The following is a 62,766-nucleotide window of genomic DNA, read 5'->3' on the forward strand; positions in this document are numbered from 1 at the left end:
GATTTAACCTTCAGTCTTAAATGTTTTTGGCTGACAAGAGAATTCTGATTTTGATACTTTCCCCCTCCTGTGAGCAATTTAGTGTTGTTCCTTTATTGTACTGGAACAAGATACTGTTGCACTGTCTTCTGGCCTTCATAGTTTCCGCTTGTAAGTCAGCTAGTCTCAATTGTTGGTCTTGTTTCGTTTTTCTCTGGATGCTTTCGAGATTTCCTCTTTATCTTTGGTTTTCAGAAGGCCCACTCTGGTGTGCCTGTGTGTAGTTTTCTTTGTAATTTATCCAGCTTGGGGTTCACTCAGATGATTGACTCTGACAATTTATGTCTCTCACCAAACTGGAAATATTTTTAGCCATTAATTTTTTAGTTTTTTTGTGCCCCACTCTCTCTTCTCCAGAACTCCAATTACACGTATGTAAAATATTCTGATATTGTCCCACAGGTCCCTGAGGCTCTGTTCATATTGTTTTTCAATCCTTTTACTGTTTATTTTTTAATTTAAGTAATCTCTACACCCAACGTGGGCCTCAAACCCACAACCCCGAGATCAAGAGTCACGTGTTCTATGTATTGAGCCAGCCAGGTGCTCCCATTTTACTCTTTATTTTATAGATAGGGTAATTTCTATTAGGCTACATTCAAAGTCACCGACTCTCTTCTGTTATCTCCATTCTCCTATTAAACACAACCAGTGTTTTTATTTTGCTTTTGGGAGTTTCCTCCCCCCCTCCCCCGTAATTTCAGGTATTGTATTTGGTTTTCTAGAATTCCCCCTTTATCCTATGATTTCTATGTTTATTTTTTACTGAGATTTCCTATCTTTGCATTTATCATAAGCCTGTTTTCCTTTATATACTTGAGGATGTGTATAATAGCTATTGTAACATCCTTGACAGTTATTTCTAACACCTGCATCATTCTAAGGTTGGTGTCTGTTGATTGTTTTAGAGTAGGCTGCATGTTCTTGGTTCTTCATATAATCATTTTTCATTGCATGCTGAACATTGTTAATGTTACGTTGTAGAGGCTTTTTGTACCTTTTGCACCCTTTTGTAGAGGGTTCTGCTGGAGTCAAGCCACAGACCCTGTCTATTGGTAGCTCAAACCTCAGGTTGGGTGTTTTATCCATAGCTGGTGTCTGTCCTACAGAGGTGTGGCTCAGGGATCAGGCAGAACTTGGAGCAGAGTTTATGCACAGAATTTAGGCTCTCCTGAGCAGGCTTTCTTCTGTATGAAATTCCCTGCCCACTGTTTGGTGACTGTTGTTGTCCCAAACTCTGTCCTCTGTTCTTCAAACCAAAAAGACTGTGAATTTCTCCTGGAGATAAAGCCATTCTCACACAAGTGTGAACTTCAGTCTGGCTCGGCTTAAAAGCTACATAATGGAAGCTCATCCTGTGCTATTCACTTTTTCTAAGTGTGGACATCCCTCCAGAATCTGTCCTTGTTCATTCTCCAGTGCCTTCAAGTCATTGCTCACTTTTTTGTTTATTTTTGTTCTTTTGTATTTTGTCCAGAGCTCATAATGTTGTCTGTGGAAAGGTCAAATCCTGTAGGTGTTATTCAGCCATACTGGAAACAGAACACTTACATATACAAAACATGACAGAAATAGTTAAGGACCCTTTTGTTCTTCTGTCTGAGGAATCTGGTATGCCTCCTACCTATTCACTTTTTATGTGGAGACGTCTTCTATGTATATTGTTCAAAAAGTAATACTGGGGCACCTGGCTGGTTTAGTGGGTGGAGCACACGACTCTTGATCTTGGGGTTGTGAGTTCGAGCCCCACGATAGGTGTAGAGATTACTTAAAAAATAAAATCTTTTTTAAAAAGTGTAACACCGTACAATTCATGAGGTAGATATAGGATGAGGGACTTTTAGAACTTTACACAAGTGAAAACACACAGTATTTATCATCCTCTGATTTTTCTTTTCCTTCTCAATGTACTATTTGGAGATCTGCCATTGTTGAGGCATACAGATCCGCTTCGTTCATTTTTACTGTTCAGTCACATGGATGTAACTCCTTTATCTGCCATTTCTTCTAGTGATGGACACTCAGGCTGCACCTAATTATTTGCTCTGACAAGAACACCGCAGTGATGCTCTCGTACCTACCTCTTCGGTTCCTTGCCTAGACACACAAGTGCTGGATCAGCTTTACCTTCACCAGCTTGCTAAACTGCTCTCCAAAGTGACTGGACCAATCTATCTCTCTACTGGCAGTATATAAAAGTGCCCGTTCCTCAAAATATGAACAGTGGTTATCTACGGGCAGTAAAATTTCAAGTGATTTTCACCTTCTCTTTCTACACTTTGTCACTGAATTTTTTTTCCCTTCTGAGCAGTGGTTGTTCTTACAACACAACAGCAGACTTTTTGCGATCAAACCAACAGCAGAACTTGCCCTTCCTTTCCCACCCTCTCCACGTCAGGGAAGACCACCACCCTGAGCTGCCCGCGTATCTCAAGATGAGAAAGCTGGGAGGTGCCCATGACTCTCTCCTCTGTCCCCTCCCCGCACTTGCCTGTGTCCTGTGAGCACTGCTTTAGCTCCAAATACGCTTCTTTGTGCATTTCTTTGCTTATTCACTCCCCAACTATTCTGCAAGCCTCTGAGAGCAGGAAGTGCATCCTCCTCATTTCTGTATCTGTGGGACAGGCACTGCCTGGCCCAAAGCAGGTGCTCGAAAGCACATAGGGGATTGCAGAGTGGATACCGCCTTCCGCACTGTACCAGCAAGAAAAGGCCCGAGGAATGCACCCTGCTCACGCACCCACCGTGGGGGGAAAGAACCCCAAGCTGAGCCTTCTGACCTAGAACTCCCTGCGCTGGGCAAAATGACTGGCCCAGGACCCCAGGGCTGTGAATCGCAGCTGGTGGCAGAAGTGAGGTGCCCGGTCCTGGCTCCCCCCAGTGATGGCAGCCTGGCTCTCTCCGGGGCAGACCAGCCGCTTGCTTTGCCACTGACTTTCACGTTCTGGACGGGATTCAATAAATTCATTGTGGATATCAGCTACAAGTTCTGGGCAGCCTGCCTAATCTCTGGAGTCACTTAAATAAATCTCTGTCGTTTCTGCAAAAGTGAATGTTTGAACAATTTATTCCACACATCCTGTCAACAGAGACACCCTGGAGTCCTCATTTCCACATCACATTTCATTGTTTGACGCTGAAATGCACCACGCGTGCTTGCCACACATTAGCACCGTAATCGCTCTCCTTTGCTGTGGAAATGATAGGGAAATGGCGCTTTGATACAAGGAAGGGTGACAAGGCCACGCTGTGCTGAAGCTGGGATTCCACAATTATCGTTCGTGAAAGGGAGACGGTTATCAAAGCAGCCACAGGAAAACGTCTTAGGGCCACCTCTCGGAGTCAGGAAATTTGAGACAGACATTTCACAGCCGTGCGTCACACCGTAAACCCTTCTGCATAATGCACGAGATTTGATTTAATGTCGTTGTTAATTCTGCTGCTCACAGCGGTGTGCTCTTAAGGGACCCATCGTTTTTATTTCAGGTTGTTTTTTTTTTTTTTTTCCTGGCAACACAACTCTGAGGCTTTTCTGGGCTTGTGCTGAACTGTGGGAGCACAGACCCCCTCCCGGGGGCAGGGGTGCAGACGGCAGGCAGCTTGTCCAGAGGCTGTGGCCGGGTCTCAGCTCTCCGTGCCGGGCTGTGGCGGGGTCAGAGCTGGAGGGCTGGGTTTGAAAAAAAGAAAAAGGAAGAAAAGAACAAGGCTATGTGGCAGGACAGGAAATAAATGAAACCATGGTCACTTTCCAAGCTGCACAAGAGGACCGTTCTGGCCTGGGTTAGCTGAGGGCACGAGAAGGAGCAGGATGATAAAGCAGAGTGAGGGGTGGGGAGCAAACGAGAACCACCCCCCACACAGCAGGGACCCAGCTGCGTCCCCCCAGCTGAGCCCCAGCCAGCCCGACACCCACCGAGCCCCGGCCAGAGCAGAAGAGACGCCCAGCCCGCTGCTCGCCCGCGGACAGTAATGTACAGCCATGCTCTAAGTGGCATGCCACAGCAGTGGACCTGGATCCCAGCCGGACGAGGGCTGCTCACCGACAGACTCCCAGCGTGGCCCCAGTTCAGCCACACTGGGTTAGGATTCTGAGGGATCCGTCATCTTATCTCAGCCCACAGCCCAAGAACGAGGCAGAAGGGCCAAGAGTCAGAACTCTGGCTGTTCACCAGAAGTTGAGCGGCAAGTTTACAAAGCACAGGACAGCACCGACTTCAGTGTGGCGTTTCCCACCCTAGCGGAGCGTCCCAGCCGCCGGCAGGGGCCGCGGAGGCGCGGGGGGCGAGGCGGGGCCCATGGAGGGTCTGTCTCCTGTGCAGCCTTCAGGGAAGGGGCCGCCCCGCTCACCTGCCTCAGGGACGCCAGTGCTGAGCTCCCCGCGGGCCTCCGGGGTGCTGAAGACCTTCTCGTAGTACTCGATCAGCAGTTCGGTGAACAAGTTCAGAGGCACGAGGGCGCTCAGGGAGGACGCCCCCTGGGATGGCCAGATTAAATTCAGCCCAAAGACGCACGCCAGGTTGGAGCTGTTCATTTTGTTAAAAATGCTCTCCCGGGACACCTGGAGGACACACATGAGACCGCGAGTGACTGTGGGTTCTGTGCTACGGCCTTGTACGGCCAGCTCCCTCCTCTGGGCCTCAGTTTCCCCATCTGTAGAAGGAAGGACTCAGTCTTGATGCTCCAAGGGACCCTCTGGCACTGACCGTCTGTAAGCTCCTTCTGGGATCTCCTCAGGGCCCCAGTCTTCTCTTCCATTCCAGAGGACTGGGGAGGTCCCCTTGGGGGGGAGCCTCCAGCACTGTGGGTGCAAGCAGGGTGTTTGGTGTCACCCAGCCAGACCACGTCTCTGATATCCACACTGGCCAGTGAATAGGGCATAGTCAAGACTGACTAGCACACGGGGGTCATTGGAGGACTGGGGACGGTGGGGAAGGGAAGAGCTTGCCTTACAGCACTTACAACCCCAAAAAGCAGGATACATCACCCATCTTACAGGTGAAGAAACTAAGGCCCAGAAGATGCAGGGGACTTGCCCGAAGTCATGTGGCCAGTAGGTGGCAGGGGGGCCATAAGAGGGCATGGCCTGACCTCTTCCTTGCCTCCAGGGTCTTGGGGACCTCTATGAATCAGAAGTAGGCAATGCAGAGCCTCGGGGGTCATGGGAGAGCACAGAACTACTGGGGGGGTTGCACTGCCTGGTGACCCCCTATGGATCTGGTGAGGAAGCCCTGCGTCTATGAGACAGGCAACCCCCACGCCCCTGCAGGTGTGCACCAGGGGCCAATGCCACCCAGCGCCCAGCCCCATGGGATGATTAATGTCAGTGTCATGGTGGAGGACAGAGAAATAAATCCATCTCTAGCTAATGAAAAAGAAGTAGGAAAAAAAAAGATTAGGATAACTTAGTTTCTGGCTTCTGAGAAATAAGATCAAGTGACAGAGAGGGAGACGAAATAGTTCATTTTTTTAAAGCAATCTCTACGCCCAACATGGGGCTCGAACTCATGACCCCAAGATCGAGTCGCCTGCTCTACTGACTGCACCAGCCAGGCGCCCCCGAAATAGTTTATTTTTAAAACCAAGAGGTGGTGTTTGACAGACTCCAACATGTAACATTAGCTCTGCCCGGAGGTCCCCTCCCCTCCATTGGTGATCACATCCCCAGGCCACCTGCCATGGAGCAGGGTTCCTGCATAAGCCCCGAAGACCCTGGGCAGGACCCTGCCGTGGTGTTGTCACGCTGTGGGTGGAAATGCGCCCCACGGCTGGGAGCCCCATGGCCAAGTCCTGCCTCGTCCATGCCTGCACCCCACACTGCCTACAAAGGGCCTGGACGGATGAGTGTTCCAGGAAGGGTCAGACGGCAGAGGGTCGTGCGTCTGGAAGCAAAGGGAGGGGCCCGTTTGGACCTGTTGAGGTTTTCCCTGTTGACCTCGAAGACCACTGCTCCCTGCCCCAGGAGTGGGGAGCTCAGCCCGGACCCAGAGCCGGGACAGGTGCTTCTCGCACCGTTCATTTTCTCACTCTGTGTAGGGGGTGGAATGGCAGCCCCACAACACAGATATCCACCAGGAACCTGTGGATGTGACTGATTTGGACAAAGGGTCCTTGCAGATGTAATCAAGGATCTCAAAGTGAGATCATTCTGGATTATCCAGGTGGGCCCTAAATGCAACGACAAGCATTCTTGTAAGAGGAAGCGGAAGGAGGTTTGTACAGAGAGGGCACAAGGCCGTGTGGAGACAGGCAGGAGTGAGGTGGCCACAAGCCAAGGGACGCGTGAGCCACCAGGAGCTGGGAGGGGCAGGAAGGACCCTCCCCTAGAGCCCCTGTGGGAGCACGGCCCTGCCCACACCCGGATTCTGGCCTTCTGGCCTCCAGGACCGTGACCACACGTGTCTATGTCTGTAGCTGCCCAGGCAGTGGTACCGTGTTACGGCAGCCCCAGGTCACGCACCCGGTGACACGTTCCTCTCTCAGGAACGGCCTGCTCAGTCTGCTCACACTGCGCGTCAGCCTCGGTGCCCTGGCTTGGGGACCCAGCCCCTTCCTCCACAGACAGCCCCTGCAGGAGATGACGCGGGAGCAGAGGACCTCAACCAAGAAGGTCCCATCAGTGACTGAGGGGGCTGCCAGGTATGGGGTCAGCAGGGGCAGGCACAGAAGTGGAGTCCTTGGGCGAGGGAGACCCCAGACCCTGGTCTGTGTGGGCACCATGTGCAGGAGGGGGCCCCCTGGGCCAGGCACAGAGTTTGGGCCTCCCCACCGGGGCCCTGCTTTGCCCACTCACCTCATGAAGGAAGCCCATGAGGTAGCTAAGGACAGCGTAGTTGTGTTCTGGAAGGCTCTGCAGGATCTGGCGGCAGCGGGTCACCCGCAGGCTGCTCTCCACACCTACAACGGCACAGGGTTCTTCCTCGGTCTTCCCCGAGGGGACGGCATGGGCGCAGGGGGGACAGCTCTGAGGCCAGACTGTCCCGACGTCAGGCCTGGGGGCCTCACTCCCTTCCAGGCCATGTGGCCGTTCCCCGCAAAGCCCTCCCTTCCGAGGGCTCCAGTCCCTTCTTTACACTGGTACCGCAACTACGCCCTCCCAGAGAGCGCATGAAGCCCACTCACTCACTTCATACGTGGGAATGGTCTACACCAGCGGTCAGCAAACTGCAGCCTGTGGGCCACACGGCCCACTTCTGTCAATAAAGCTTGACTGGCACGGAGCCACACCCCTTCATTTATACGTCATCTCTGGCTACTTGTGCAGAACCGCAGAGCTGAGGATGGCCACACGGACTGGCCCACAAAGCCTGAAAGACGACCTGGCCCTTCACAGAAAGTTTGCCCAGCCTGCTCCAGACTGACTTAACCGGTCTGTGATTCCCTGCAGCTCAGGGCCCCCCATGCACCAAGAACCTGGGTGAGGCTGCCCCAGACTCAGACCCCCCACTTTCCTCGTAACTAAGCCCTCCACTGAGCTCCATAAGCTGCAAGTCAAAGCGCACCCACGATTCCCCGGGTGCTCAGCACGCTCCTGCTGCAGACACACGTGTGCACGCTCACTCCCCCCGCCTCCAACGCGCTCACCTCCTCCAGCTAAGCCTCGGGCAGGGTTACCATGAACACCGTGTGCATTCCAAACACAGCCACTGCTAAAAGGCACGGATTTCCCTACCATGAATGTTCTTGTTGGCCTTTTAATAAAAGCTCTTTCACGAACTCGAGCTGTCGTGGGTAATGTCAATGGACAGAGAGTTCCCGTGAAATTAATATTCCCAAGAAACCAATGAGCTTGGAGGCCGCCATCTTGGTGCCTGGACCTCAGCTTCCTGGCCTCAATGTCATCTTTCTACGAATTATGGTCCCAGAGCGGGTCCTCATACAAGATCTACCTCCAGCTCTCACCGCGGTCCCTTCGAGAAAGAGCACTAAGCGGTGAGCAGGCAGGCGGGAGGCGCCTGCAGACCGTCAGAAAGCACTTAGCAGGTGCCATGAGCGATGCCATGTGTTTTATGCACATTTAATCCTCAAAGCAGCCCCCATTCTATACAGATGAGGAAAGTGAGCTCAGAGAGGTTAAGTGACGTGCCCAAAGTCACATAGCTAATGCGTGGTGACGCCCAGACTTGGATCCAGATCTGTGCGGCTCTGAGCCAGTCCTCCTAACCTCCTTGCTGCAGATCAGACAGATGTCCCCCCTATGATATCCTTGTGCCCTGGACACTGCAGGCCACCCAGAAAACCCATTCCTCCCGAGCGTACCCCAGAAAGCCTTGCTTTTGTATCACTTCCAGGAGAAACCCATCCCACCCGAGTAGGATTACCAGATGAAATAGAGGACACCCAGGGAACTTTGAATTTCAGATAAACAGCAACTATTACTTATACTAAAAAAGTATTCATTGTTTACTGGAAATTCAAATTGAGGTGAGCACCCTGTATTTTTTTATTGCTAAATCTGGTGACCCTATATGCCCATCAGCATGCAGCCGGGCCGAGTGAGGCCACAGCCCAGAGAGCGGGATCTTTATTAAAGCCTCTGGCAGCATCTCGGTTCTCGACAACTGGAACTCCGGAACTATCTGATCTTAACATTTGCAGGGCTCAAAACAAAACTGGAAACAGCCCCAAACGTTTACCCAGAGAGTAATAAAGTGGACGGAAGGCTGCATGACCATGAAAAGAACGAGTAGATATGCACACAGGGAGGGAGGGATGAGAAGATGGGTAACGGTAGAAAACATTTAGGAAGCCAGCTCGAAGCCAGCGTGCGTAAGCAGCGTTCCTGGCCAAGCGGGGAGCGCGCACGGAGCTTCTGCCGGGTCCGCGCCGGCGTGGGACCCCAAGGGTCGGCCGGGACTCCCGTTTCATGACAGAGCCTCTGCTCCGTTGATTTCAGGGTGTTTTTTTTTTTTTACACTCTGTGCTTATGTTATTTCCATCATAATTCTTAAAAATTCTCAGCATCTGCCCCAGCCCAGCCCCACCCCCTGGTGCAAAAAGGCCACAGGTCAAGCTCTGCTCCTAAGACTTGTTCCTTTGGGGCCAGATCTCTACCCATAGGCTGTGCTTCAGTCCTCTCAGCTCGGGGTTCCATGGCACAAAACCCTGGCTGGTAGCATCACCTGGGAACTGGCTAGAAATGCAGATTCTCAGCCCACTCCGGGGTGGGGCCCAGTGACCCTGTTTTAACTTCCCTCTCCTAGGGAAGTCTGAGGACGTCAGTCACACCGCCAAGCCTTCCCCTCTGCTCATCCTCCTGGCCGGCTCGCCTTCTCCTGCTCTCCTTCCGGTAATCGCCGACGCCCACCGCAAGACACGCCGCCACCGCAGGGATTCTGCCACCCTTGGGTCAATGACGCGCCTGTCCCTGCAGCTAGCCCGGCCGTGGTGGCCGGGCCTGGCCATGGACACCGTGGCCCACCGTGCCAGACGGCAACAGGAGGATGCGGGCCAGCCCCTGCCCCCGGACTGGTCCTCGGCTGGCACCCCCAGGGCAGGCACCTACTGGTGATCCCGAGAATCTGCTCGTAGGCCCTGAAGGTCAGCAGTGGTTGGGGCAGCTCTCGCAGGAAGGTCTTCAGGATCACAGCAGGGATGTGGAAGTCGCCATAGTCATCAAAGTTCACGGGCCTCCCTGGATACAGAACATCGTATGTGAGTTCTGATGGGGCTGGGGAGTCCGCTTCACAACGGGCTCTGATGCAGATGGCTTAAAACTCCCGAGGGGAAGAGCTTTCCCGGAGCCACATGTCCAGGGCGTGCCCCTGTCACCTGTGGGACCCGGGGACGCTGCCACTGCACCCTCCTCTGCTCTCCAGAGCCCTGGGCCATTCCGGGGTGGGGTGGGGTGGGGCAGGGGAGCTACGCTACCCCGGCATTTGGGACTCTGCGGCCCTGGGGGGCGGTGCAGGCCGGCCAGGTGGGAGGCTCAGCATGAGGGGTCTCTGGGGTACAGACTCACCTTGATTGTACAGCCGCTGAATCTCGCGGATGGTGTGGACACTGGCCGATCTCCGGAACAGGCCCTCAGTGCGGAGTCCTACGGAGAGAGGACCTCAGGCATCTCACAGGTCCCAGCACATCAGGTTTCTGGAACATTCCATGACTCCTTCTGCCCACACATCACCCTCCTGTGGCTGGCAGGGAATGCTCTCCAGCCTGGTTCATTCCCAGCCACCCCCACTGTCCAACATCCCCACCTTTACTCCTCAAACTTCTATACTCCCCAGCCCCACCTGACTCTCTACTTCTGCGGCCCCCAGGAAGGGACCTGGAGTCCAGCCCAACTCTGCTCATCCAGCTGTGTGACCTCAGTGAAAGCACACAGCCTCTCTGAGCTCGGCTGCCCTGTCCACAGAGTAAGGCCACGAGCCCGTGCCTCTGAGGGCTGCAGAAAGGGTCCACGGGACGAGGCACAGCGTCCAGAAGGCTCCATGGGTGCTGACTCATCCAGTATGGCAGCCACTGGCTGCACAGGGTGATTTAAATTTCCATTTAAGTAGTAAAAATGAAATAAAGTTAAAAATCCAGTTGCCCAATATAGGAGACACCTAGGAAGTACTTGCCAAGTGTTATGGGATAGCACTGGGCCCCCCTCCCAGTCTCTTCTCCATTCTGAAACCGAGTGAGCTGATCAACGTTATACGTCCGATTCTGATCAGTCTGTAAACGGAGCCATTCCCCGTCTTCATAGGTTAGCTTCCCGTGGGGCCTTACCACGGACCTGCACAGTCCGGCCTCTCCAGCCCCACTGCCCCCTCCTCCAGCCTCCAGTCTGCCCCACGCTCCTTACTAGTCCCGGCCTTTGCATGCACTGTTCCCTCTGTGTGAGTGGCTGGTCCCTCTCTTTTTATTCTGAGAGACTGCAGTAGGAAAAGTTCTGAGGTGGCTCCCAAATGCCTGGACCCTGTTACAGACACTTTCTCCCAGGTATTCATTCAAACACTAGTCCACATGCTGCAGGGAAGGAACTCCGCAGACAGAAGTCAGGTCCAAAGCAGCAGACCTTAAGATGGAGATTATCTTGGGTGGGCCTGACCTAATCAGGCAAGCGTTTTGAAAAGGCACCAGGTTCTTCCTGGCAACAGAGATCTGGAGCATGGAGGCTGGGATTCGACATGTGGGAGGCTGTCTGTTGGTGGAGGGGGGGCCACATGGGAAGGGGAAAGTGAGCCGCCTCTAGGAAGAGAAAGAGGCTGACAGCCGCCAAGGAAATGGGCATCTCTGCATGAACGGAGTGTGGCCAACAACCTCCCTAATGAGTGTGGAAATCCAGAAAGAAATGCAGCCTGGCTAACACCTGGAGTTTCGCTCTGTGAGACCCTGAGCAGACCGGCCCCAGAGCACCCAGACTTCTGACCTACGGAAACTGAAAGAATAAATTCATGCCATTTGAAGTCATTAAGTGGTCATTTGTTATGCAGCCGAAGAAAGTGATCCAGTGACCCTCGGCCCACGTGTCAGAGCTCAGGTCCCCTGATCTCCAGGACAGCTCACCCCCGTGTAAGTCTGTGGTTGTCACAGCGTTAACGGAGGAAAACATCACGGAGTCTCTCAGTTCCGACCGTGAGCCCCCAGAACAGGGGCTGGGTGCTGCGGTCACCATGGCAACCCCAGCAAGTCCATCCGGGCTGGATGCGGGGAGGCGCCCGATGAGTACATGCTTAATCATGTACTCATCCAACAAATATGTACAGAGTTCCTACTCAGGCCTGGGTTTTTGGTTTGATTTTGTAATAAAGGAATTGATACGTTAAACCCAGGGAGACTCCCTTTCACGGTTTCTGACTCACGGTCGTTAAGCACTATCTTCTGTTGGTTCCTGAAACACGGAGCAGAATGGGAAGTGCTGCGAACGACTTCTCGCCAAAGTAGAGACCATTCCAAACGACAGTCGGATCCCCCAGCTAGAGGGGCGCTGCCTCATAGAGCTTTCTATGATTAGAGCATGCAGTTCCAGGGGCACGCCAAGTAACAGAGCACCAGGGACCCCAGCTGTGGTGGCTCCCACATCTCGTCTGATGCACCCCCACTCCCACTCTGCAGCATCTGCACCTGCAGGTGGCTCCCCCCATCCCCCGACGGCCTGTCCCACCCAGAGAACCATCCTCCTGTCAGGGTGAAAGCAGCCTCCATACCTCCGCACTCTCCCTGTGGATCTGAGCTCTGGCCTCAGGAGTCTTGGAGGACCCACAAGACTCACCCCCTCTGATCGCTGAATGCATCCACCCCACTGGGGAAGGCACCTGCAAACCAAGCTATCTATCATGTCAAAGGGGTCCCTTTATGGGGGGCTTTACGTGTATCATGTCATTTAGGCCCAGGTACCGTTACTAACCCCACTGGGCAGATGAGGAATCAGAGGCCCAGAGAAGGTAAGTAACTGCCCAAGGTCACACAACCAGTACACAGTGGGGCCAGGATTCAAACCCAGACAATCCATGTGCTTGAGCCCAGTCCATCCTGGTCAGCCTCCCTGCACAGGTTCCAGCCCCTCCAATTCCCTGGTCTGCAGGGTGCTCAGGCCGTGAGTCAGGCCCCCCCCAGGGAGGTGCACCCAGAGGCCCTCGCACCCCTGGCTGAAGTCAGCTCTCACTTACCTTTCTCTCTCAGGTAGGTCACTGTGAACTTCAGCACAGGTGGGATGAGCTCACCTTGATTTTTGTCCTTGAGGCTGAGGGGAAAGAAAAGGAAGTAACAGTGTTTACCTGGGCATGACAGGAGACTCTGGTCCCCTCCACGCCGCCATGAAAGCAGAGATGGAGAAGTAGTAAAAAGGACAGTGCAGAGGCTGAGGGCTCCACCAAGAGGATGCACGTGATACAGGGCAGACCTGGGGGCTGGGGGTGGCTTCCCATGGGGCAACTTCTGAGCTAGGTTGTGAGGGATGAGGAGGAGCCTGTGGAGGACAAAAGAGGGAGGGCCCAGGCAGCAGGGAGTCAGGGGAGGCCCAGAGGCATGAGCAGAGCTGGTCGTGAGGGCAGACCCAGCAGAGCCACACTGGATGCTGACCCATCAAACAACACGCCTGGTAACACCCAGCCTCTTACTGCGCTCACCGGATGGGGATTCAATACACAAGGCAACTTCAAAACGTAAGTACAAATATAAAAGAATGGCTCTCCCAGACACACACACACACACACACACACTCCACCCCAGGTGGTAGAGTTCGCATCTGAAGCCAGAGCCACCTACAGTGAGCTGGCCCCACTGGGCTCCTGCGTAAAATGTTTGTTTTTCTCTTTCCTCCTCTGCTGAACGTTCTTGTCCTGACAGGCAGCATACTTGGGATGGAGGGAAAAGGGCTCTGAAGTCAGACGTACCTGGCTGGAGCCCTGCTCTGCTACATTTTAGCTGAGAAGAGTAGGTGTGTTCCTGTTCTTAGGCAGCATGTTCTCTAAATGTCAATTAGGTTAATTTGGCTGATGGTGTTGCTCAAGTTTTCTAGACTGTTGGTTTTCTACTTGTCCTATCAATCATTTAGAAAAGGGTACTGGAGTCTCCTCATGGAACTGTGTGTTTATTTCTTTCTTGGTTCTACTAGCTTCTCCTTCATGTATTTTAAAGCTCAGTTACTAGCCCATAAATTTTTAAAATTATGTCTTCTTTATTATTATGAAATGTCCGTCTTTGTTCCTGGGCTTATTTCTTGTTCTGAAGCCTACTCTGCCTGATATTAATACAGCCACTCCAGCCTTCTTTTGGTTGGTGGCTGTATGGCATATATTTTTCCATCCTTTTACCTTTGTTTTTAAAAGGTTTATTTATTTTTTTCAGTGAGAGAGAGAGAGCATGCATGAAGTGGGGAGGGACAGAGGAAGAGGGAGAGAGAAGCCCAAGCAGACTCCACAGTGAGTGGGAAGTCCGACATGGGGCTCAATCTCACAACCCTGAGATCAGATCTGAGCCGAAACCAGGAGTCAGATGCCCAACCAACTGCGCCATCCAGGCGCCCCTCCATCCTTTTACTTGTAACTTGTAGTCTTCTAATCTTTTATAATTTTATTTTATTTTATTTTAAAGATTTTATTTATTTATTTGACAGAGACAGACACAGCGAGAGAGGAACACAAGCAGGGGGAGTGGGAGAGGGAGAGTCCTGGGATCATGACCTGAGCCGAAGGCAGATGCTTAACAACTGAGACACCCAGGAGCCCCTATATTTCATTTTTTTAAAAGATTTTACTTATTTGAGGGAGAAAGAGAGAGAACACGAGTGGGGGGAGGGACAGAGGGACAAGCAGACTCCCTGCTGAACAAGGAGCCTGATGGGGAGGCTCAATCCCAGGACCCTGATTTCATGACCTGAGCCAAAGTCAGATGCTTAACTGACTGAACCACCCACGCAACCCTCATTTTATATTTTAAACATCAGTAAGATCTTCCTTTTTAAAAAAATCCAGGGGCGCTTGGGTGGCTCAGTCATTAAGCGTCTGCCTTTGGCTCAGGTCATGATCCCAGGGTCCTGGTATAGAGCTCTACATCAGGCTCCCTGCTCAGCGGGAAGCCTGCTTCTCCCTCTCCCACTCCCCCTGCTTGTGTTCCCTCTCACGCTGTAACTCTCTCTGTCAAATAAATAAAATCTTTTTAAAAAAATAAAAATATGAAAAATAAAAAATCCAAACTGAGAATCTCTGCCACTTACATTTAATGTAATTATCAATTTGGCTAGGTTTAAATCTACCATCTTGCTATTTGTTCTTTATTCATTTCCCCTCTTTCCTTGACTTTGTTTTGCTGATTATTTTTTAGGATTCCATTTATCTCCTTATTAATAGATTAGTTGTATGTCTTTATTTGTAGTGGGCCTAGTTTTCCAATATACATATTTAATATAGTACAGTCTATCTTCAAGTAATATTAACACTACTTTACTTACAGTGTAGAAACCTCACCACTGTATACTTCCACTTCTCAACCACATCTTTTGTGTTAATGTCATACATTATACAGTATTCCAACATGGTATTTATTTTCTATTTACTCACATATTTACCATTTCCAAAACTCTTCATTCCTCTGTGAGGATCTTAATTTCCATTTGACATTATTTTTCTTTTGTCTGACACACGTCCCTTAACATTTCTATCATGTAGGTGTGCTGGAGATAAATCCTCTCAACTTTAGTTTACCTGAGAAAGCTTTTACTTTGCATTCATTTTTGAAAGGTTTTTGCTGAGTATGTAATTTTAGTTCAGAAAAAAAATTTTTTTAAAGATGAGAACTTTTAATATTTGAAAAAGATATTGCTCCACTGCCATCTGACTTGCATCTTTCCAAGAGAAATCTGCTGTCACTCTTCTGTGGGTACAGTCTTTTTTTTCCTCTACTTTTAAGATTTGCTCTGTCACTGGTTTTAAGCAATTTGATTATGATGTGCCTTGGTGTCATTTTCTTCATGTTCCTTATGCTTGTGGTTCATTGAGCTCTTAGGACCTGTGGGTTTATAGTTTTCATCAAATTTAGAAAAATGTCCTTCAAATATTTGTCATCTTCTTTCTTATACATATCCTACACTATAATATTATTTTTTAAAAGACTTTTGGAATATTTTAATTCACACATTTTAATTCATTATGTAATAATAATATCACAATCTATTTTACAAATTAAATGTATGACTATATATGAAATATTTAATGGGAGGACAAAACTAAACACAGGTCAGGAAAATGAATTTTTCCAACACCAGTTGCCAAAGGAAGACATGTTGCCTGCAGAGCCCAAGGAGGAGTCAGGGGAGGCTACAGGAACAGCATCGGCTTGTGCCCCTTGTGTTCGTTCCCTGTGTTTGCCACAGGTTGGTCTTTTCTTTTTCTTTGTGTTTCATTTTGGATCATTTGTATGGCTGTGTCTTCAAGTTCACTAATCTTTTTCTACTCTGATGCCTAATCTTCTATTAATCCCATCCAGTGTGTTTTTCATATTAAAAATTGTGTTTTTCATCTCTAGAAGTTTCACTTGGATTCTTTTTAAGATATCTCAGCATGTTCATGTTTTCCTCTACCTTCTTGAACATACAGACCATATCTGTAATAGCAGTTTTAATGCTCTTATCTCCTAATCCCTTCAGCTCTGTCACTTCTGTATGTGATGGTTAATTTTGCATATCAACCTGACTGGGCCAAGGGGTGCCCAGCTATTTGGTTAAACATTATTCTGGAAATGTCTATGAGGGTACTTTTGGATGGGATTAACATTTGTACTGGTGGGCTGAGTAAAGCAGATTGCCCTCCCTAAGCAGGTGGCCCTCATCCAATCAGTTGAAGGTCTGGAGAGAACAAAAGGCCAAGTAAGGGAGAATTCAGTCTCTCTGCCTATCTCTGAACTGGGACATCAATTTTCTCCTGCTTTGGGAGTCTCAGACTGGCATTACCCCCATTGGCTGTCCTGGGTCTCGATTACCAAGTGCAGATATTGGGACTTCTCAGCCTCCGTAACCACACGACCCAATCCCTTATAATAAATATCTTATTGGTTCTATTTCTCTAGAGAACCTATACTAATATTCTGGGTCTGTTTCTACTGATCAGTTTTTCTCCTAGTTTACAAAACATGCTTCCCTGTTCCCACATTGTACTTTTTCTTTGGGAATTTTATGTTGTTGGTTGCTGGATTTTTTTTGTATTCCTCTGAATGGAGATGAACTTTGTGTGTCTTGCTTTAAGTTATCTGGGAACAGGTAGATCCTTTCAAGGATTGCTTTTAAGTTTGCAAGGGAGGCTCCAGAGCAGGGGTCAGCCTAAGGCTACTGTAACTCCACTACTAAGATGGAAACTTCACCCAGTACTTTGGGTACTGAAGTCTTTAGCTGGGAGAACACTTGCCATTCTCAGCCCTGTGTGAGCTCTGATAGTTTGGGGGCCTAGTACTTTCCAGGTGCTTTTAATTTCCTTTCATATATAAACAGTTTAAACACTCAGCCAAAGACTAGAGGGTACCTTCTGTAGATGTCCAGAGTTCTCTTTGCAGCTCCCTCCTCCCTGGAACTGTTCCCCAATGTCACCCACCTAAAGCCCCCCCAACTCTGAACTCTGTGACCTCACTTCTGCAAGAACACTGACTCTGTCTGGCCTCTCCCTGCTCTGCAGCCTGGAAATGCTCTCCAGGCAGTAGGCTGGGGCAATCCCGGGGCCTGTGGCTCTTCTCTCAGGGATCACAGTCCTGTGCTGCATGTTGCCCAATGTCTGAAAATGCCTGTCTTCATCGTGTGCTTCTCTAGTTTCAGGGAGGACAGTAAATTTGTTCTGTGACTCAATCATGGCAAGAAGCAGACATCACCCATTTATTGTTGAAGGGTTTCTGGAGGCGGAGAGGTGGCCTCATGCCTGGCTACAGTCCGTGGTACCCTCCAACCTTCCCTGGCTCTCATTCTGCTCCATCAACAAGTAAGACCCTTGGGGAAATGGGGACAGGAATGGGGCAAGTATATCTACCCCTCCAATTCTAACACACAAATATGCCTCTTCCCCTGGCTCCCCAAGAACAGCCCAAAGTTCAGCAATCGCCAGCTCTTTTGGAAAAGTCAGTCACCTCACAATTACATTACTCTTTGCTATTTGCTTGCATATACACTGTTTCATTTGATTCCAACAGGGTGGAATGAGACAGCCTAGGCTGTTATTACCCCTGCTGCACAGATAACAAATGAGGTGCCCAGTAAGAGGAGTTTCTGTCCATACCCCACAGCTGGCCACAGAAGGGGCCGGATGCACAGTCAGCTTTCTCTGATTCCTGTTACCAAAATGCAGGTTAAAATGTAGCCACTGGCATATGGTTTCATTATAACGGAACCCAAGGCTGGAGGGAAGCAAATAACCAAATAACCAAAACCTGTGTCAAGGATTGAAGGTATACTAGTTGATCTTCCTGGCCTCACCACAGCTAAACTCCACGTGAAAATTTGGACTGAAGCAACCTTAAGATGTTTCCTTCCTCTTTTGCCACAAGAGTTCTCCCAGGTGCCACTGACTTCCCTGAAGCTTAGCGAGCCCTGAGGTTCCCTGTCCCCGGCCCCCCCCCCCCCAACCCAGTGGCCCTGAGGATGCCAGTCCAGGCCCCTCCTGCCAACACCAGCTCTCCTTCCTCCAGCTAAAGACACATCTGTGCTTACACATCACACACTGACTCAACCCTGGTCCCAGAGCTGCAGTGGGTGCTCGGGTTGGGGACTCTTTCTTCACCACCGGCCACCCCCACCTGGTGGGTGGGCCTGGGGATCCCCTCAGGGAAGGCAGTGAGCACAGGGGAGGGTGTCCTCCAGGAGACGAGGGAGGGTCTGACAGGGAGGTGTCCACTCCCCTCGGAGCCCCTATGTTCCAGGGCAAGAGGGGCCAGCTCTGGCACGTGGTGGTGACCCACAGCATCAGACTCTAAGGATGCACATGACCTTTCTGGAAGGGGGAACCAACAGTATGTGCCCCAAACCTTAAAAACGGCCACATTCTCTGATGCTGGAAATACACCCCCTCCTAGGAATTCATCCCAAGGAAATGATTCCAGATGCGTGTGCAAGGCCTGAGTCAGCCTCAGTCTCTTCACACGCAGTGTCCACAACAGGACGTGTGACGTGGTAACAGTAGATACTCAGGGGGATAATGGGAAGAGCAGATTTCCAGGGTATTCTCGACAGAGAACGCTGGCTGGGCACCACGGTGGGGCAAGCGAGTGTTTGCAGCTAAGTCTTCCCCCGTCCCACCGCCTTGCCAGGCCTTCCTGCAGGATGGCCACCACCCTGCCTCACTGACAGTGGCTTGGCCACCTGACCTGCTCCGGGCTGGCAGCAGGCGTGATGTTTACCACCTCCAAGGAGAAGCTCTGAACGGGACTGTTGTAGCTTGGCTTGGGCATGCTCGCTCCCCTCCTCCAGCAGGACAGCAGCCTGTCCCTGAGAGCCCGCCCTCTCAGCCTGGCGTCAGGAACAGAAGATACACGGAGCTGAGCCAAGCCGCCACCTACATGCACGCCTACACAACCCGAGCAAGAATAAACACTTGTCATCAGAACCCGCCTGAGGCTGGGACTGTTACGCGGCACAACCTAGCGAGAGCTGACGAATACACAAGGGAAGAAAGACCGCACACTCCCAGGGAGCTCAGAGTGCAGTACTGTAGAGGAAGTATTTCAGGGACACCTTGAGGAAGACGATGGATTTGGACACATGGAGAAGGGACACATGGGGAACACAGGGAACATGCACGAAGGTGAGAAAGCAGAGGCTGTTTTGAGAAACGGCTGGAACTCAGGTGAGGAAACTGAGGCCCTGAGCGTTTAAGCTGTTGGACCAAATGAGTGCAGGGCCAGGATTTGAACCCAGACCGGCAGGCTCCAGAATCCAGCCTCTCAGCACAACACCAGAACTGTAACATAAACAAAAGTCACAGATGAACGGGAAGGAAGAGTGTGGTTGGTGATCATCCGCTAACGGCGCGCGTGCTTTGCTCCGAGGAGGAGGGTCACCACCGAGATGCACAGGCAGCCGAACAGAAGCCGAAGGCGTGGGCTCCGGCGTCCGACCTCCTGAGACCGAATCCTGGCTCTCCTGCCACAACCAGGAGACCCAGACACACCACTCAACCTGCCTGTGTCCTGAGCCTCTATTTCCTCTTCTGTTAAATGGGGTGACCGTCGTGGCCGCCTGCCAGGGTGGCTGAGTTAGCACCGGCAAAGCCCTTAGGACAGGCCCTGGTACCCCAAAACCATTCAGGAGATGTGACTTACAGAACAAATGATGTCACATGATCCAAAGACTCAACAACCGTAAAAGGAAGAATTAAACTAAAACTCACCTCACACCCTTGGCCATGGATGCTTAGCGGGATGCTGCAGTAAATGCACATAAATTCTTGTCCCCTTCAGACTCCTTTCCTGCTAAGACCCTGGCACACTCACCCACGAGCAGGCAGGCTTCCTCTTGTCCTCTCTCGGGGCCAGAAACCGCAGCTGGGACCCCCCGAGAGGCAGTCCCCCACTGATCAGGCCCGCACAGCCTTGTGGCCTGGCACGCACTCACGCGGGGCACGTGGCATTGCTGTGCATCTCACCTTGGATGCTGCAGGCACACGGAGACTCACCACAGATGCTCATCTCTCCCACATCTCAGGCCTCCTGCTGGCCCACAGCCTGCCCTCCGCCCAGCACACCCTCCTTCCCCACTCCAGGCTCAGGCCAAAGTCCTCCTCCTCTGAGGCCTCCTCTCGGCAGGGCGCGGCTCCCCATCCATCATTCCCTCAGTGCTGTGTGTGGACCCCACGACGCCTACAGCCTTCTACTCTGAGTCACCGTTGTTGACAATCCTTGTCAGAGCACCTCGCCCACGGTACCAAGAATGCTGACAATGGCTGACCGCCAAAGGTCCTGTACTGTGCAGACATGGCCCAAGTGCCCAAAATGTATTAACTCACTGAATCTTCGGGACAGTTCTGTAAGTTTCCATAATAAACCCCATTTACAGACAAGGAAACTGAGGCTCAGAGGGTTCATGGAACCTGCCCGTGGCCACATGTGTGGAGAATCATCAGTGGCCACTGTGGACGTCTGTGTCCTAACACCTGGGAGCTGTGAATGTGCTCCCTTCCACGGCACAAGGGACTCTGCAGGTGACAAGTGGGGAGATCATCCCAGACTGTCCAGCAGGCTCGAAAGAAGCTCACAGGAGGCAAGAGGGCCAGACTCAGAGAGGAGACAGACGACAGAAGCAAAGGTCAGAGCAAAGCACTCTGAGGTGGGGGACAGAGCCATGAGCCAAGAAACCAGGAAAGGAAGCTCTTTTGACCAAGAGAATATGGCAGAAGCAACTGTCTCGTTTCTAGGCCCCGGCCTGAAGACTCTGGCAGTTTCCACTTGTCTCAGGAATCCCCTGCCAGAAGCCGTGAGCTGCCCCATAAAAAGGGCAGCCACCTCGAGGATGTCCTGAGGGGCGGCCGTGTCCCAGCTGAGCCCAGCCTTCCGGCCATCCCTGCCAAGTGCCAGGACATGAGGCAGCACCTCGGACCCCGGACCCCCTGGAGCCGCCGGGCCACGCTGGACACCACCGAGTGGGCTCTGCCAGCCCCGCACGGAGCAGACCTGCCCGGCTGAGCCCCACCTGAACGCCGGCCCGCAGAAATCACGCCACAGAACAAAACGGTTGCTGTCTGAAGCTGCTAAGTGCTGGGGGGCCTGGGATGCACAACGGGGAACCGTCGTCAGGAGTGTGCAGCCGGAACTCAGAGCCCCGAGTCTGAGCCCACAGCCCCTGCTCCTGTATCTTACCCAATTAGTTTCCATCGTGATTTCACGAGCCCAAGTTAGAGACCGGACGTGGATGCTGGCAGAGGCCCCTTGCGCGGCTCGAGGTCCTGCAGCCCCGCGGTGGCAGAGCCGGCGGTGAGGTCCGGCCCAGCTCAAACCGGCCACCAGCGTTCTGCAGCGACTCATCAGATGGATGCACCACCTATGCTGCTCTTCCTTGTACTCCAAGATTTGCAGAGGAGGCCTAAACACGTGGCCCCGTGAACAATGGTAAAAACTGCACCAACAGTGCCAACGGCCCCTGACGGAGGTCACTGCCTTTGTGAGTCCTGTCGCCATAGGAACGTGGGCGGACCCTCCTCACCCATCCCCAACTTGGCTCCCTGTGTCCCTCTGGGGTAGAGTCCAGGCGGTCCCCTCTGCACCCCCGGGGCAGGAGGAACGTGGTGGACGGGACGGGTGGCTCTTTTCCTCCTCCTGCTTCCTTTGGGAGCCAGACAGAGTGGTATAAGCTTTGGCCCTGCCCTGAAGAGGTAGGTGGCCCTAGGCCAATCTCTTAGCCTCCCCAACCTCTGTTTCCCCAAATGGAAAGCAGAGATGCTGGCACCATCCCTCCAGGGAGCTGCAAACAGTCAATGCCAAGGGACGTGGAAGGCTTTGTTGAGCTCTGAGTCAAATGTACTAACAATTAAAATCACTGGACCGCCAGGGGCCGGGTGACTTCCCAGGCCAGATACGGGTGGCCCATTTCAGGTGAAGAAGTGGGCTCAGGACGCTGCAGTGACTGGCCCAAGGTCTCCCAGCTCGAAAGCCTGGGTCTGTTCATTCCAAAGCCCGCACTAGTTAACATTTTGGGGAGGGGGTCCCCCTGAGACCTGCAAAATAGGCCAGACAGTGATGAGCTACCCAAAGACCCCCTTGCCTATAGCTTAGCCCATGTTTCCTTTTTCAAAAGCAGGCTGCCAGGGCAGGAAGGGGCCTGTGACATCATGAGAAACTAGGTCCCAGAAGTGGAGGGGTTTGCTCAAAGTTGCGTCCCCAGCCAAGCATGCCTCCTCAGCCGTGCATGCAAGGCTCACTGCCTCCTGCTGGCCCTCTCGTGGTGAGCAGCAGAACCGGCTCCTGGCATTCCACCATTACTCTCGACGGTGCAGAAACCCACGCTGTGGATATCTCCTCCCTCCCCGTCCCCACTCGCTGGCTTGGAGAGAGGCTTGCTCAGCCCACTGAGTCAGGGCAGAGAATGATCTCTGCCCTAGGAGCTCTGGATAAAAGGTGCTTCCTGGCTGGGTGGGGGTGCCCAGGGAAGCAGCAAATCCTGTCCTACCACGGCCCCCCCCATGCATCCGCATGTGTGTGGGCCTGGGCCAGTCTCCAGAAGGAGGCAGACTATTAAACTCACACCGTGAACTAAAGTTCCGAGGCGCACACCGGTCGCAGGGGGTTCTCAGAGGCAGAGCGCTATTCCCGGGTCAGCAGCCTGCGCTCCCGGCCTGCCGGCCGCCCCAGAGAGCACTGGGAATTCTCGCACATAATTCTTGCGTGTAGCCCCTCCCCTTGGGAGACATGCCTAGAGTAATTCAGAGCAGGTTTCTTTCCTGGTTTTGTATGCAAGGAATGCACAAATGAGGAGACAGTGTAGCTTTTTAGAAACAGTAGGGACAGGGAGGGGAAGGTCCCGGGTGCCGGGAGAACTGGGGAGCGCATGCGGACACCCCAGGAACCACAGTGTGCGGAGGACCGACGTGCACCAGCGTGCCCGCACGCTGCCAGGCCTGCTGGCCTCATCACTGTGCCCCCATTGGGACAGAAGACAAAGCAGACTCAGAGAGACAAATTATTTTATCTGAAGTCAGACGGCCTAGGGTTCAAATCAAAATTTGACTCCCGAGCTCTTGTACCTGCAGCAGACCACAGCCTTGCACTCTGGGTGGGGGGTTTGGTGGGGTTAACTCACCTCTGCAGCACTGGCCTCTTAGGGAGGCGAATGAAGAACTGGAAAGTGTTGTACCATGAGCGAGACCAGTCCCCCAGACTCTAACGGGGTGGGGGTTTCTAGCAAGTCAGGCTGACCCACGTGACTGAGAACCAAAGCCCAAGGACGCCCGTTCCCCACCCCACAGGCCATTCCCAAAGAGCAGCATCTTCTGCTGCTCTCCAGACAGCCCCACAGTGCAGGAGACCAAAGACGAGTGTACCTGGGCATGCAGGGAAAGAGAAGGGGAAGCCCAACACCCCTTTCCTTGTCAAAGCAAGTCCTGGCTCAGCTGAAACCTTCTTTTTTTTTTTTTTAAAGATTTTATTTATTTATTTGACAGAGAGATACAGTGAGAGAGGGAACACAAGCAGGGGGAGTGGGGGAGGGAGAAGCAGGCTTCCTGCCGAGCAGGGAGCCCGATGTGGGGCTCGATCCCAGGACCCCGGGATCATGACCTGAGCCGAAGGCAGATGCTTAACGACTGAGCCACCCAGGCACCCCTCAGCTGAAACCTTCTGCTCTGGGAGACACACAGCTGGAAAAGCCACGCAATCCTCTCACTAACGAAGAGCCCGAGGGGACCTCTGAATCTGTCACCCCCATATCCCACTTCCTGCAGATATGAGAGGAGGAGGAGAGGTGGGGGCAGGGGGACACCCCCACGTCTCCCACGAGTCTGAAACTCCCACAACCCCTGTGCAGGAAAGATTTGCTCTGATCACGCACAAACTCTTGCAAAAAACAGAAGGGCCATGAAGCTAAGTCAAAGACATCACAATATAAAGTGACTACAGACCAGTTTTTCTTCGGAACATAGACACCAAATCATCCAAAAAATACTAGCAAAGCAAATTGAGCTTTGTGTTAAAAGATGATCTACCACGAACACGTGTGATTTATCCCAGAATACAAGGCTGGTTTAACATAAAAATCAAGCAGTGTCATCACCATATTAATAAAGGACAAAACCTATGTGATCATCTCAATAAAGGCAAAAAAAGCATAGGACACAAGCTCACATCCCTTCACAGAAAAAAGAAAAACAAGACCCAACCATTCGACAAACTAGGAATGTTAGGGCTTTTCCTCCACTGGATAAAGGGCAACTCTGAAAAACCCACAGCTAATATCACATTTAATGGTGAAAAACTCAGCCACTTCCCAATAAGAACAGGAAAAGACAAGGATGTGCACTCTCCCCACTACCCCCCAACACTGGAGGGTCTGATCAGGTGTGATCAGGCAAGAAAAGGAAATAAAAGGCATCCGGGACAGACAGGAAGAAGTAAAACTATATTTACAAATGATACGATCTTGGATATAGAAAATACCCAAAAAATTCATAAAACATCTATTGGAACTAATAACTGATGTTAGGCGGCAGGATACATGGTCAGCATACAAAAATCAACTATTTCTATACACTAGCAGTGAACAATCCCAAAAATGAAAACACGAAGTAATTTCATTTACAATAGCATCGCAAAGAACAAAATACTTAATTAAATTTAACAAAAAAGTGCAAAACACGGAGACTGAAAACTATAAAACCTCACTGAAAGAAACAAAAAAGATCTACCTGCGTGGAAAGACATCCTGGGTTCATCAACTGGATATTGTGGTATTGGGAAGACGGCCGTGCTCCCCAAACGGATCTGCAGAGACAGCACGATCCCTGTTGAGATCCCAGCTGCCTTTTTACAGAAATCGACAAGCTGATTCTAAAATTAATATGGAAATGCAAGAGACCCCAAAGAGCCAAAACCATCCTGAAAAAGAAGAACAAAGTCGGAAGACTCACATTTCCCGATTTCAGAACTTAATACCAAGCCACAGTAATAAAGATAGTGTGGCGGGCGCCTGGGTGGCTCAGTCGGTTAAGCGTCTGCCTTCGGCTCAGGTCATGATCCCAGGGTCCTGGGATCGAGCCCCGCCTCGGGCTCCCTGCTCAGCGGAGAGCCTGCTTCTCCCTCTGACCCTCTCCCCTCTCATGCTGTTTCTCACTCACTCGCTCTCTAAAAAATAAATAAAATCTTTAAAAAATAATAATAATAAAAAAATAAAGAAATTGTGGCATTGACATAGGCCGATGGAAGAGAATCAAGAGTCCAGAGATAAACCCTCACGTTTATGTGCAATCGTTTTTTGACAAGGGAGCCAAGGCAATTCGGTAGCGGAGAGAATGGTCAACAGATGGTCCTAAGTCTGTGTGGAGTCATCAGGGAAGGCTTCCTGGAGGAGGGGACAATGAAGGAGAAATGAGAGCAGGCAAGCTGGGCAGCGGGGACTCGTTTACGTGGTCTCCACACCTTCTTGTGAAGCTCCCCTGGGCCTGGAGGTGAGGAGGGCATGGTTTTTTGTTTTGTTTTAAAGATTTTATTTATTTGACAGAGACACAGCGAGAGAAGGAACACAAGCAGGGGGAGTGGGAGAGGGAGAAGAAGGCCTCCCGCGGAGCAGGGAGCCCGATGCGGGGCTCGATCCCAGGACCCCGGGATCATGACCTGAGCCGAAGGCAGACGCCCAACAACTGAGCCACCCAGGTGCCCCAGGAGGGCATGGTTTTAAGTCCACTTACAGGGAAAGAAACTGGGGTGAGTTACATCATTGGCTTGACTTCCCAAAGCTGGGACCTGCATCCCCTCCCTTACCCCTCCCGAAGGAGGCCCTTATTTACCTGCCCTCTTTCCACTACCCTACAGCTGCCCAGATGGAGCTGTATGAAATGCACAGGGGCATTTCTCCCTCTTCAGGGATGGCAAAGAGCAAAGATATCTTGACTCTCTGACTCCCCCTTAATATATTAACTTAATTAGTTTGTTCTAAGGTGATAGCTTTCTGTTGTGTACTTCTGAACTTAACTCACCAAATTAACATCTGTGAATAGGATTTGGTTATGAATTTTAATGACTTCCATTCATTCACAGTCCAAACAAATTACATATTTGGTGCTCTATTTAATATGTTTATTGCCATTTTATTGTAGTCATTTGCAATAAAACAGCATAAAATATTAATTTAAAGAGGCAATCCCATGGATTATCTCTCAAAGTGGCACACACAGAATGTTCTTCAAAGGCTGTACAATGATACTCATCATTCCCTAAAGATATAATGAACTGGGGGCGCCTGGCCGGCTTGGTCAGTAGAGCAGATGACTCTTGATCTTGGGGTCGTGAGTTCAAGCCCCGCACTGGGCATAAAAAAAGAAAAAAAAAAAATACAATGAACTGATTTTTACAGTTACAAATGGCCCCAGAACAGAAATGAACCAAGGCCTTTTATAAAGGACATTTTTATGGGCGCCTGGGTGGCTCAGTGGGTTGAAGTGTCTGCCTTCGGCTTAGGTCATGATCCCAGGGTCCTGGGATCGATCCCCACGTCGGGCTCCCTGCTCAGTGGGGAACCTGCTTCTCCCTCTCCTTCTCCCCCTGCTTGTATGCTCTTTCTCTCTCTCTGTCAAATAAATAAATAAAATCCTTTAAAAAAAAAAAAGGACATTTCTAATATCCTTCTTCGATCTGCTAACGGAGAGCTCTGGGGGCCAAATGCTCTGTGAACACAATCTGGAAGGCATCTGTTCAAGACAGAAGGCCAAGGGTGTTTCCCCCACTCTGTACTCGGGTAGTTGGCTCTAGAAATCCATGAGCTAGGTGTGTTCTGTTTTTTCATTTTTAAAGTATTATTGGACAGTACGGAGGCAGAAGTGGTTCTGAACACAAGACAGGCAAGCTGAAAGGCACTGCTGGGGTCGTCCGGCTAAGGGATTGATAACAGAAGCACACGGGGCCTCAGGCACGGCCACCGAGGACCTGTCATCAGCCAGCACACCCCAAGGGCAGCACCAGCGCTGACCCGCAGGCCAGGCCGAAAGCGCAGAGCAGACAACAGAAGACTCAGAAACCCACCTGGGCCCCTCGTCTGAGAGCTGAGGTTCTCACCAGCACCCCCAAGACCCCCTCACCCCCGTAGTCACTGCAGGTGCATCTCCAGCTGCCTTCCCCAGCAGGCCTCAAGGCTGCTGGAGTCACACCCACGGGCAGGAGTGGGTCACACCAGCCCATTTTCACAGTGTGTAAAGAAGGGAAATTTGGTACATTTTTGTTCCAGATCTCTTCGGGAACACTGTATTTGAACAGACGCTGCGTTCACGAAGTGCTTCCAAAGTGGCTCTTCAAGGGGACACCACTTGTGTATGTGTCCGGGTGGGGAGGCAGGGGTCTACAGCCGCACTGTCCTGCAGGCTGGCCGGGGCCATTTAAATTCACATCCGTTAAAATGAAATAAAGTTAGAAATTCGTGCCTGCGCTGCACCAGCCACATTTCGAGAGCTCGAGAGCACAATGGGCAGTGCAGACCAGCAGACCACGTTTATCATCGCAGAACGTTCTGGAAAACAGGGCCCACCTTTAGCTGCTGGGACACACCCAAGGTACGGACTCCCACCTCCTTAACCACCTCCTGACCATGTGCCAGCTCGCCCTCAGCTCCACCCCCAGCCCCCCAGCCCCTCCCAGCCAGCCCCCATCAGGTGCTCTGGGAACCAGGTTTCGGCACACCTCCCTCCCCCACATACTTCTCCCTGCCGGTCTCAGCTTCCTATGCCCGCTGTAACTAATTACTACAGACTCCATAGTTCAAAACAGCAGGAGCTTACGATCCTATACTTCTGGAGGTGTCAGAGGCTAAAAAGGGTCAATGGGGCTGTGTTTTTTACAGAGGCTCTAGGGGAGAATCCATTCCTTACCTTTTCCAGCTCCTCGGGGCCACGGGCATTCCCTGACGTCACTCCAACCTCTGCGTCCTGCTTCTGTCCTCAAGCCTCCTCTCTGACTTTGACCCTTGTGATGACACTAGGCCCACCCGGATAATCCACGCTCTTTCCTCCCCATCCCAAGATCCCTCACTGAATCACATCTGCCAAGTCTCCTTCACTATGTAAGGTGACATGATCACAGGGACACTGACATCCCTGGGGGCCATTATTCTTCCTGTCACACACTGCCCTCCTTCACTCTAGGCCAGGAAGAAAGAGGGGGTCCCCAGCATGTCTCCCCTGTAGCCCCACAGCCCCTACAAGAGGACAATGAAGAGTCCCCATACCCAGATGGCTCAGGAGAGGCAAGTGACAAGTCCGAGGTGGCAGGTGGGCATCCCCCAATGCCCTCACCAGGACACCATCCAGAGTCTCAATGCTCAAGCTTTCAAATTGTATCAAGTCCCACCAAGGGTCTTAAAGGTCATCAGATCTGGGTGTAGGAAAACAAACTGCATGCAAGCTTCCAACAAGAAATGAGTCTCTTACGTGGGACTGAGCAAACCGCTATCTGGGACCCACCACCACCCTCCAGACCCTGGTTTTCCGCACATTGTGTGGACCAGACCCAGCTGCCCCACGTGGCTGTCAGATAAAACATCTCCTTTGTCTGGCCTACAGCCAGCAGCAGAGAACACCAGGATGGACAAGGTGCTCACGGCCAAGCAGTAGAAACACCTGGGGAGGCTCCCCACGGCAGCCTGCTTGGATGGGCTGGTGAGGCAGGAGGGCCCTGTATTCAGCCTAGAGCATCAGGGAAGCCTTCCTGGAGGAGGTACCACTGGATGAGTCTCAAAAGAAATGAAATTGGCCCAGAATCCTTTACAAGGAAATGTTAAAGTTCACACCATCCAACTCATTCACTCTAGAAATAAGTTAACAAGCTGAGATGTGGAGTGAGTTCAAAGTCACGTGGCTAATAAGGGGTGAGATCAGTCAGGAAGGATAGGACATGCTGTGATATGAACAGTCCCCGATCCAACAGCTGGACCTGACGGAAGTTCATTTCTCAGTCCTGCTCCGCGTCCGGTGTGGGCGTCCACGGGAGGCACACTGTGGTCAGCTGGTGAGGCAGGCGGGCATCTCCACCCAGCCGCTGTCACCACAAGGCAGACGGTGAGCTGGCTCCCAAAACCCCCTCCCGATGGGACCTGCCTCTTGGCCGCCCCTGCCTCACTGGCCAAAGCAAAGCACATGGCCGTGCTTTGCTTCGAGGCTGGTGGCACCCATTCTGCCGTGGCTTGAGTCCTGCCTGCCGCTGGGTCCCCTGCACACGGATGAGAACCCCAGGGACCCGGTCCCCTGCCCGCGGCTGGGTCCCCTGCACACAGGTGAGAACCCCAGGGACCCGGTCCCCTGCCCGCCGCTGGGTCCCCTGCACACGGGTGAGAACCCCAGGGACCCGGTCCCCTGCCTGCCGCTGGGTCCCCTGCACATGGGCACGTAGACACATACGGAATCAGTGCTCCCGCCTCCAGGAAAAGCACCTGTTTCAGGTTCTCCGCAGGGGTAAGGGGGACTGCTGGAGACAAAGGTCTGGGCACAGCCTCCCTGGGACATGAGCGTCCCACGGTCCCCCAGAGGAAACCAGCAGTCCACATCCCGGCTCACTTACTATTGCAGACTGACGCCAAACTGCTGGGTAGGCAGAGGGGGCCGTGGTGGCGGTGTCTTGGCGGGAGGGGGCGACCTGCCCTTGTGCAGCTTCTGGAGCTTCTCATCATACCTGCAGACACAGCAGAAGCACGGCTCTCACCTTGCAGGGGAGGAGCCTCGGGCCGCGGGGACCAGACGCCCCACGAACATCTATAGGACACCCTCGTCTCGTCCTTCTGGGCCACATGCCACACCGTCATCCCACACACATGCACACACACACACTCTCCCCCACTACCATGGTGTTCACATAAAAGGCAGAGAGGAAAATCCAACCTCAGCAAATGTCCAATCTCTCCTGCCAACGCTTGGCCAACATTTCACCCACATGTCTGCACAAAGGCTTCCCTCTGCTGAGCCCCACCTCTTGACCCAGCCACCTGTCCCCTGGAAACTCACTTCTTCCTGATATTCCCTTGCCACCAGTCCCCTCCCCAGCTATTGTCACCGACTTGAGGCCCCCCCACCACCTGGAAGCACCCCGGGGGCAGGGTCACTCCCCACATGGTTCTGTGTGCCCAGCTTCTGGCATGCGACTCGGCGCCCAGGAGAGCTCAACATCTCCCCTGCCCCTGCAAGCCTGCCCACCTCCCTGCAGCACGGGAAGGGCCCTGCTCCCTCCAAGGAGCCCCTGGAGAGGGAGATGCAAAGGGCCGGGGGTCCAAGACCTGCCCTTGCGTGGCTGTGGGGCCAGCCGGCCGCACGCCTTCCTCTGCACCCCACGGGAGAGACTGTGGAGCGCGGATCCCCGCTGCCATATAAACTCAAGTAGCGAATAGGCTTTCGAATAGGCTTTCAGCAAAAGCCACCAGGTGGGCTGGCTTCCAGAGCACCTGCGACGCGCCTGAGAACATCGCATTCCGTATACGGCGTTATCCACACGCCCGAGAAACTCCCCTGACCCTCTGCTCCCAAACACGGTAAACTCCAAGGCGGCGAACAGCAGTTACTGCGATGGCTTAATATTTTTAAATCAGTTTGCCACGGGGGGAGGGAAGGGCCCCGCGTCTGCATGCACAGCCTGCGGCAGGCTCAGCAATCTGAGTCAGCACTTAGCATCCCTGCTGACGCCGCACGTCTTGGGGCCAGATCTGCGGGGCGCATGTTTGGAGGCGCAGCTTCCACGCTAATAACGGGATGGGCCGAGGCCCATGGCATCCCCTGCGGTGTTTCCACCCCTCTCGGGACGGGGTCCGACTCACCGCAGAACCTCCGGGGGGACGATCAGCTGGTCGTACTTGAGGTGTTCGTGGAGCTCACTCAAGTAGTTGAAATAGATGACTTTTTTCCCAAACTTATGACTGAAAAAGCAGAAGCAGGAGAATAAAAATGATGAGACGGAGAGGCCGTGCCGGGGGCGGGGCGGGGGCCGGGGCTGCGGGGAAGGCGACACAGGCGCTTCTCATGTAAGAAACCATTAAGTGCTGACACCAGTCGAAACCCGAACATAATAGAAGCAGCGCACGTCTGCAGATCTTGTGCTTTCATGAGAACTCGGATGCACCAAACACTCGGGAGAGTCTCATCTGCATAAAAATAAAGATCTGCCTCCAGTCTGAATCTGCCACGAATCTGCACGTACGGGAGACAGTGGGGAGGGGCCCGGAGGGCTTGCGGTTTCTGGCACCGGGGTGCCTTCCCGCTGGGGCACCCCCTCTCTGCGAGGGTCACACAAGGCGCTGCCTGCTTTCTCTCCAGGACGGTGTCACTCAGGAGGCCAGCCTGGAGCGAGCACCGTGGACACCAGCGCTGGCCCAATCCGCGCCCCCCACCTCTCAGGGCCTCAGTCTCCCCCTCGGAAACGGGTTCTCCCTCTGAGCGAGACTGTCTGGGAAAACGTCCGCTGTCCCACACCCGGTACCCACCACCTGGGACTGCTGCCACCAACGAGCCCGCTCCCTGAGCTGCAGAGCGGGGACAAGAACAGGATCCAGAGGGTGAGGAGTCACACGCCCGGCCCCGCACCTGCTCCTGGTAAGCGATCACCGCCTGCCTAGCTCCTCGTCGTGGCTACTGGAGGGTCGCTGGCACCCACAGAGCGGGACGGATTTCACGGGCACGATGTGGGGAGTTGGGACACATGCATACGCCGTGATGCCATCACCACCGTCATGGGAACAAGCCGATCCATCGTCTCAAAAGTGTCCCTCGCATCCCCTTGCTTTGTGTGTGTGGTTAGAACACTCAACACGAGATGTACCCTCTGAACACATTTTCAAGGGCACGACACTGTGTCGTCAACCGCAGGCTCCAGGCTGGCTGTCGGGCAGACCTCCCGAACCTCTTCCCTGGTGTCTCACGGAAGCCGAGCTGTTTTATCACGAGCCCGCCTGGAGCTGAAGCCCGCGGGAGGCCCAGCCGCGTGCACTGGCTCCCCCTAGTGGGTGAGCGGGAATCAGGCCAGGTGCCCGGACCCCTAGCCACCTGCCCTCAGGGGCAGAGGGGGCCTGGCCATTCCGCATGCATGGCCGGCCTGCGGGGGGACACAGGTGTCAGCTTCTGAGCTGCAGGGAGGCCTCTGGTGCCAGCCCCCTGCCCATGTAGGAGCACCCTCCAATGTTTGCTGTGTTTCTTCTGCCTGACCCCCTCTGGCTGACCAGACACTTGCTGGTCACCGGGCTCTGGAGGGCCGATGCAAGCCGGGCCCTGCTTCCTGCCCCTCATGCCCCGGAAAGGCCTCAGGGCAGTGCATCCCGGGGCCGGCAATGCAGGTGTGTGAGCAATCCCCAGGCCCCACCCCCAGAGGGTCAGAGTCAGAGGTAAGAGGCCAGGCCCGCGGACATTCCTGTTCATTCTCGGGCATTGGGGAGCCTCTGCACTTGTTCTCTTCACTTCCAAATGAGGACTCTGGGGCTCAGAGAGGTCACACAGCTGCCTGAGGCCACACAGCCAACAGGCAGCAGAGCCCAGTCCAGACTCCAGGGTCTCCAACCCTGATTCCCGAGGTCCTCTCCTGGCACCTGTTTATGGCCATGCCTGAGGCAGGATAAGTGGCAGAACCACACGGGCTTGAGCTAGAATCCCAGCTGAGCCGTGACTTAACCTCTCCGAGCACCAACCTCCTCCTTTGGAAGAGGGAGAATACAGCTGACCTCACGGGATCGTTTTGGGGTGCTGTGCACCTAAGGTGTATAAGAAATTGTGATAAATTAATCACAAAAGGGTAGTAAACAATTTTTTAAAACGATGTTAGCAGCAAACACTGAGTATCTGCTAGGGCCAGGCAGGGCTTGTTAGAACACTCTGGGTGTACAAGGCAACGAACTGTGGCAACGACAAAATGAGTGCGGCGACACTGGGGAAACCAAGGCAGAGGGAGGCTGTATCTCCTGCCGGGAGGACTGGGTGATCAGAGGCGGGGCAAAGACAAGCCCGAGCTCCCGAACCACCACAGCATCTGGGCTGCCACACGACGGGGGGGATGATTATTTCCCCGAGGACTCAGAGAGGTTTCTAGAACTCTGAGAGCTTTGCTAAGGTGAACGACAACGCCAATGAGCAGAAGAACATCCAAACTATCTTCTCGGGCAGTTGCGTCACCGGCACTGGCTTCCGCACAATGTCAAGTACAGCACCAGCAGGCTGGTCCTGGCTAAGCAACAGAACAGACGGACAAAATCCCAGCTTCCTAACAGGAATGGGTCTGCGGCGGAAGGACGGGCAAGCCGTGGGAAAACTGGCGGGCAATTCTCCTACGACGAAAGGAACTCTAGCCACGGAAGTCTCTCCCTGCGTTAAACGGGAGCAGACTCAGGTCTGCTATTCCAGAAATTCTCCAAGCAGAGCCTGCAGATCTGGGAGCCGCAGCTGACCACCCTGGCAGGGCCACGTGGGCCACACTCTCTAGAATGAGTGCTGGTCTGAGTTTTGTGAGTCCTTGCACTGAACCACCAAACCTGAGGTGGTCTTTGAGACCCCTGACACAAGTGCATAAAGTGGCCAGGGTGGGATTTAAAAATACCAGGTGCAAAGCTCACCAGTATCGTGAGCTGGTGTTCCCATTCAGGACTTTCAGGACCGTCAGCCCCATGCCCGCCATAGCCACAGGGTGGGCGGCGTACCCCAGACACATGGGTGCCCCAGAGATGAGACCTCCACAAAGCCACGTAGGGAGAGCCATCCCCCGGCCCTAAGCCCGCGGGATGGAGCCTCCCGCCCCAGTGAGGTTCTTGCTGAGAATGCCACATACCTGATGAGGGGTTTGAAGATGGTCCACAGGACCTTGATGAAGTTGGTGGGGTGCACAATGTACAGGGCCTTCAAATTCTTTTTGTACCTAAGGAGGGAAGCGTGAGATGACTTCAGAGCAACAAGCCCTACACCCTAAGGTGAGTAACCACGAAGCCTTAACCGTGAGCTTAAGACAACAGGGCCAATTTAAGAACACTGAACCAAAAGCTGAGGGGGGAAATCAGGACCTCTTGTCTGCCACCGCCGACTTCACGGTTTGCACCCACACCACGGGGTATGGGGCGCCCACTTAAAAAATGGGGTGCCACTTGGCTTGCTTGCTCCCCTCGTTCCAGAATAATTCAGTCCAAGGCCATGAGGCTGAGCCAAGGAGGTTGGCACCACCCCCGGGGTGGAGACAGCGAGGGCGGGCAGGGTGGCCGTGGCCCGGCCGGGCGTCGTCTGAGGGGAGGAGGGGCGTCCGCACAAGCCGCATGTGGTCAGCCAGGAGGACGCCGGCCAGCTCTTACCCACTCACAAGAGCCGACTGACTGTCAGAATTCCAGGCATTTGGGGAACCAGTGGTGAAAAACATATTAAATAATATGAACACATAATTAAGTAAATCGTATTAAGCACCAAGGTGATAAATATTCAAAACTCATCACCTGCTCATTATTTTACTCCTTCCTATGCCCTTGACATTACTTGTCTGCTGCATCTGAATAAGGGAAGTCCACACCGAGTGTCCCCCCAATCTGCGTCCAGTGGCGTCATGCTGGTAGCTTAAAGCTGGCCACAGGGGCAGGAGACCCACCCATGTCACAAGCCAGCCTCCCCAATCCCGAGAGCTGGGCATCACACGTGGACCAGGGTGCCTCCTGGCCAGACCTGGGAGTAGGGGGGGCGGGCAGGGGAGGGGCAGAGCCAGGGGAGGTGAGCTGGAGCCGCTGGGTGTGTGAGCAGGGCTTCCTCACGGGGATGCACCGGGACGGGAAGGGGGTGCGCAGTGGCGGGGTGGTCCGAGAGGGTAACACGACCAGTGAGATCAGTCAGATGCTGGGCGACGGAGAGGTAAGCACATCAGCAGGGTTCTCGCTGCCAGAGGGGAGGGGGACAGATGCAGAGGGAGAGAACACCAGAGCGAGCCCTGAGCTGCAGGGAACAGCTGTAGGCATCGGGGGTGAGATTTCCCGGCAGAAACGGACAAGTGTGGAAACACCCCAACTGTCCATGCATAGGGCCTGGGAGCCAGTCACCCCAAAAGCAACAAGCACACTACTTCCAGACCCTGGCCCCTGGACAGCACCCGCACTGAAAGGAACCAGGGCTCCTAGACAAACAGCAGACCCCAGGGCGGGCGGAGAACAATGTAAGGTGTGCCTGAAGCCCCTGCTTGTGAGAGATTCTGCAGGGGCAGTGCTCAGCGTGACGGGACACATCTGAGGGTCACAGGAGCCAGGCTGGAAGGGCACCCACCTGGCCGCATTTGAATCTGAACATTAAACACAGTCGTGGATTAGAACCCATTGAATGAAACAGGAAATCGCAAGTCCACATTGATATAAATAAGCCGGAACTGTAAGCTCTTCCTTACGGTAAATTGCCAATAGTTCCAAGCACCATTTGGCCCCCATCAGAGTTCTCACTGGGCCGAGAACGAGCAATGGAGGCAAAGGCTAGGACATGACACTCTGATGAGGAGCAAGTATCTACAAAGTATCTCCCAAGGAAATACTAACTAATTACAAAAAGAAAGGCTCTCAATGCAGAGAGGGGGAGCTGCAGTGACTTGTGGGTGGTCCAGGGTCCCAGAGCACTGTTGCCACCGAGTCCATCCTGATGTGGAGGTGGCTTCCCGGAAGGGGGTAACAACACTCGTGTGTAGACTGGTTCTCCCTTAAAAGGAGCGACCTGGCAGAACAGTCTGGAGAACCAGGAGTCAACAGCCAAGAGGAAAAGAATGCAGGAAACCCACCAGGGTACAGCGAGAGCAGGCAGAAACTCTTGTGGTACAAATCTCACCAAACTGGATCTGGAGCTCCGCTTGCATACCCCTGGTGATGGGGAACTCACTACCCCCAGGAGACACTCCACTGCTGGTTTTGATGCCTAGAATGTCTGTCCTTTATGATTCAATCGAGCCAAGGTCTATAATCCTACCCCCACCTCCTGGTCCACCTTTGTGGGAAGTAGGAGACAAGTTTGCCTCCTTCCTTTTGATAATTTATCTGTATCGGCTCAACACAGGGGACATATGCATCTCCTCCTGTTAGCCTGAGCTTCTGGAAAAGGCCACTTTGAACATGTCATTCATATTGCCTCCTTAAACCAGGGCTGGCGTCCTTAGCACACCCCCAGCCCTTTGCCACCTCCCTCCACGATTCCCCAGGCGAATCCCCCAGTCCAGCCCTCCCCCAGCAGAACCTCAGGCCACCTTACTCTTTCTCGGGTCAGCCACCTAGCAACACCCTGCCCATCCCTTCCAGGGGCTGCTCAGAGGCCGCCTCCTCCATCTGGCCTCTCTGACCGCCCCAGCTGGAACGCTGGCACCCACCCCTGGCCCCACCTGGCTGCTCCACCTTCCCTCACGCAGGGGATACAGAGGTGGGTCAGGGGGTTGCAACAGAGCACGGGGGGACAAACACGCTGCTCTGCAGACACACTATGTGCTCAGGGACAGTGACGCCGCGGGGGAGGGGCTGTTGATTCTCCAGGGACAACCCAGGAAAGCTTCACGGAAGAGGGGTCGGAGCTGGGGCCTGGCTGCCTCCATCTCGCCTGGTACTTACGGTGTCAGGTAAATGACCGCAAAGTGCGGCAACAATCCTTTCCCTATAGGACACAGGACAGAAAGCCAAGAAACTCCTCCGAAGAGTCTATGGACCCAAAAGACAGGAGGGCAGGCTCTGAGAAATCAGGCACTCCTGGCCACCATCCCACCTACTCAAAGGTCTGATAGGAAGATTTCCACCAGAGGTATGAAGGGCCTTTGAGAAGGGACACCCAGAGGATTCCAGGATATCCACACAAGGCCAGATAGGGCAGCCTATTAGCCAAATACACTACAAAGTCGATGGTTATGCATGACGTCACTCAAGAAAACATCTACCAGCTCCACGCTGTGTGCAAGAGGTGCGGTGCGTCAGGTGGGACAGGGAGACAGGGTCTCAGGTGGGGCCCCAGCCCCGCCACAGAGCAGGTGAGGGACACAGGGAGAGACACCTGCCCTCTGGGGCCTGTGTGTCCTCACCTGTCCAGCACGCTGCCCACCTCTCCGACAGAGACACCAGAAAGCCCCTTGTACACTGTAAAGTGTGGAGACAGCATGAGGGGCATCTGGAAGACAGCTGCATGGTCGTACTCCTTTGCCACATTTCTAGACCAGGGTCAGTGACCTAGGGTACACGGGCCACATCTGGCCGGCCACCAACTTTTGCACAGCCCAAAAGCCGGGAAGGGCTCTCCGTTGTTAAGGGTTGGAGAAAAAAATTAAGAGAGTAACAGTTCAGGATATGTGAAAATGACATGAAATTCACATCCCGGCGTCCATAAATCAAGTTTGACCAGAGCCCGGTCCCACCCGTGTGTTTATTATCTGCAGCTGCTCTTGGGCTACGCGGCAGAACGAGAGTTTCAACAGAAATCCGAGGGCCCGCGAAGCCCAAGTACGGACTGTCTGGTCGCCCCTGCCCTGGATGATGAGGCTGGACAGAGCCCCTGCCCGGAGGCAGGTGACCCCACCCACCCCAAGCTCCTTCAGCCTAGCTCCCCGCCTCCCGCAGCGCAGTCGCGACCCCTCCTCTCACCCGGGCTCCCCACCACTCAGTGCGATCCTGGGCCCCCCTCCACCCCCCCAGGGCTCGAGCGCACACACCTCCTGTCAAACTCCTTGTAGGTGCTCTGCAGCCAGCCCAGGGACGGCTTGTTCCGGCTGTTCAGCCCGTGGTGGAAGTAGACAACGGTGTAATCACTCTCCACGTACTGGTCCAGCATGTGCTTCAGGTACCTGGGCACAAAGCACAGACTCGGCTTCGAAAATCACCCTGTCACTGTCACCGAAACCAAGGATGCTTTCCCCAGAACAGAAGCCGTGGTGGTCCAGTGGGTGCCAGCCCCACCAGGTCACAGGGGGACCCATCCAGGGCCCGTGGGGGCCCACCTGCAAGGGGGCCCCGTCCTCGTTTGTTAGAGGAGGCTCAGAGAGGTTGAGCCCTGAAGGTCACGGTCACCCAGCTAGCAAGCGGATGTGACAGGCCAAAAAGTGGTCCAGAAGAGACATCCACATCAAATCTCAGGAGCCCGTGAATGTGACCTTATTCGGAAAAGGGTCTTTGCAGGTGTGACTAAGGCAAGGCTGTCGCAAGTGGGTGTTTCTCCTAGATGATCCAGGCGGGCGCTAAACATACCACCTGTGTCACAACAGGACAGAAAAAAAGGGAAATCACAGGGCGCCTGGGTGGCTCAGTTGGTTAAGCGACTGCCTTCGGCTCAGGTCATGATCCTGGAGTCCCGGGATCGAGTCTCGCATTGGGCTCCCTGCTCAGCAGGGGGTCTGCTTCTCCCTCTGCCCTCTTCCCTCTCGTGCTCTCTCTCATTCTCTCTCTCTCAAATAAATAAATAAAATCTTTAAAAAAAAAAAAAAGGGAAATCACAGAAGGGGGCTGTGTCTGAGAAGAGAGAGGCAGAGCGGAGAGTGACGGGGCGCCCGGCTCCTGCCAACACCTTGGGTTCAGCCTTCTGGCTGTGAGAATAAATGCACTGCTTCACACCACCCAACTGCAGTGATGAGTTAGTAGCAGCCGGCGGGAAGTAAGAGAGGCCACGCTGGGATGCGAACCCAGGACAGACCCCGAGCCATTCTGCTGCGTCTCTAGGAGCATGCAATTCCTTCCTTCCTGATTTAGCTCTGAGCGTTTTTTCTCGTGAACATAAAGCAGGGTCCTGACTCTGCCCTGCTTCTGTCACATGACCACACGCCGCAGTATGAGTCCCGCAAAGCTCCACGATCCCCTCCAGCCCTAGGCCTCGTCCAGCCACCCGCAGGAGGACAGCTCCAACGTCCCTCGTCATTTTGGCAGGGGCCACCAACATCGAGCAGGTCAGACCGGGCTGCCCGAGGCATCACCTAAAGCACATCTCGTCCTTAATTCAGCCCGGCTCCCATGACCCCGTGGCAGGGAGTAGGCCTGCTTTCGCTGTGTGCCCTGCCAAGGCAGCCTGCCGGGAGCTCTGGGTCCAATGGGTGTGGGCCGGGTGCTCCTGGGGACAAGCGTCCGCAGCACAGCTCCAGGAGAAACACCCAGCAGCCCCTGCCTGTCTGCAAGTGCTCAGCGGCTCAGGACACCGAGGGGGGATCTTTATCTTGCACAAAAGGATGTCAGCTTCTCCTCTGCTCGTCTGACTATAAGCATCATCAGAGCGCCCTCGGCCCAAAGCACTGACTCTCTGAACAGCAGGCTTTGCACGAATTTTCTCACTTAATCCCCACCACAGCCCTGGAGGCAGGCACTATAGGCCCATTTTACAGAGCAGTCAACTGAGGCCGGCCGAGGAGAACCAGGAAGGGGTAGAGCCGGGATGTGAATGGAGCAGTCCACTCTCTTGCCCACGCTGTCCTGCCCCCAGAGAGCCACGCACTCTCACCTGTCGTCTCTGATGTATAAACCCAAGGCAAAGCTGACCTGATGTGTCCAAGGTTTGGGCTTATCTGTTGGGGAAGCAGGCCCAGCGCCCAGACACTCTCCAGCGCACTTGCTCAAACACCCTTTGGACTAATCCACCGGGGAACTCTTCACTAAGGCCATCCTTCTGTCCCCCTCGAAGACAGAAGCCAGGCTCAGATCTGTAAGTCCACAGAGCACCCGCACTGCCAGGAACGCCTCAATCCTGCATGGATGGTCTCCTTTGCATTTCCCAACTCTTGGGAGGGGAGACCAGGGGAACGTCTCCGGTCAGCTCACTTATCCACACTGGACACCTGGACACTTCCGGTCCAAGCAGGCACCCTTCCCCTGGCCCAGCGCGCTCCCTGGTTCTTCCCGCGAGCAAGCCGAGCTCTCTCCCTGTCCGGGTACATCTGGCACTCGGCGTGCTCAGCGCAGGAAGTCATTAACTAAATTACTGGTTGAGCTTCAAAGACACGGACTTATTTCTTCACCCACTGCAAAAATAGGAGTGCACATCTGGCCACAAGAAAGCTACTGCTTGGACAGGGAGAGGGAGGATGGTGTGTGCGGTGGCAATGTTTTCCATGGAAACATGGAAAAGACTCCATCTTGGCGCTCTTCCTAGCAAGGCCAAGAAGCCCACAGGGCACCTTTGAGGAAATTAGAAAAAGGTGCTCCTTTCTCTAGATAGACACCCTCCAGCATTGGGTGAGAGCAGCGGCAGCTGGATGGCAGCCCATCACTGTGTTGCCCTTGTGCAGTCAACAACCTACACAACTGTTCACAGAGGCTGTGCTGACCACTTCCTTCTGGTAGTGAAGGTTTCTGAGGCAGGCACATGAAAAAACACAATGTACCCGTTACTGTCAGAGGTAGTTTTGTTTTTGTTTTTTTTGGATTGAGATGAAATTTGTAACATAACATTAATCATTTTAACATGAACAATTCAGTGGCATTGAGCATATCCACCATGTTGTGCAACCACCACCTCCATCCAGCTCCCAAGCATTCTCATGGCCCAAAAGAAAGCCCATAGCCATGAACGATTACCCTGCCTCCTGCAACCTCCTGCTTTCTGTCGGGGATCCTTCTGTCTTTACAAGGAAACAAATCCTGAACACCTCCTGGCCCAGCAGTGTACCTTCAGGGACATTTGACCCGCAGGTCATGGGTTTGTGATGCCGCAGAAGGAATAATCTGGCAAGGGACCCATGTTAACCTTGCAGGACCCCAGACAGGAGCTCTCCCTTACCCGGCACCCCTCTCTCTGTGTGCCCCGCATGTGCGAGCATGCTGGAGGGAGGCCAGCACCACCCAGGAGCGCCAGCTCGCTGCCCGGGGTGACCTCATGGACTCCATGGCAGATCTTGCCACCCAGCAGCAGTGTGGGCTAAAGACTCCTGAGCCCCTGTGGCCAGCAGGGTTCCTGCTGCCACCCTGTATTTCCCACTGCTGTCAGAAGATCCTTTAACGGACCAGACTGGAGGCTTGGGTCAAGGGGATTCTCACAAACCACCCCCAAAGGCTCTCACGTGCTTCTGGGACCCGCTCATGCTTTCATTAGAGCTGGGGGCTCCGGGCACGGCCACTGCGCACTATGCCGTGGGTGGAGAAGTGGGTCGGCCGGAACGGTCAGAACCGGGCATGGGAGCAGTGCTGGGACTGCGGTCAGGACGCACCGACCCGCCCAGCACCTCTCACGAGGCGCAGGCTCCCACCAGGAAGGAGGCACCGGAAGCAGCATACCAACACCCAGAGCGTCCAGACACCAGCAGCAAGGGACAAGACGGAGGCGGGCACCAACGAGACTTACTCCAGCAGACGCCTGTGGTTGAGCTCGTGGGAGGGGGGCATCCGGCAGCAGCTGAAGGTGATGACTCGTCTTCCAAAGCGGTCCTCTCCTGCAGGAGCAGACACGGGCGTGAGCCCCAGCAGCACCCAGGGCCACCTTCTCGTGGAACAGCCCCAGGCGTTCACGGAAAACGGGAGCCTCCCGAGCAGCCCCACCTGACCTAAGAGGCACAGGCGGCTGGCAGGTAGCAAAGACGGCACCTGCCGAGTGAGCATCTATTATACGACGCTGTGTACAGGAGCGAAGCTCACATTCAGCACCAGCCCGCACGGAGAAGCTGGGGCCTGGCGGGATTAAGTCCCCAGTGCAGAGCCGCACGGCTGGCCAAGGGCACCCGGGCTGGAACCCAGATGCATCTGGCTTCACAGCTAGTGTTTGGCCACCCTGCCCACTGCCTCCTCCCCACAGAATCAGAGTGTCGCCCTGAGCACCCCCAGGACTCTGGGCCTTGCAGAAGGCTGGGGTGGTCTGGGGGACAGTCACCCCTGGACATGACCTCACAGGATACAGGAGTCCTGATGCTCAGTGCTGGCCCTCAGCGTGGCCCCAGGGACCCTGCAACTCTCCTGACACAGTGGTGCTCACCACATGTGGGACAGCGCGGCGGGGAGGGAGGTGCTCCCCAAGGGCCGGTTCCTGTCTGATCATCTGTGTCCCCAGTACCCAGGCTCGTTGCCCATGCCTGTCCTCAAATTATGTCCAATAATCTGTCACTGATTGACTGAAAGACGGATTCTAGAGCCTGAAGAAAGCAAATACCTTTCTAGAAATTACATCACTTTAAACTCACTTTCATTGTGAAGAAAGGATTTACAGCTGTTTCCAGGGGTTTACTTAAAACGAGAGGATGAGAGCAGGGCTTTCCCACCCCCTCCAGCTCTGAACTGAACTAGTCGGGACAGCATACACGCTCGCTCGCACGCACACACGCGCGCCCACAGGCACACCCACGTGCATGCTCGTGCCCTGCCCTGACTGCACACCCAGGACGGCTGCTTGTTACTGAGGACACGTCTGGATCTTCCCAGGAGCCCGGAAGCTACTCTGATACTCAGAATTCTTGAGCTGTTCCGGTTTCCAGACACAGCACCTTCTCATTTCCGAGGCTCCTTAGGGATTCTGCTCATGCCCCCCATGTGTCTAGAAAGCCCCTGTTTGGAAGGACTGCACCGGAAGCCTCACCAAATGGGGGCTTTGGGCACAAATCCTTCAATGGCTGTGCCCAGGAGGGGAGCGTCTCCCACACAGTTTCTAGCGTCTGAGGCCAGGGTCCCGTGGCCAAGCTGTGTCTGTGCTCACGTGTGGGGCACGAGGGAAAAGGACAGTGTTGCTTCTCAAGCTGGGATCTTCTGTGTGGCTACTGAAGCAACGGGAATTAATGTCCCCTAGAGCTGGGAGAGAAAGTTAGCGTCCGTGATGAAAGGTCAAGAACCCCGAGTGGCGTTATCATCGTCAATCAGGCCAAGTGGAAAGTCTCGGGATGTACTAAATAATTTGGCAAATGGAAGACTAGGTCAACAAGCGTTCACTGGAGGCCCACTGTGCACTCAGCTGTGGGAAGAAGGACCAGACATGGCCCTCGCCTGGCCCCACCGTCACGGGCAAAGGACAGTGATGTGGGGACGGGGTCTTCGCCCAGCTCCACAAGCCCCTGAGAAACTGGGGGGCTCCAGCAGCCAGAGGCTACGTCTCCAGTGCCTTCCACCTAGCTGGGCTTAGGCCACACCTCACAGGCGAAGGGCTCCATCCTCCACAGAGCGGTCCTCACTTCAGACAGCAGCTGCTGGTCGGGGGTCCCCAGGCCACCCCAATTCTGACCAGCTGGCTACAAATCCAGAGGTTCCCACGACCCCCTCACGAACGGTAATTCACTAGCTCACTTGCATTTTATCATAAAGGACACCAAGCAAGACCAGCAAAAAAGGGGAGACGCAGGGGGCAGGGTGGGAGGATCCTGGACATGGAGCCCCCCTGCCCTCTCCCCCTGCAGTCAAGCAGATCGACACGTCACCAACCACCCAGGGCACATGGCTCCAGAGCCCTTTACTGGTTTCATCACAAGGGTGTGGCTGACGGAGTCATGATTCAATCAATACGCAGCTCGGTCAATCGATCAATCCAGATCGATTCCCTGGCAATGGACTGAACGCAGTCTCTAGCCCCTGGAGGTCACAAAGCACTGACCCTCTGATCCTGGTTGGTCCTTCTGGCTCAGCAGCCCCGTCCTGAGCTGTCTTGGCAGCATACACGACCCGGGGTCCCCTGGGGGCCTCCTCTCTGGCATAAACCAGCAGGAATCACAAAGCTGCTATCACTTGGGAAATTTCAAGGATTTAGAGGTTACTTCCCAAGAATCAGGGACAAAGGCCAGACACGTCATTTACCTCCCCGTGTCGCACGACCCTGCACCCCCACCATGACCTACTGTGCCAGAGGGTGCGCTGCAGGGCTGTGGAGGGGCTGCCACCCAGCAGGCCAGAGACGCAGAGGCCAAGCTCCAGAAAGGGAAGATGAAGCAGGAACTGGGGCTACAGGCAAGGCCTTGCTGAGGGCAGAGCGGACGTCTGCTCACAGGACTCCCCGGTCGGCTGAGGAACAGCACGGGGTCTGACACAGACGTGCCCCCGCGGGCTGCAGGTTGTCATGGGAAATGATGGTGGAAGGAGAGGTCAAGGCCACAGGGATGAGGACACTCAGGGTTTGACTTTACCCAGCTGACACCGGGGAGCCAGTGAGGAGGGGAAGTAAGGGACACCATCTGATGGGTCATTCCAAAGGCCCTTCGGCCACTGGTGGAGGGAGGCCCGGAGCAGGGCGTCCCAAGCAGAGACTGTATGGTGGAAGGGAATGAGGAGGTGGGGGACAGAGACCTCCAGGACTGGGGAGGGGCTTGGTGTCCAAGAATGCCAACCCTCCAGGCAAGGCCAGGATGTGGCACGTCTCCATCAGACACCAGCACCCTGCCCTGCTCAGACCACAGGCCCCGCTTCCCTCCTGACCCTGGTTTGCCGGTCTGCCGAGAGCGAGTGGGAGGGGTTCCCGGCCTGTCCGAGGCCCCCAGACCCGTGGCTGCTGAGAGGCGCTGTGCTGGCCAGGCGAGGGGACGTAACACTGCGGCTCAGGTCAGCGGGCCCAGAGGGTGGAGGGCATGCAGAGACAAGGCAGGTCCGGGGCAGAGTCTGGACTCCGTTCAGCCAGCGATAGGGCGTGAGGGGCACTGAGCAGGCCATGAGCCCTGTCTATCCACCATCCGCAAACAAGGGTGAGAAGCATCCCTGGCCAGAGCACAGTTCGGGCAAGCCAGAGGCAAACACACAGAAGGGGGCTGGGAGCCCAGTGCCCACATCTGGCCCAGTCCCTTCTCATGCTGCTTGTATAAAGCACTGACTTGTTCACTCCTTCACTGCACGAACACTTAACTATGCACCTACTGGTTGCACAGTTCATCAACTTGCAGGATGCTGAGCTACCAGTGAAGGCTTTATACTTCCCTCAAAATCAAAAGGGCAACTAACTTAGCATTTTCTTTTCACGTCAACAGATTTCTAAATGTCCCCGAAGCTAACATCCCAGCATTACTCAGACTGGACAGACTCACGAAGCTTACAGCGAGTGTGGCGGTGGGCACACTGGGTTTGTGAAAAAGGAGAGAAGAAGGACAGGCTAGGCCCTGGCTGTGGGGACAGAATCCCTGCCCCCTCACAGCCAGGCAGCCCCAAGCCAGCCTCTCTGCCGCTCTGCAGATACAGGCTCAAAAATAAAAGTGGCTGGGAAGGGGCACCTGGGTGGCTCAGTCGGTTGAGCACCCAGCTCTTGGCATTGGCTCAGGTCATGATCTCGGGGTCGTGGGATTGAGTCCCGCATCAAGTTCCACGCTCAGCAGGGAGTCTGCTTGAGATTCTCTCTCCCTCTGGCCCTCCCCACACTTTCTCTCTCTCAAATAAATAAATCTAAAAAAAAAAAAAAAAAACACTGGCTGGGAAGGACTGAGTCAGTAACTTCAATCAAGTCTTGGCATAGCCCTGGCATATAGTAAGTGCTCAATAAATGTGACCGTTTCCACAGGCCAGAGCTGGGTGTCTCCAGGCATGCTGTTTCATTTACACAAGAGGGAGCTGAGGCCCACTGGAGCGGGGTTCACGCTCACAGCTGGCCGGCTCCAAGGGCGGCACCCCCAGCCTGGCGGGCACAGCGCCCTCCGCCCCTGAGCACCCCGCGACGCCCGTGGGCAGGCCTCCCAGGCGGCCCAGAGGAACCCCCGGGACAGCCAGGCCTCCCACTTACTAAGCAGTCAACGCAGCACCCGCATTAATGGTATCAGTCAATATGAGTAAATACCCCTCCGTCATTCTCCGCTAACACAGGCCAGCGTATCGAAAACAGGCTTCAACATGATATAATGTGGAAGGAAATGAAAACTATCAATAAAATGCAAATTCTGTGAGGCATCAGTTTAATTCATGACCCCTATTCCTCCCCTCACTGTGCACCACTCAACATCGCTCACTGTCTCCGAGACAGGGGAAGCCCAGTTTATGAATAAAGGAACGGCTCCCGGAGCCATCTCCGGGAACGCACTCCAGACGATCCGTCATCTGCTCTGAGTGAAGGACGATTAAAATGCATAATAAAGGCAGTCGCAATCTAACCAGGAGTGATTTGGGAGTTTGTCTCTTTGGGTTTTTGTTTTAAGGCTGCTCATCTTTTTTTGCAGAAATAAAAGGAGACATGAAGGCCCATTTTGTCTGCATCCTGCAGGGAAGGAATCTAAACTGAGGGGAAAGATCCAGGTCTGGGGCGGCAACCTGTCATCCAGGAGGACCAGATCCGCCTGTCCCCCCCTTCTCTTCTCTCTCACCACCTCTGCGTCTCTGGATTACACCTCCGGCCTCTCTGCTCCTCGGGCCCAAACCCACCCCCCGCCTACCCCGCTCTCCACCCTTGTCATGTCCTTCTGGGCTCACAGCCCTGGCCCCAGACTGAGCTCCAGACGGTGACCACTTCTTAAAATGCTGAAATCAACTTTATTTACAAAACACTATCTTAAAGAATTACAATTCTACAAAGCTTCTATTTGGCCACGTGCACACCCCTTAAATATAGACAGATCATTCAATATTACTTTGTACAACACTCCAATTTCTAGCTGCAGTTCTGCATGTCCAGCTCTGGGGGAAGTGACACCCAGAGAGGAAACTAGGGGGGTCCCCCTGGTGGGGAGTGAGGTCTGCTCACGCCCAAAGTAGACCCCTTGGCAGGAGTCAGAGGGTGGCCCACGTGGCTTCCCGGTGGAGCAGAGGGAAGGGTTCTAGGTGGTGAACTGTCCCCCGGGCGAGCCAGCCCCACAGGAGCCTGAACCAGAGTTAGGGACGAGGGGACAGAGCCGGATGCCCGGGTGAGGCTGGGAGGAGGGGGCAGGGGACTGACCCTCAGCGAGGGAATGCCAGGGGCTCTCGCCAGGTGCTCTGATAGAAAAGCCAGTGGTGGTTTCGGGGATGCTGATTTCTCTCTCCTTAACCGGTGGTTCCTCCGGGTCGGAGTGTCTCGATCTCCGTTGCTCTAGTTCTTTGACAGTGAGGTCTATCTCAGCCACGTGTAGAGCTGTCTCTGTCTGGCTCTGCTTCAGCAGCCTCTGCCTGACTCCTGAGGACCTCTGGCTGGGCTGGCATCTTTTAAGGGGGGGTCTGAGGGCCTCAGGTGTTCTCTAAAGATAGTTAAATGTCTCAAGAAGCTGGCGTTTAAGTGAGAACTCTGATCTAAAACGGGAGAACTCTCCAGAATCTGAGGACTGCCACCCAAGCTGTCATCACTCATAGCACAGAAACCCGTAGCTTGAGGACAGGCTCAAGCGTTCCACCATGATAACCTCAGAGCATCTCTGGAAGAATCTGCCCACAGCTCAAGGCGCCCACAGACCCTTAACGTTAGGTCCTGAAGGACCCACCACAAACCGCGGGGCCACCACAGCCTCGTTCCAGGAAGGAACCCTGTCCCGGCCCCAGGCCCCCAGCCCAGCAGGTGGAGATGAGGCAGGGCCCCCATCTCTTGACTGAACTCTCATCCCACTCTGCTAGGGCCCCTTCCCAGTCAGGTTTCAGCTGGTCCTCCAGCCTGACGTTGAAAATCTCTCTCCACAGCATGAACTCAGACCACTGTTCTTGCTCCTATTGGGGCCCCACGCAGCCACCATCGGCACCCCCCACACGGCGGCAAGAAGGGTCACTCTAAACCACAAGCCCCACAGTGCTGGCCCTCTGCCTCACGTTCCCCAGAGCCCCGTGACCAAGTGTAGACTCCTGAGCACACCCTCGAGGTGCTGAGGACGTGGTCCCGCTAAGAGGCACCTCAACGGAAGTACAAAAAGATCTCATGGGAAGCTGTCTATACGCGATGCGCTTCATCCGTAAAGGGATGAAGGGAAAGGCATGGAGAAGGCCTACCTACCAACGCCAGTAAGAACAGAGCTGGCCCAGCTGGCCCGACTACATGAACGTCAGACGTGGCTGTCATCACGGGCGCATGGCCGGACGTAAAGGAAGGCACTTCGAAACGATGCAGAGGTCAACACATCAAGAAGACACAACAACCCTAAGTGTATGTGCCCCCAAAAACAAAGTGTCCAGACACATGGAACAAAAGCGGACAGAATCAGAGGCAGAAACTGACAAATTCCAACCATGGGCGCTCTGAGCAGCCCTCAGTCAACAACTGATAGACGTAGACACAGAAGCAGAAGGAGGCAAATCTAGACAATACCACTCATCAACTGAACCTGACAGAAATACGCAGAACATTCTGCCCAGCGCTGCGGGATACATATGCCTCTCGAGCGTGCAAGGGACATCCGCCTAGACAGCTCATGTGCAAGGCCACCGCTTCTCAGACTTTTAGGTCTTGGAACCCATCGATACTCTAAAAAATTACTGACGGCCTCAAGGACTTGTTTGTTTGTTTTTAAAGATTTCATATGTTTATTTACATATATATAAATAAATAAATTTATTTTAGAGAAAGACAGAGCATGTGTGAGCTGGGGGAGGGGCAGAGAAGGAGAGAGAATCCCAAGCAGGCTCCGAGCTCAGTGCGGAGCCTGACACGGGGTTTGATCTCATGACCCTGAGATCATGACCTGAGCGAAACCAAGAGTCAGTCGGAGGCTCAACCAACTGAGCCACCCAGGTGCCCCGGTCCTCAAAGAGTCTTAAAATTTTTTAAAAGGTGGGTTATTTCTATAGAAACTGACCATACTAGTAACCTAAAAGAGAAAATTTTAAAATATTTATTCATTCATTTAAAAATAACCCATTGCAGGGGCGCCTGGGTGGCTCAGTTGGTTGAGCATTTAACTCCTGACTTTGGCTCAGGTCATGATCTTGGGGTCGTGGGATCGGGCCCCACATCAGGCTCCACGCTGAGCACAGAGTCTACTTGTCCCTCTCCCTCTGCTCCTCCCCTGCTCATGCACGTGCTCTCTCTCTCCCTCTCTTAAATCAAATTTAAAAATCTTTAAAAATAATCCATTGCATATTAACATAAATAATGTATTTTTTATTCTTATGAAAAATAACTATTTCCTGCCTTCCTTTTGTGGGCACCTGATCTGTGCTCCCACACAGGGTCCAGCAACCATCCCTGCTCCCTAAACCTTAAAGGTTCTCCAAAATGAATATCTGGGGCTCGAAATGGCTGGCCAGCTGTCCAATCCCCAACCTCTCCTTGGTCCTCTGCATGGAGCATGCACCAAAATACTTGCCATTTGTGTCTTGGGGGCCTCCCACTACTGAGAACCATTCCTCTGTTTCATCATCACCTTGACAAGATTCCAGCTCCTTGGGGCTAGGGACTAATGTTTATGGAGCTCAGCGCAGGGGACAAAGAGGTGAGATGTTAGGGTCACTGCCTATGACAGCTAATGCCATGTGTCACCTCGACTGGGCTCAGGGAGTCCCAGATGGCTGTAAAACATTATTTCTTCGTGTGTCTGTGAGGGGTGTTTCCAGAGGAGAGTAGCATTTGAACCAAGTAAAGAACGCCCTCCCCAAGGCAGGAGGGCGAATCCAATCTGTTAAGGGCCTGGATAGAACAGAAGGGCAAAGGGGTGAATTTGCCGTCTGCTTGAGCTGGGCTATCCACTTTCTCTAGCCCTCAGATACTGGGGGACACCAGCGCTCCTGGTTCTCCAGAGCTTGGGCTAGGTTAGACTAGAGGCCCTTCCTGGGTCCCCAGCTTGCAGATGGCAGATCCTGGCACTTCTCAGCCTCCACTGTCAAGCGAGAGCCAATCCCGACTATAAACCTCCTCTCGCGTGGACCTCTCTACATCCTCCTGGTCCCGTCCCTCTGGAGGACCCCGATGTCGTCAGCTGTTTCCAAACACAGGCAGGAGCTTTGGTTCCTACTGTGGCTTTCATTGTGGGGCCACAGCCAGCTGGAGGGAAGTGGCCCGGATGAACCCACCCTGTGCCACGGGGCCCACATGGCACGGTCAGTGTTCCTGGGACCACCCAGCTGTGACCCACCTGCCACCTGCAGGATGCCGTGCCTGGCCACGTCGTAGAAGGGGTGATTCATGCTCAGCACGGGGTCCTGGCCAGCCGAGGGCACCACCAACGGCCTTCTCACTATGCTCAGGGCAGCTGCCTGCTCCTCATCTTTCCGCAGCTCTATGGCAGACAACGAGGATTAGAGGAAGTCAGCTGTCTTCTCGAGGAAGAAGGGCAATGAGGGGGCCTCCTGGGTCTTTTTATAGGATAGTCACCATGCCTTAGCTGTGCACCCACTATGTGCCCATCTCTGCTGTGCTCCCACTATGTGCCCACCTTTCCTGTGCACCCACTATGCGTTTGCTCAGTGTGACCCCACTATGCATCTGCTTGGTAGTGTGCCCACCCCTCCTGTGCACCCACTATGCGCCCACCTCTGTATGCACTGAGCCTCCTCAGTGTGCAGAACCATGGAGGGATAAAATGAGACCTCGGGGCTGAATATTGCCCTCCACACCGACAGGAGTGGAAACGGAGGCTCAGACACGGGGAATGAGTGCCCAAGGTCACACTGCTCATGGACAGTGGAGTGTGGACTTGAACTTGATTCCCAGCTCCAAATTCCAACCAACCCAAGCCCTCCTGGACGATGTAGACACTGGTAGCCAGCAGGAAACCACAGCTGGGCTGAGGGCAGAAATGGGTTACTGTGCTATGAAGGAGGACAAAGGACGGTCTTCCAGTTTAATTTCAGTAGAGGGGGTTCCTTTGTGCAAAACAAATCAACGCTGAAATGTTTTCAGCTGGAAAAAGAATGAGACCTTCAAATTTCAGGCTAGACTTTGGTCCCCAGATGCACTGGGTGGAGTGTTCCTCCAAGATTCATGTCCGCCTGGAACCTCATGATGGGACCTTATTTGGAAATAATGTCTTTAGAGATGAAATGAGTTCAGACACGGTCATACTGGATTAGGGTGGACCCTAAATCAGATGACTGGGGCTCTGGTGCGAAGAGAAGAGACACAGACACAGGGAAGAAGGCCACATGAAGCATCCTGACAGATAAGCAGTGGACAGTCCCTTAAGCAGCAAGGGGAGCAAACTGGAAGGCACAATGACGGGTCCTCAGGAGCAAATCAGCAGCAGGTGTAAAACTAGCCGAGGCTTCCCGCATCTGGGTGGGACACACTGATGCCGGATGCAGAACAGAAAACTGTTTATTTCAGGGCTACAGGCCTTCAGCGGGTTCTTAGGATCTACTCCGTTTACTGTAAACCTGAGGGAGGAAAATGAATCCCCAGTGCACATAATAGGAATAGCCTCGCAGGTAAACTCGTACATGTAGGATCTTAACCAAAACGCCAGGGGGCGATCCCAGGGAGAGGCTCTCCTCCCAGCTTGGCCCCCACAACCGGGTGCCCTCGGGCATGTTTTCAAGTTACCCTGAGCCTCAGTTTGCTTGTCTTTAAGATGGGGATACAGAATCTGGCAGCTTATTGGGTAGCCTTAAGTAGCGAATGAGGATATTATTCCACTTAAGCCTCCCATGTACATATATTATCTATTAAAAGCAAACATACGCCAATGATCTCCTCACAGGACGAGGCTGGAAGGAGAACATACATTTACCTATTTCGGCCAGCATCTCCAAGTCCAGCCGGGACATGCTCTGCTGCTGGGCAGGGCGGCCCAGGCACACCTTTCCGATGCCACCTCTCGGGGACCCCGGCATGGGGTGTTTCCAATACCCTGTGGGAAAAGCAAAGAGAACCGGGGGACATTTAACACACAGGTACCCGCGAGGGCTCAAAGAATGAAGGAAATGCCCTTCGAGCGCCTGGCTTGCTTTTCTCTCTTTAACATGAAAAAAGCACCCGCTTCTGAACCCCAAGACCCCAAGTCAAGACGACGTTTCCACCTCTGTTCACCTGCCCAGCCCACCACCCTCCACGTGGGGGAGGTCCAGGGAGCTGGAGCCCCAAAGGTGTGGGGCCGTGTATGTGACTGCCTCTTGTTCAGGACCTGGCGCCCCTGGCTGGAGCTCCCTCTCACCAAGCAGCCCCATGTCCCAGGAGAGCAGGGCAGGGGGCCGCAGGGGAGGCGCATACCTTGAGCATGAACAGCACTATCAGGGCCGAATCCCTCAAGGCTACCATCATGCCTGCTCAGAGCAACGCACACTCACTCCTGCACCCATTTTATGGAGGGGGAAACCGAGGCCAGCAAAGATCAATTAGAACTGCTCGTGGCTGCACAGCTAGGAGTTACCAAACGTGGTTATTCTGGGCCCAGGATAATGCTTCAGTACCTGTGCAAATCTTTACAGAAATCCCTGGTAGTCCCCAAATTATGGAATATTTGCCCACGCAAAGGAATAAAGTACTGATACCTGCTACCACCCGGGTGAAACTTGAAAACGTGACGCTGGGCGAAAGAAGCCAGTCACAAAAGATGACATGATTTCATTTATACGAAATGTCCGGAACCGGCAAGGCCACAGACAGAAAGCGGGTTGGTAACAGCCAGGGGCTGTCCCAGGGGGGATGGGGACTAAGGAAGCGGCAGCCAAGCAGGACTGGTTCTTTCTAAGGTGAAGAAAACATCCTCAGAGTGACGGGGTGACAGGTGCACATTCTCTGTGAAGACGCTAAAAACACTGGACTATGTAGGCTTTGTGCGGGTTAGTCATATATTATGCGAATCATATCTCAATAAAGGTGTTTTAAAACATTAACAACGCAGGTGAAAAGAGCACATACACTTTGGCCCGCTTTTTAATAGCAAAAGGAAATGCACAGCGTTGCTAAAATGCCGTTTTCTAAGAGAGCTAGGATGAGGGTTAATAAATCCATTTACTTTCCCACATTTAGCCTTTTTTCATTTTTGCAGAAGCCTGTATTGCTCTTAATAGAACATACGTGATCTGAACTAAAACAATGCATGGCTGACAATGTAAAGAAGAATGTTTTATGAATATAAAAAAATTTAAAACCTTGCTCAAGCCCTCTTCTTCTTCTGCAAAACTCTCTGTAGGCTAAGTGCTATTTTTCATCTCCATTTTACAGATGAGAAAACCGAGCCAAAGGTCAGGGAGTCACCTGCTCAGGTGTCTTGGATCGAGCCCTGAATCCGGCTCCCTGCTCAGCAGCGAGTCTGCTTCTCCCTCTGCTTCTGTGATCTCTCTTGCTTTTGCTTTCTCTCAAATAAATAAAATCTTAAAAAAAAAAAAAGAAAGAAAGCCTGAAGCAGGCAAAGTGAACCTATGGTGACAGAGGTCAGCGAGGTGCCTACCTTGACAGAAGGGCACAGGGACTGGCCACGTTCTGTCTCTGGGTGCTGTTGTGTGTTTGGGGGTCAGATGTGTCAGGTACTCAGGGAGGGCTGCCCAGCAGGTGGAAAGGCTGCGTGCAGTTCCCTGGAGGAAGGAGGCGGGAGAGGGGTTGGGACCCACGTGGCTGGATGCCCAGGCCGCAGCAGGAGGGCGGGGACAGGGGGTCACACAGGCCTCGAACTTTCACTTGACAACCATGTCTTGGGCAGGGCAACGGGGCCCCGACACAGAGGGGAACAGATGTGTACCCTCAAAAGTGCTCAGGCTGAGAGAAGGACCCGAACAGGAAAAGGTCAGCAGGAGGAAGGGAGCTGACCTCACCGGAAACATATGGCAACCGACATAGGGCAAGGAGCTTGCTGAGGTCCCACATTGGCCAGGAAGGCCGCCTCCCAACACCAGGGACGTCAGGGGCCCAGCGTCCCCGGCCCGTGTGGCCTGCGCGGTCTGTGCTATGGCCAGAGTCCAGGCCTGCAGTCACACGGGAAGGGACTTCTTAGCTAGACAGAGTGGACAGTTGTCCTCTTGGCCACCAGCATTCCCTCCCCCTCTACAGGAACTCCCCCCACCTTCTCTCTCTCTCTCTCACACACACACACACACACACACTCCCTCTTCCTCACACACGTACACACACACATGCACACACACGCACGTATGCACAGAAGTACAAGAGCATACCACAGGCACACAGAGCCCGCGCGACGTGGAAGGAAGCTCCACTTTGGGCACCAAGGACGGAACGAGGGATCCTTGCCTGGCCAATCCTGGCACCAAATTCCCCAAGGCACAGAGATGAGGTCAGGAGTGATCACATGCCGCCATTCTAAGCAGACTGAATTCTAAGACTTCCATAAAAGCTACTGAGAAGAAATACTTTTTTTTTTAAGCAGGCTCAGGCAGAGCCCAACATGGGGCTCGATCTCACGACCCTGAGATCATGACCTGGCTGAAATCAAGAGTCGGACACTTAACTGACTGAGCCACCCAGGCATCCCGAGAGGAGACACTTCTTAAATGTATTCCACTGGACCCAAAACTGAGAGGATATGGGCCTGGCACGAACAAAGGTCACCACATGGAACATGAGAAAAATGAAGCCAAAGGCAGAAGACAGAACAAGATAGAGAAACAGTCCTCTAAAACATCATGCACCTGGACCCAGCTGCACCTGAATGCGAAGATCCAATAAATCCTCTTTTCTGCTTAAGCCTGGGTTTGGGTTTGGGTTTGGGTTACGGAGGACCTGTCACTTCTAACAAAATGAGTGCTTACATTTTTTTCTTTGAAAAGTCCGTGCCTACTGAAACACTCGATGAAAACTACTTCAACATTCCTACTTTAAGAGAACGATCACTGCTTTTCTCTTTGATTATGGTACAAGTGAATGAACTTCATTTCCAAAAACTCTGAGGGGGAAATCTGACTTTAGCAAGAGAGCCACATCATGCACCAGCCAGCTTCAACCCTACACCCACACCCAGTCCTGGCTCTCTCCCTCCACAGGATGCAGCTGGAAGTCCTAATTCCACAGGGCCCCCAAGGTCACTGCTCTCCCCTTGATGCAAACTTCCCTGTGCCAGGCTGATAACACAATCTCTTTGCGAGCTGGGTCCGCTTCATGTCGCCACAAGTCAACCCTTCGCCCTCTCTCTGCTCAGTGCATTTCCAGTTGGCAAAATGGCTTAACAGCAACACTAAAGGACTTCATTTAGGGGGACGAAAGCCTCCCCTAACCCTGTGAACAACTTTTATTTCTGCACATTGCCTCCAGTCCTTCATCCACAGGCACCCATATCCTATAAAGTCACAATCAGATTACATGTGCATGTCATAATCCACTCTGACCGCTCACTCCTCCCACCCCACCCCCAGCCATCGTCCCCAAACATCCCAGACCCCAGAACACTCAGCCCAAAGCCCCGGCCGCCAGCAGCAGCATGGCCCAGCACGGTCTGGGGTGGGAGCCGTGCCCCTTGCTGCAATGAAGCAGGAGATCAGGGGTGCGGGAAAGGGGGGGACCACACGACTGTGTCCAGACAAGTGTGGCCGGCACCCCAGTCACGCAAGCGAGCTTAGCGGCAGATGTCAGCGGCTCCCGGGGTGCGGCCACGCCGGGGACACACCTATGAAGACTTTTGCCAGAAGGTCTCCTGTGGATCTAGTGAAGCCTCCAGCACAGCTTTCTCGAAGAACTAGCCCTCGGGGATCAAAGAACACAGGAGAGGACACCGTGGGCGGCGGGGGGCAAAGCTCAGAGAAATCTAGAACAAGACATTCTACAAGACAACTGGCCTGGCCTCTTCGCAAGCTGTTATTTAAAAGAGAGAGAGAGAGACAGAGCAAGCAGGGGCAGGTTTGGGGGGACGGGGAGAGCGCCGTGGGACACTGGACCTAAGGAGACAAAGCGACCGCGTGCAGCACGGAGGCCTGCTGGAATTCTGGCTTATGGACGAGCAGTGGGGACAGTCCTGGGACAAAGGGGAGACATCTGCAGGGGCGTGTTCGCAGGGGCACCTCAGGTCCGGGTACACGGGACCGCATCCTCGCGTGCCGGACGCTTCCCCAGAGTTCGGCTAAGAGATGGACACACAGAGAATCCACAGTGGATGGCACCCATTTTTGAATTAAGTATGTGTGTGTTCTCTACGATTCCTTCCATGTTTCTGTACTCTGAACAATTCTGATAAAAAAAAAAAAGAAACAGCTGTGGACAGAGCGAGGGAGGCAGGAACGCAGCCCTTGCCGGGCCCCATGGCCCTGAGAAAGGCCACCATCCCCATTCGCCACAGAACAGAACTGAGGCCGATGAGGTGCGAATGCGATGAGGCTGATGAGCCCCAGGGTGCCTCCGTGTCTACGGTCTCTCTCCCCTCTCTCAGGGTTCACCCTGGCACAGATCTTTTGCATTTCCACTTCTGGGAGCCATGGCAACAGTGACCTAGCTCAGACTCCAGTTTCAGCCAGCCTCCTCCCTCCACCTCCCGCTGCACCCCTGCCCCATCCTGCCCCGTCCTGCCCCGTCTGCACTGGGGCCCGGGCCACCTGATGCCTGGGTGGCTCCCTCCTCTGATGGCTGTGTGGCCTTGCCCAGGCTTTCGCCCTCTCTGGGCTGAGATGGAGTAAGAGCCCTGCCCTGCCCCTCTCCCTGGCTTGCTGCCAGGATGCTGCCGGTGGGAGACCATGGCAGGGCACAAGGAGGGCGCCCAGGGCAGGGGGAAGCAGGTGAGGCCTCGGGAGCCACGCACACTCGAGTCCTGGCTCCGCTCTGCCTGTGATTCTGGGCCCTCGCCTCCAGCAAGGCCCCTCGCCAAGACACTGCCCCCTACCCCAGCACACACGACAATTCCAGACCAATGCCTCAAGCCCTGATTTCACACCAGTGCCTGGACCTGCCACCATCTCTGCCCACGGCCTCCCCCGGCTTGCACCTCCTGCCTTTTTCTGAGGTCACCTGACCCTGGGGGCCACGGCTTCTGAGGGCAGGGCAGGTAACAGGAGGGGAGCCCTACAGCCAGCTGGCAGGATGCAGCGCCCAGAGCCCCAGGCAAGGGAGGCCCGGCGCTGCCCGATGTGGACCCCGTGGCCCACTATGTCCACGTCGGGAGCCCTGGGCCACCTTCCAAATCCGGCTTTCCCCAAGCTGGGGGCAGCTCACTGGCACCAGGGAGGGTGGGAGGGCTGGCACCAGGCCTGGCTGCGAGCCACCCCCTCCCTGCATCAAAAGTGAGAAAAGAAACTCATCTACACCCACAGCTCTGACCACGGCCACGGCTGCTGGTCTGCGAAGAGCACTGGTCAGGAAGCCCTGTGAGCCGACAACATGGCTCACCTTAGTCACTTGTCCCGGGGGCACCCGACGAGACTGGCGGCCAGGCACAAGGGTGCCAAGGGCTGTTGCTGCCAGGGAGGGGGGCACCCCGTCTTGTGGGGGACTCCCTGCCACCCTGTCATTCTGCTATCCCTCACGCCAGGCAAGGGGGGCTCCCCGGAGTTCGATGATGGAAGGGGGCCGCCTTGTCCCCACCCCCAGAGCTTCCCGAGTCCCACACGCGCCCCTTTTGTGGGCTAGCCTGGACCGATACACCTGCTACAAGCCAGACCAACAGCTTGAAAGCAACCTTCTGGGGGCATGTCTTGAGGGACCCACCTGACCCACCTGACCCAGTGGAGAGCACATCTGGAACATTCTCACTTCAAAGCCTCGCAGGAGGCTCTGACCACCAGGGTGAACGACCAGAACGGACCCAGGCCTCTTCCTGCTCCTGTGCCCTTGGGGAAAGGCCTCCCTGCCGAGGAGCGCAGCTGGAGGTCCTGGCAAGGAACCGGCTGGGAGGTGGGAGTTCAAAGCCACTGAAGCCAAGAAGGCTTTGTTTTTCCTCCAGAGTCCGCTTGAACCAAACAGTGTGATATTTACTCTTTCTTTCTTTACAGACTCAAAACCTTTACCCAGATCGCCTACCTCAGAAAGCTCAGGCAGCTTTGTTTCGAAGTCTGCAGGCTCAGACGTGGGCATGCCACGCATAATCAGTGCCTTGTTGTGGCAACAGCTAGTCTGGGGGGTGGGGGTGTGGATCCATCAGGGTGAACCCTGGGAGCCACCCCCCACCCCCGCAATCCTATACTTGAGAGTAAAATAAGGCTCTCCCCACCATCCTGGAGTGCTCCCAGGGTTTGCACCAGAGTCTGACAGTTCCTCTCCCCCTGCTGCATGGGGTCAGTGGGACCCCACCCCACACAGGATGGTAGCATGGCCAGGGCAGGAGAAGGAAGCCCATTCCCGCTGCTGCCGCTAAGGAGCCTGGGAGTTCCTCAGGGAGGCCAGCATCCTGTTCCCACCAGGCACAGCCACTTTGTCTTCTGCAGGTCCAGGAGCCCAGGTGGTGCTGACTGGCTGGGAGGCATCCAGGGGAGCAGTGGGCTCTGGCACCAGGCTAAGTCTGGTCCCACTGGCCTTGGGATGGTTGATTTTTTATGTGTTAACTCCTCTGGGCAGTGCTGCCCAGATGTTTGGTCAAACACTAGCCCGGATGTTGCTGTGAAGGTATTTGTAGATGTGACTAATGTAATCGGTTGACTTTGTGCATAGCTGATAATGTACCATAACGTGGTGGGCCTCATCTAATCAGTTGAAGACGCTAAGAGCAAACGCTAAGGTTTTTTCAGAGACCGACTTCTGCCTCAAGACTACAACACAGAATTCCTGCTGCCCTACAGGTTTTAGAACTGCTAGTCTCCACAACTGCATGAGCCAATACCTCGAAACAAAAATCTTTATATATACGTATCTGTTGGCTCTGCATCCCTGGAGAACCTGATACAAACCTCTTACACACTCAGATTTCTCCTTCCCATGGGTTATCAGAACCACAAAACAGTGACGCCAGGAAGGACCACAGTGAACATACTGTGCCATCAACTGTCATTGTACAGCAGGAAAGCAGAGGCCCAGAGAGGGTAAGGGACTTGCCCAAAGCCACACAGCAAGTCAGTGGAGAGCTGGATCTTAAAACCAGGTCTCCTGATTCGAGCCTAGAACCCGAACGACTCCAAATACGGTGGGAAATGTCAAACATATTCTTTTAAATGCAAAGAGGAGAGTAACCATTGGCACATTCCACCACCCCACTCCACCCCCTGTGCCAACCAGTTAATTCTGTCATATCAGAATGCCTTCCAGGAAGTTCTTCAAGGTGCTGCTCTGGGTTGCATCAGGATGCATCTATGACTCCTAGGCTGGTCTCTGCAATGAGAGTCCCCTTCCTCATCAAGGATCTTGAACTATTATTTAAATCTCACGCTACCAGCAGATTTCCTGCACTGACTACCAGTCCCCGCAGGTGCCTTCTCATAGGTGTGGGGCAAACCTGTGCCTTGATGGAAAACTATACGTTTTCTAGAACAGAGACACCCTTCTGGGCTATCTGACTCCATCCTTTGGGAGCTGTTTTATAACTCTGCAAACTGTTGCCATCTGAGAGCAACACAAAATAATCCTTGTCTACAGACATGAAGCTCCTTCCTGTCTGGTGGAAGTTCGTCCTTTCCCATTACCCTAATCTTCCTGCCCGGAAACGCCCCCAATTCCCTCCCTTTTACTTTCATTTCCATATTCCCCATCTGTAAATGCCTCTGCACTTCAGATCCTCCTTTCAACCAGTGACAACATCTGCCTGCTTCCCTCGTGAGTTCAACAAAATCCTTAACACGTGCTCTTGTTTATATGGGTAGGACAGTCATGGCTTTATCCCTTTTCTGGAAATTATTTTTTTTTTAAAGATTTTATTTATTTGACAGAGAGAGACACAGCAAGAGAGGGAACACAAGCAGGGGGAGTGGGAGAGAGAGAAGCAGGCTTCCCGTGGAGCAGGGAGCCCGATGCGGGGCTCGATCCCAGCACCCTGGGATCACAACCCGAGCCAAAGGCAGATGCCCAACGACTGAGCCACCCAGGCGCCCCTGTAAATGATCTTTTAATGTAGCTTCGCACCGGGCACCCAGATCCTTGCAAGGAAGGGACACTGAATGAGGAAAGGCTCTTCTAGCCCCACCTGCCTTACTAATAAGACAGCAGGCTCAGGTGCAAGGAGAGGAGATGGCCCCACAGCCTGAGGCTTCAGGTCCAGCTTCGACTCCACCCACACTCCCTCACCCTGGGCGTCCACCTTTCTCCTATGGCTGCAGCCACAGAAACTGTGTCAGAGGCTCTCCCAAACCCCGTGCTGCTCCTGCCTACCCCAGGGCCATTACACAGACTCTTCCCTGAGCCTCGAAGTTCTTTCTGTCCCTGTGTGGCATTTTCTTCCAGCAACAATGTTTTTCCAACACCACTTCCCTGATTCTCTGACACCAACTGGGAGTCCCACAATTCAATCCTATTCTGACTCGAACTACCCAGAGTCAGCACAGACCCCACTGGTTAAGGGCTCAGTCCCACGAGTGACTGCCCCCAGTTCTGACAGCAGTCCCAAGTCCCAGGTATCCACGCTAAGGTGTACTCGATCTGACGTGGCTACACATTCAGGGGTTCCCACAACTACCATAAGGTTCGATAACTCAGCAGAAGAGCTCAGGAACTCAGGAAGGTGCTTTACTTATGATCACTGGTCAATGGGAGAGGATATGACTCAGGAAAGGGCAACGGAAGAGATGCGCACGGGGCAAGTATGGAGGGAGGGGTGTGCACGGAGCCTCCCTCTCTCCCTGGGTGCACCACCCTCCCAGCACCTCCGCGTGCTCACCAGCCTCGAAGCTCTCTTAGCTTCATGGTCTCAGAGCTCCGACCGGGTTCAGCAGGTGGGTGATGGAACTCATCAGCTCCAGGCCCCTCCCTGGAGGTTGAGGGGTATGGCTGAAAGTTCTAACCCTCTAATCAGGAGGAGGGGTCCCCTCTCTAGGGGCCCAGCCTGAGTCACCTCATTAGTATAAACTCAGGGGAGGTTAAAAGGGACCCTTTATGAATAAGAAAAGGCAGTCCCATCACTCAGGAGTGTCCCGGGTTCTAAGCAGCTCCTCCTGGCAGAGACCACATACATCCCGGACGTTCCATTCATCCTCGCCTCCTGTGTTTGCAGAATTCCCCCCTTTGCAACTTCTCCCACACCGTTAGTGCCCTGTACCCTCGCCCATAAACCTCTACTGCGTGCAATTGCACACCTCTTTCTGTGATCCTTAGATGACGTTACCATGGGCCTCCCTCACCAGATCAGTTTCCTGAGGGCTGAGCTGCTGCCTGGACCTGCTCACCCGGGATCTCTAGAACTCAGCGCCGCACAGACATTACAACCACACTTTCTCTCCTGGGCGGTGGCTTCGGGCACAAGCTCCGTCCGTCCCCCTCCACCTGAGTCCACCCATCACATGGGGCTCTCGGTGCCAAGCCCTCTCCCCCTGCGCTGTGAGCCCGGCCCCGAGGAGCCCCTGCCGGGAAGGGGGTGCCTGCGCTGGCTGGAAACGTGGACCCGAGCAGGCGTGCTGCAACGTGGATGTTATGCAAAAGAGACTTCAAATCACTGGACTTGTCTGTTTATAATTCATAGCAAAATGGTTTGTTGCTATAAAAATATATTTGCACATTTCACAAACAGACCCTCACAGCAATTATCTTAATGCAGTAGCTACAAATTAGCACCTACTTACCTCGGGCAAATTAGCACTAAATTGAATTTGAGTGGTGTGGTCGTGGGCAGGAAGGGCTCGCCTTTTATCTCAGAATGGGGTTCTGTTAATGGGATCCGGGAGGAGGGGAGGGCCCCTAACCCCGTATTTCACAGGCGCCAAGGCCCAGGGAGAGGGGCTGGCACACCCAAGGGGAAGGGGAAGCAGTGTCCACATGTGAGGGGCCGGAGCCCTTGCCCATAGCTGGGGGGGGAGGGGGGGGTCACCACTGAGTTGGGATTCCAGAGTCTCTAGCAGTACCCCATAAAAAGTAATTTTTAGGGGCGCCTGGGTGGCTCAGTGGTTTACACATCTGCCTTTGGCTCAGGTCGTGATCCCGGGATCCTGGGATCGAGCCCCACATCGGGCTTCCTGCTTGGCCTGGAGTCTCCCTCTCCCCCTCCCCTGCTTATGCACGTGCTGGAGTGCGCGCGCACTCTCTCTCTTTCATAAATAAATAAAATCTTTAAAAAAAAAAGTAATTTTTAGGGGTGCCTGGGTGGCTCAGTTGTTTGAGTGTCAACTCTTGATTTCGGCTCAGGTGATGATCTTAGGGTCCTGAGATGAAGCTCCCTCTCTCCTGCCCCTCCCCCGGTGTGCGTGCATGCTGGAGTGCTCTCTCCCCACCTACCCCCCCGATAAAAAGTAATTTTTAGGCTTTTGTTTCAGCTTTCCCCCAAATTCATTAAATCCGACCCCCCACTATCCACTCTTCCTCACAGACAGCACTGAGTCCCGGACGCTGGCAAGAAGGCACGTGTCGACCACTGGTCCAGGTAGGAGGGCCAGAAGCCGCTAGAACCTGTACATGATACCTAGCTGAGACACCAGCAGCAAGATCCAAATGGGCTGCCACCTGCTGCACGACCTTGCCAGAGGCCTGGTACTCCGAAAGGGCAAAGGAATCTGTCCCACTGCTGGGGCCACCCACCCCTCCTGTGGCTCTTGTAGACACCAATGTCAAGACTCAGCTGCTCCCACAGCCGGCTGGGCAGACAGGGCTGCTCCCTCCCCAGCATTCCTGGTGCCCTGCCTGGGGTTCCCAGGTGCTCACTGAGGTGTATGCCATCACCTGCCCAGCCCTCCCAGGTGGCCTGCTTACCTAAGAGTAAACTTATCTCCCTTCTCAAAGGTTTGTTGGGGGAGCCAAGCCTGAGCCAATCAGCACATGGCAATTTCTCTGGTCACAGGAATGGGTTCATTCAGACCCGTGAGGCACCAGGAAAAGTTTTCCAGATGCTTCTGGGAAAGATCTCAAGAGAGGACCACTGGAGAAGTCTCTCTCCACATAGCCATGTATGAAGATGAGGCCTGAAATGGCTGCAGCCAACTCACTCCTCACTGAAGATCCAGAGGTTCAAAAAAAAGGCAGGGAACTGCCAAAC

At 53.9% G+C, this 62,766-nt stretch overlaps 1 protein-coding gene across 1 annotated transcript; it reads right to left on the bottom strand.

Moving 5' to 3' along the window:
* Positions 1–4,452: 4,452 nt before the first annotated feature.
* On the bottom strand, positions 4,453–49,981 carry ARHGAP8 (Rho GTPase activating protein 8). The gene is made up of 10 exons (XM_045872356.3): positions 49,930–49,981; positions 41,373–41,460; positions 37,768–37,899; positions 33,910–33,996; positions 30,923–31,021; positions 29,680–29,790; positions 12,636–12,709; positions 9,998–10,075; positions 9,542–9,670; positions 4,453–4,597 (listed from the first exon to the last, which is right to left on the bottom strand). The coding sequence occupies exons 1-10, from the start codon at positions 49,979–49,981 to the stop codon at positions 4,575–4,577; spliced, it is 873 nt and encodes a 290-aa protein (XP_045728312.1). The 3' UTR covers positions 4,453–4,574.
* Between the last annotated feature and the right edge of the window lie 12,785 nt (positions 49,982–62,766).

The sequence above is a fragment of the Mirounga angustirostris genome, unplaced genomic scaffold, assembly GCF_029215605.1.
Source record: "Mirounga angustirostris isolate CCGP_5_RB_7025 unplaced genomic scaffold, mMirAng1.0.hap1 SCAF_5, whole genome shotgun sequence".
NCBI classification, from domain to species: Eukaryota; Metazoa; Chordata; class Mammalia; order Carnivora; family Phocidae; genus Mirounga; species Mirounga angustirostris.

Excerpts from the sequence above, each read along its gene's own strand:
- ARHGAP8 (XM_045872356.3), bottom strand. The coding sequence starts at position 49,981 with ATGAATCACCCCTTCTACGACGTGGCCAGGCACGGCATCCTGCAGGTG. Across the intron at positions 41,461-49,929 it reads CGGCATCCTGCAGGTGGCAG|GAGAGGACCGCTTTGGAAGA; the intron begins GTGGGTCACAGC and ends CTGCTCCTGCAG. Across the intron at positions 37,900-41,372 it reads AACCACAGGCGTCTGCTGGA|GTACCTGAAGCACATGCTGG; the intron begins GTAAGTCTCGTT and ends CTTTGTGCCCAG.